This window comes from Gymnodraco acuticeps, unplaced genomic scaffold (genome assembly GCF_902827175.1).
Source record: "Gymnodraco acuticeps unplaced genomic scaffold, fGymAcu1.1, whole genome shotgun sequence".
NCBI lineage: Eukaryota > Metazoa > Chordata > Actinopteri > Perciformes > Bathydraconidae > Gymnodraco > Gymnodraco acuticeps.
Window position 1 is genome coordinate 3516831 of NW_022989890.1, and position 72089 is coordinate 3588919.

Consider the following 72089-nt stretch of genomic DNA (forward strand, 5'->3'; position numbering starts at 1 on the left):
GCTTTCTACTAAGGCCCCTGAACGCACCGCCACGCGCTCCTCTGTGAGTGCGGGCGCTGCCATAATGCAACTCTTACCACTCTGGTAAATTGCATTAATTGGAGTCTTAGCCCCAGGCTTAGTGTGTTCCCTAACAGCAATACGCCGGCCATAATGCCCCTGTACACGTATAGCACTACAATAGTTTTGCTTGCGTTTTATCACTCTCATCTGCGCACTCCCACTAGCCTCCTGTCTTACAGGAGTTATGACTGAGGCGGCGAGTGGGGAATTTGTACAGACATCATGTGTAAGTGTAGCATTGTGGAAACAAAGGACACTTAGACTTGGATACAGATTAACCCTTTCTTTATTTTTGAAAGTTTTTCTCGGAATCTGTGCATTAAATAGGGAGGAGGCGGGATTCACCCTTGCGTCCTGGGCGAAGAGTTGTTCTCCCCCCGCCGAGACGCTACCTCCCCCCGCCAGTCAGCTCCGGGCAGACGGCGCACCCCACCCGGCCGCTCTTTGCTGCTGAGGAGCCTGCCGAGGTCGGGCAGCCCGTCCCCGTGGCTGCCGATATGTCGGCACCACGGGATGGGCCGTAGAGGTAGAGGGCGCCGCAGCAACGGGACCCCCGTGCCGGCGCCTCTCCCTCCGCTTCATTGTCGCGCTGCGCTCCCTCGCCTGCATGTAAATGCATGGAGGAGCACGTAGCGGAGCCGGAGGATGGGCCAGCGGTAGCATCCGGCTAAGCTGGACCCTTTCCTCCTCCAGGCGGCTGAAGCGCTGGGTGACCGAGGAGATTGACCCAAAGAGCCCCTCCGTAGACACGGGGGCTCCGAGGAGATCTTCTCGGTCCTTCTTAGATAGGGCAGTGAGTCCCAACCACACGTGACGTTAGACGCCACTGTGGCCAAGGAAATCACCCGCCCTGCTGCAGCGGCCACGCCATGAATCAGATTGTTCATCTGACCTCTAGCGCGGTCCGAATAATCGCTCCCCTCTTGAGAGAGGAGGGCGGGGGCGACTGCCTGAGGGGTGATCAGGGAGACGCCCAACACGCCGAGATTGTTTGCTGCAGCCGCCATCTGCGTACCGAGCTTGAACATCTTGTCCAGATATTCCAGTATGTCTCGGTCCCGGGGCAGCGGGGGCAGGGGTCGCTTACCCTCCGCCCAACCAGCCACCCCGGAAGCAGATGGGCCGCCAGGCTCTCATCAAGGGGGGGCACACCCGAACACGCTGTGTCCGCGCGGCCCTCCACCTTGATGATGCCTGCCATAGCGGCTACTGGGGCCTTCGTTTTAAATGGCTGCTGCCATGTCGCCTCCACACACCGACATATATCAGGCAGCTGGGGCGAAACGAAGGTCGGCTGCGCTGGATGCACCGGGCCGTAATACCCCTGTCTCAGGCGGCTTATCGGCCTCGGTGGCAGCGGTGGGGGGAGCTGTAGGCCTACACGCTCCGCCGCCAGGGTCATCACCGCTGGGAAATCCCTCCGCGCAGACCTGAGAGTCGGACCTCCAGACACCGAGGCGTCCTCGTCCTCCTCCTCCGGAATCGGGGTTGACTGGCCCCACGGAAGGGAGAACCGGAACGGCACTTCCTCCTCTCCTGACTCGCCCATCTCGACGACGTCGAGCTCCGAATCCTCCACCTCCTCCTGCGGGGCCTCCGCCGACAGGAAATGCTGCCCACGATGCTCACGTGTGAGCCAAGGAAGCATCTGGCAGGCTGAGCATGCCGGTGTCGGGCCCATACAGCTCACGGCGTGGTCAGGCCCCATACATAGTGTGGATCCGCTCCCGCGATCAGGTTAGGACATTTCGGACAGGTCCTGTGGTCAAGAACTGACTCCATAACTCTCTATTCTCTCGTCTTTTTAAGCTCCGTGAAAACACTTCCGCCGCTGAAGAGAAAAGGATGATAGTCAGGAGGTGAGGCCTCCTTTTATACGGTGTGATGGGCGCGCATTCAGGTAGGCCCGCCCAAGGCCGGCTACGTGTAAGTCTCAGTGGGAGAATGCTCGCAGGGTAAGGTAGTACCCTTAGAGTCCAGTAGAGGGCGGAGCCTGTGAGAGATATAACAGCAGCAGGTGGAGGATGTTATGTAAGCAGAGGGGAGGGCTGGAGAAACATCAGGATGGCGGGGATTTCTTTTTGTTAGCTTGTTTTGCTCTGTCTGCACTCATCATTTGGCATGCTGCTTTTGTAATGAGAACACGCTCAATTGTTTGTTCTCAGCTGCGCAGCGATGAGTAAATGCATATCAAAGCCCATTCATCAGTTTTCTGTTAATAAACAGACTATTCGTTGTAAGAGTATCCGTTTTTGTTCCCCTGTCTTCCTGCACACCTGAGCTGGCCTTTCAGCACAATAAACTCCACCTTTCAATCCTTATCAGATGTTATCGCAGTGTGTGTGTGTGTGTGTGTGTGTGTGTGTGTGTGTGTGTGTGTGTGTGTGTGTATGTGTGTGTGCGCGTGTGTGTGCGCGTGTGTGGGGGAGGCAATATCAGTTAGGAGCTGAAGGGATGAGACGCAGATTGGTTTCCCATTTCATGCCGTCTGCCTTATCTGTTGCTAAACATATCATATTTAAATTCATGAACATTCTGTATTGAAAAGGGACAAAAAAGATGTGCACATATACACTGTCAGGATGCTCGTTTCCCCCACCCAACCACCCACCTTGCCAGATTTGATAAAATCATCATCACCAGCCATGCGAGAAGAGCTGATGAATAATGTATGTAATGCTGAGCCACAATAGTACATCCCTTCCGGCCTGCTACCTTTCTCTTAGAGTCGCAGAAGCTACCGGTTGCTTAGGGTCATATCAGCTAATACCTGTCTAGGACTATTCCCATTAGCATGGGACAAAACTACATGCACAGAGGTCTTTTAAACTCATGTGTCAAATGCACACATACAGGCACATGAGCACACACCACAGAGGAAAATAAATTGGCCAGGTATATAGGCCACAACTGCGCTCATTAATAGTGACGACAGATGCATCTGACAGACCCTCAAACTGTAGAATGGGCATCAGGTGTTAGACTGCATGCCTTCATGATGACACAAAGAAACGATGACATGCATTAGATGAAGAGCCGGGATGGACAGCTGGGATGGACAGCTTGGATGTGAGGCTATAGCAGACCAGAGTTCCCGTTAGAATATTTTTTCGCCAGTCAACATGTCCGTTAAAGTTTAAATCTTCCGGACAAAATGAGAAAAGTGCCGGTCAAAGGTCTTCTTTGTTATTTATTGAGCTTTAAAACAAATTGATATGATTCAATATTAAACTAATTATAGTAGATTAACTACATTATTCAAAAGTGAACAGTAATTTACAATAACACGGGAATAATAAACGGAGCTCTCTCCCTCTCCTGACAGCTCGTCAGTATCATGCAGCTCGCGGATCAGTAATGAGTGACCCGACAGTGAAACCAAACATATCTATAACTAGTTCAGGTAGTTTGAGAGGTAATTAAAATAGCTACAGTATGTGTGATATTCTAACCTGAAGTGTGTGTTTTGTTCCACTCACTGCTGCATGTGATCATGCAGAGCTGCGTGTCGACTCGTCAGCAGCAGCTGATCTCGCTCTCCCGTCAAATTAGACTTCACTCGCGTTTATGTCCATATCGATCAGATCCAGCTAGTTCTAGCTAATGATAGGACTACCTGCTTATTAAAAGACACCTAAACAATAAGTGTCGCTATGCAACTGGGTGAGGCCGCAAAGTATAGCGCAGCATTATGCATTTGTTTACATGCCCACCGGAACCCCGAGGCATTACCAACAGATCAACGCACAATCAACCCATACAGGACATCTCTTTCTCCACATGACGTGTTAGACATTAGAATTGACTATTCATGTCTGTCACATACTCTTTAGTCTGTCACATAAATGGTGCAAGTTGCGCAACTGATGTGGTATTGCGCTAAGCGGAAATTATTTTGAACGGTGTAGTGCCGAGAGATATGGAGTCAGAGGCGGTGCAAGGAAGGTGCAAGAATAGTAATTGATTCACAAGCTGTAAAGGACATGTTGTCGGGTCGCAGCCCGGGTCGACAAGAGAGTGAAGTCAGGAGGGCACACAACATATATAGTAAACACATAACATGTCCGTGTGGGAACAATAGCCCCAACTGTAGTTCCATGTATGAATTATGTCCCAGTGTATTAATAGGTGGTCACCACACAAGCCCCCCCAGAATTCAAACATGGCAAAAAAAAAAAAGATATATCCCCACGTCCGTGGAGGAAGCACCACAAGGGCCGAGGAGGGTGGGGCCGCAGGTGAGGACCGGGCCATGGAACGGGCCACGAAAGGGGGCCGCAGGAGGTGTCGCGGAGAACCCAGCAGGAAAGAGCGCAACCCGGCCGCAGGCAGACGCACAACGGCGGCGGGCACGAAGTCCTCGGCAGGCGTCGAGGTATCCCCGGAAGAGAGGAGCAGTCCCCCCGGGAGGAAGGAGCGCAACCCGGCCGCAGGCAGACGTGCAACGGCGGCGGGCACGAAGTCCTCGGCAGGTGTCGAGGTATCCCCGGGAAGCAGGAGAGCAACCCGGCCGCAGGCAGACGTGCCGCGGCGGCGGGCATGAAGTCCTCAGCAGGCGCTGAGGCATCCCCGGGAAGCAGGAGAGGCCAGACAGGGTCCCGGAGCGCGCCACCCATGGGCCGATGGAGCATGGGCGACGTCCGGAACTGTCGAGGCGAGAGGGGGTCCAGGAGTGCGCCACCCCGGCGTCGATGAAAACGTGAGTGGCATCTGGAACCGCCGTGGAGGTGGTGAAAAAGGTGAGAGTGTCCACATGAGGTCAACTGGCTGGTCGAACCTCCTCTCCGGCACCAGAAAAAAAAAAAACTCAAAAGGGCTGATAGCCGTTAGCACTAGCCGTCGTTAGCCCCACGTGGTTAGCCGCTAGCTGCCAGCCATGGGTAGCTGCCAGCCGTCGTTAGCCCCACGTGGTTAGCAGCCGGGACGTGCAGCCGCACGCCCCGAAGAACAAACCCATGAGGTAGCAATGGGGTTGCTGGTCGACCCAGCAGGTCGTGCATCGTCCCCCGTTGGATAGAAAGCCGATGCGGGAACGGCGAGCAACGTCTCCAGCCTTCTGCGGAGCGCGCACCGAGCCTCAGTCCGCGTGCCGGTGGCAGCCACGGACGTCTCCAATCAAACCCCGGCATTTCGAGAAAGGAACTCGAGTTCCTTTTGCCGTGTTCGGCTCTGTCCCGGAAACTTCTCAAGACGTATCAGGGTCACCAGTGTAGTGCCGAGAGATATGGAGTCAGAGGCGGTGCAAGGAAGGTGCAAGAATAGTAATTTATTCACAAGCTGTAAAGGACATGTTGTCGGGTCGCAGCCCGGGTCGACAAGAGAGTGAAGTCAGGAGGGCACACAACATATATAGTAAACACATAACATGTCCGTCTGGGAACAATAGCCCCAACTGTAGTTCCATGTATGAATTATGTCCCAGTGTATTAATAGGTGGTCACCACAACGGACACTTTGACCGGAGAGATTTAGATTTGCCGGTCTTCAGCATATTTTACCGGTCGTAGTCCGGTAATTACCGGCTAACGGGAACTCTGAGCGAGACCTCAATTACACCGTCACCTACACATTCTCACATACATTCAAAGAAACAAACAAGGTTGTTGTTCTCAAGTCTATGCCTGGTTTTCACATTGTTTTTTTTTCTTGACAAACAGCTTATAAAACCGGTATCTAAAGTCTTGAACTTACTGTACACAAGACTGCAGGTGTAGGTGTAAGTGATTATTTCCGATGTTATGTTAACTGCTGAGATTTTAATGCAATAATGGCACCTAGGTTAAAAAAAGCAAGTCAGCGGTCCAGTTATTGTTATTATGTACTAATGAGCCAGTATATTCTTGTGCTTGGACTGCAAGGTCATCCAGCACACATCTAAACAACCATCAACCCAAAGCAATGATTCACATTATTATTCATGTAGGGGAGGGTCTCTGTGAATGTCAAACAGGAACATTGTATATTGTTTACTTAGGTCAGTCTAACATTGCTGCTCCTCAAACACATGCACTTCAGATCCTCTTTTGTTGTTGCATTAGAAATTGGTTGGATTTGGTTATTTACATCTTTGAAAATGTGTCGTCTGATCTTCACAGATTAAGCATTGTCTTGAGAAGTGAATTCAGACGTGTGCAGTTGAGACATCTGAGAGTGTGGGTCATGCTATTAGAGAGGAAGTAGATCCAGTATTGAAAGCATAAACAGTCATTTCACCAGGTAGTCTTACAAACTGATACCAATGGTTATATTTAAATAATGCTGTAACAAAACAAAAAGACTGCAACATTTAAATTCAATTGAATGCACGTTTTGCTAATAGATGAAAATGATCAACCTCAGTTCATCAAGGTTTTTACATTTGTCATTATACACTAGACTATAATCATGTGATATATATTGATGTTATTATGTTGTATCTCACCAGTGATAAACACCATGACTGAGCCCCAAAGTAGAGAGTTTGAACCTTGTTTAACGTCAGGTCAGTGGTGGTTTATCACAAGACAATGGGCCAGACAGACCCTTTTTATTACAGGCAGTGCACCCCCACCGGTGTTCTCACTTATTGAGGGTGATTAGACCTCGGCTCAGGTTGAAAGTGAGCAGAGCTATTCTGAGAATGACAAGAAGACAATTGACTTGGTAATTGCTGTCGCTCTAACTGGTCCAACGGAGCTAGGAGGAGAGGCAACATCATTACTAACACCTGTGTGTGTTTAACATGGGTGTGCAGGGGCCATTTCAGCTGCTCGGCTCCCAGACTCTGGAACTCCCTGCCACACATCCGACAGTCTGATTCCATGTTTATGTTTATTAAGGATCCCCATTAGCTTTTGCTCTCGACAAAAGCTACTCTTCCTGGGGTCCGACACTTAAAACAATACAACAATAATACAACAATAATACAGCAACATTTAGGACATAAGTCCTGACATCATTAATAACATTAAAAACATTAAAAACATCACCAATATCATCAACAACATGCGATCAAATTAAATTAGGGTTCACAGCTCACAAGGGTACATGGTCATTAGTAGATGGCCCTTCAATCTCTTCTTGAAAGAGGCTCTGGACTCTATTTCAGTAAGGTAGTTTGGCAATGAGTTCCAATCCTTTATAGCTCTATAAGACACAGAAGATTTCAGAAGATGTGTCCTGGGTTTAGGTGCCAGTAGATGGCCTGATGTAGCTTGTCTAGTCTTATGGTCATGCTCGTCTCTTGTGTAAACTATTTGATCATAAAAATACAGTGGTTTTTTGCTAAATTGGACATTTAAAAAAAAAGTGATAACACGAGATTGCAGACGTTTCTCAACTGGAAGCCATGATAGGCTTCTATGCATAACTCCAATATGAGTGCGCTTCGAACAGTGTAGAGCTAGTCTGGCAGCCTTGTTTTGAGCTATTTGTAATTTCTGTAAATGTGTTTTTGCTGCTGATGACCATATGACCATTCCATAACAACATTCAGAACCCAACTCAAAACCCACCTGTTCAAACTGGCATTTTCTTTATAAACTGTACCCTGTGTCCTTTTGTGTCCTTCTATAGTCCATTTCCTGTTGTTTGTCTTGTCTTACCCCGGCTGATACTTCACTAAATCCACTGTTTTCATTGTTCCCTATATTACCCCTATGCCCTGTAAGGTGTCCTTAGGTGTTATGAAAGGCGCCCCCCAAATAAAATGTATTATTATTATTATTATTATGACTTAAACATTTAAAAATATATATAAGAAAAATAAGAAAACCTAAGAACTATATTTGATTAACAATAACCACATAAAAATCAACAAAAAGAGAAGTTGGCGAGCTTACGCTTATTTACTTTCATTCAAATAGTTAGATGAAGACATTGATACAACTAACTTATATGTATGTAAGCAAAACACAAAGCTAGAACCAGTAGCCAGCTAACTTAGCTTAGCACGAGGACTGGAAAGGGAGAGAAACAGCAGTCAAAAAGGTGACAAAATCCAATTTCAAGCACTTTTAAAGCTCACTTATTAACACAATGTGTCCCGTTTGTTTATCCATATAAAAAAGCAATCCCCATAGGGAATTCGAGACTTTTTGCCTCTGGATAGTTGCAAGGCAGCCAGTGAAGGATCCAGAATGTTACCGGTCCCCACTGAGAAATAGTCTGGTAAAACACCTCTTATCCAATCAAATCTGTACGTAACAATGTTTTAGAATTCTATTTCTATTTTTCAAAATGAGTATTCCTGTCCTGTGTGAATGTTGACATCAGTATGTACATTCCCTTAGTAAATCAATGAGCTAAGGGAATCTACACGTATCTCTTAACCTGATGGACTGTTTCCCACACAGCTACTTCTGTTCTGTCTATTCTAATTCTCACTCCCTAAAACATACACGTAGATAAACACACTAGCACTAATATTCAGAAAACTAACTGCAACTTCAGTATTTTTTCAACAGAAACCCAAGATATTTTTTCTCCCTTGAGACCCTACTACAAATACACATATGGTATATATTATTTTTCTTCTAGCTTGTGCTGAGATCAACAAAAAGATGAATAAAAACCGAGAAGCAGCGCAGCAGTCGGCACTACTTTATTCAGGATCAGCTGGGTTTAAGACTAAGTCCAATGTGGGTTGAGATTAAGTCCAAAATAGGTTATAAACAAAGCATTTGTTTTTCAAAAGGCAGGAAATAACTCTTAAAGCATCGAGCAAGAGTCTGCAGAGATGTGGATCTATCTGTAGGGGCTTTGTGCTAAACCCTTCAACAACAAACCAGCCAAGGATTCAAAATAATTACTGCAGAGAAGTAAATTGTATCCCCATGTTAATCTCTTTAAATGTCTGTCGTTCTGGGAAGAAAATAATTATATGCGGCAAAGGTGAGGACAAGATAAGTCTTTAAAGTTGTTAAGGCTTGATAAAGTGTTGTCAACAACCAAGTCCAACATGTCAGAGTCACATAATTCTGCCAGGGGAAGGGAGCATATGGGCTGAAAAAGAGTCATCAGTTGGCACTTCACATGTTTGGCAAGCATAACAAACTGAGATCTGATATAATCGGCAAAACAAAGTCTTAGATAATAAGACTTATCTCAGCATGAGTGTTGCAGACTCCAGATCAGTGGAGTAAAAGTACTGTATCAAAGCCACCATAATCCCCATCGATGTTAACAGGGAGCAGCGTTAATTAGGGGGCTGCATTTAAAGATGATTATCTGGGATATGAGCAAATGGGAGGGGTGGGAGTGTGTATATGTCTCTGTTTTCATGCCGGCTTATCTCTGCAATACTCTTATTTGCACGTGTGTGTTTTGTATGAGTGGAGGAGGGCGTAGGATGTGAGGTAGTTGTCGGAGGGTGGATGAGTAAGAGACAGAGAAGGCTGTACGGTGCATAACTGGCCACACACACACACACACACACACATCCTGACCTCGCCGCACACTCACAAGCTTAAACTGCACAGCCCATTTTATTACAAACACAGCCCTGTAACCCGGTCATTCTGGAAACACAAAATCTCACACACACACACTCGTTGTTTTGTTATTAAAGCACGCTCAAACCCTTACAAGGCCGCAGCCCCACACATCAAAAGATTTCACTGCTCATCAGAGACTCATGGACAAGGATGAAAATAGATTCTCACATGGCATCCTGGAAGAACCGCTGGCCCTAAGCTCTGATATCATGCGGAAGAAGTCGGACACAAAGATACCAAGTCTTGCCTATGCAGCAATAATGGAAATGCTGTTTTCTGCGATACACACAGACACACACATACAGTAGTGATGTGTCGGTCGCGAACGAGCCGGCTCAAAGAGCCGGCTCTTTTAAGTGAACGACGGGAGCCGGCTCTCGCCCGCGAATGAGCCGTTTTTTTTTTTTTTTTGGGAGGGATCTAGATCGGCTTGAAGGCACATTATGCAATGTGCAATGTGCACATTATCCCGCTTATTACATGGCCACATTCTCAACAAAGTAACGACATGACTCCCAATATTAATGGAAATGCTTTTATGGATTTAGAAAATGATTTTAGTGATTTAAAAAATAGTTTTATGTATTGATTTAAATTGACATGCATCCGCTAAGAAAAGTAGTCCGTTGTTACTGTTTGAACTAACGTAGCAACGGCAGGAACTGCTTCGATAGTGTTTTTGAGGAGCTTTTTGATTACAGATTTGAAAACATCGTTGCTTGCTTTAAAAGTAGCACAATTCATGATGTCAAACCTTGGAAAGTATCTAGATATCCCTGCCCTAATGCCAAAGTAACTGCACACTGAATATGTGTCGCCGTTTGATGTCTATGTTTGGACCGCTGCGTAAAAAGGAGGGTTTCTGCCCCATTACTTCTCTTCTTACTTCTATAAGAATAAAACACGGAGGACGGAGATCTATTTTTCTCCCCCTCTTCTGACAGCCCAGCAGCTGATCTCAGAGCACGCTCCCCTCTCCTGCAGGGGGGCGTGGTCAGCTGCAGCTCACAGAATCAGCCCTCTGCAAAAACAGCGCTGGAAAGAGCAAATAGAGCGAAATGAGGCATGGCTAAAATGCAGGATCTTTTTGGTCTAGCCTATATAGTCTATATTTTTTTATATAAAAAAAGATATTTATATACTTTATATAGGTCGATACAGTAACCCCTTATCTGTTTTGTGTAGCGTGGTTCTACAAGCAAGTCAATGCATTCATTGGGTGGTATCAGAGAGTTACAAGGGTCTGTAAATGCAATGAAAACAATTGGCCACAGCAAATCATTTATATTAAACATGTAATTTTTACTTTTGAATACTTCAGTACAAAGGATATAATCAATAATTTAAGTGATATATGTGTACACATATAAATCATTAGTCAAAACAGGGCTACATTTGATTGAATTAAAAGGTATAATAAGTGGTAAACTGAAGAGCCGTTTGGGAGCCGAAAGAGCCGGCTCTTCTTGGTGAGCCGAGCCAAATGATCCGGCTCACCAAGAAGAGCCGGAATTCCCATCACTAACATACAGACCTTACTTACTGATAGCCCTGATGTGTATGTATCACTGCATAGCTACATTTGTTACATTTAGGAAGAAGCTGAGTGATGATTTAGAAACAGGATTTTGACTTCCAGCAACACATTTATGGGGATTTTTTGGAGACATTTGACACAAAATCACAATTAAGAACCACATCGCGGTACTATAGGAAGAGTCAGTGCATCGAAGTCAATGAAGCCGCTAGCTTGGCTGTGAGCTCTTCAATAGATTACAAATATTATTTTTCTCACCCCCCTTATTTCCTCCGCACAAAACACACACACACACACACATGTATTCTCATGCACTTCCTGCTCATTTAAGAAATCTAGGCTGTTTCCAGGTCAAGCAGAAGAGACAGAATTAGACCTTTCCTTATCCGCCAGTTGTGCTTGTCTCATTACATCATGCACTGTATGTAACACAGCCATCTCAAATTTACGTCATATTTCCCCATTCACTAGCACTCGAGTTTATAAGACTCACGCGATAAGAATGATTTAAAGTAAATAATGAGTCTGATTAATGTTATGATGAAGCGCTTTCAAACATGTAGGATTGGAAAACAAACATGTAATGTTATAAAAAAAGAAACAATATGAATCCCATTTTAAATCATATGTGACATCTATGTGATAAACTAAAGATTGAATATGGGAACAAACACCATTGAATACATGTATTGGCTTTCTTAAGCTTTTTCTCATCATAACATTCTATAAATGTCTAGGTAACAGAAGCTTAAAGCATATTGGTACTGTACTTGTCAGACAGCGCTGTAACATCACAGCTTTTAACACAACCGCTGCTGAATCTAGAGTTTCCGCCACTTCAGCTAAAAGTTGACAGCGCCAGCATAAAACAGGCGAGGAGGAGAAAAATGGGAGATGAGGTTAAGAGGTTGAGTGTGGGAAAAGGAGGGGAGGAGAGGGAAGAATGGATTAAAGCATCTGAAGGTATAGTGGCTGATGGCTGCTCCCACAGGACCGACGGGAGGAATAATCCCACCAAATGGAAGAGTTTAACGGTTATCACCCACTGAGAGAGACACACAGAGACACACAGACACACACAGACACACACAGAGACACACAGAAACACACACACACACAGACACACACAGAGACACACAGAAACACACAGAGACACACAGAGACACACAGAGACACACACAGACACACACAGACACACACAGACACACAGACACACACAGAGACACACAGAGACACACAGAGACACACAGAAACACACAGAGACACACAGAGACACACAGACACACACAGAGACACACAGAGACACGCAGAGACACACAGAGACACACAGAGACACACAGAAACACACAGAGCACACACAGAGACACACACAGAGACACACAGAAACACACAGAGACACACAGAAACACACACAGACACACAGACACACAGACACACACAGAGACACACAGAGACACACAGAAACACACAGACACACAGAGACACACAGAGACACACAGAGACACACAGAAACACACAGACACACACAGAAACACACAGAGACACACAGACACACACATACACACACAGACACACAGAGACACACACAGACACACAGAGACACACAGAAACACACAGAGACACACAGAGACACACAGAGACACACAGAAACACACAGAGACACACAGAAACACACAGACACACACACAGACACAGACACACACAGACACACACAGAGACACACAGAGACACACAGAAACACACAGAGACACACAGACACACACAGAGACACACAGAGACACACAGAAACACACAGAGACACACAGAGACACACAGAAACACACACAGACACACAGAGACACACAGAGACACACAGAGACACACAGAAACACACAGACACACACAGAGACACACAGAGACACACAGAAACACACAGAGACACACAGAGAACACACAGAGACACACAGACACACAGACACACACAGACACACACAGACACACAGACACACAGAGACACACAGAAACACACAGAGACACACAGAAACACACAGAGACACACAGAGACACACAGAGACACACAGAGACACACAGAAACACACAGAGACACACAGAGACACACAGAGACACACAGAAACACACAGAGACACACACAGACACACAGAGACACACAGAGACACACAGAGACACACAGAGACACACAGAGACACACAGACACACACAGAGACACACAGAGACACACACAGACACACAGACACACACATACACACACAGACACACAGAGACACACACAGACACACAGAGACACACAGAAACACACAGAGACACACAGAAACACACAGAGACACACAGAAACACACAGAGACACACAGACACACACACAGACACACAGACACACACAGACACACACAGAGACACACAGACACACACAGAGACACACAGAGACACACAGAAACACACAGAGACACACAGACACACACACAGACACACACACAGACACACAGACACACACAGAGACACACAGACACACACAGACACACACAGAGACACACAGAGACACACAGAAACACACAGAGACACACAGACACACACAGACACACAGAAACACACAGAGACACACAGAGACACACAGAAAACACACAGAGACACACAGAGACACACAGAAACACACAGAAACACACAGAGACACACAGAGACACACAGAGACACACAGAGACACACAGAAACACACAGAGACACACACAGAGACACACACAGAGACACACACAGACACACACACAGACACACACATACACACACATACACACACAGACACACAGAGACACACACAGAGACACACAGAGACACACAGAAACACACAGTCTTGCATAGACCAGCACATTCACACAAATATTACACACTATGTTCAATTTTAAATACTTATGAATTGCATAAGGCAGGACCATGATTGGATGGCCTACACACACCATTTGGATTGCAGTAATGGACTTTTGAAAACTATGCAGATAATAAATAATATATTATATTTTAGGCGCCTTTCATGACACCCAAGGACACCATACACAGTTTGTTAAAAATGCTAAGAGGCAACAGAGCATGATAAAAGCACAAACAGGAAATCATGGAGGAGACGATCAAAGTGGAGAAAAATGAATAGATAGATGGTGAACTATTTAAAAAAGAATGCGGTGAAAATACCAAAATCAAAATGCATGAGCTAATAACTTTGCACAGTCAATTTAAATTCAGTTACGTTTTCGACCATACCTTTCATTTCATTTTATTTGTATTTGTTCATGGTATGCAAAACTTAATGTATAATAATTGTTAACAAAACATGTCTCTGAAAACATACCATTGGCCGAAAAGGAGCAGGAAGAAGAAAAACATCTTATATTACCTGCGCCTTTCAAAAACAAAAATTCATATTTCTTATTCATAGCCAAACATTTTAGGATAAAAAGTGAAACACAAAAATATTTTTAAAAAATACTTACTTCCCACTTGACAGTTAACGGAAAGAAAAAAAAACACCAAAACATCTAATGTATAAGGAAAAAGAAAAGTGCAACACCATCATTTGAGAAGGTGGAAAGTGGAGAAGGTGGAAAGTGGAGAAGGTGGAAAGTGGAGAAGGTGGAAAGTGGAGAAGGTGGAAAGTGGAGAAGGTGGAAAGTGGCGCATAATAATAATAATAATAATAATAATAATAATAATAATAATAATAATAATAATAATAATAATAACAACAATGGGACCTGCAAATAACGAACAGACATCACATCAAAGACATCAACAATATTTACCAATGCAGGACCAGAGTACGACTTATTCACATTCTGCTTCATATAGTCCCATTTTTCTTAATTTATACAATTTCTTTAACTGAAAAATACATATCCAATTCTTTAGATCCTTCTGTTGAGAATTATAAGATATAAGAACATGTCTGTTGACTACACTGAAATACAACCAAAACCCAGCCTTGTTAAATGGTTCAGACTGCAGCAGTGGAGGATGTTATGCAGCGGTGTCCTCACCTGACACCCCGCTGCACCCTCCGTCTCAGAGGCTTTCTACATCAGCAGATCCAAGGACAAAGCTGCTCTGCTGAAAAACAACTAAACCAAAACAAGACGGAGTGTTTTGCTGTTCTCCTGTCTCTGTGGCAGACTCTTACCCATCAGTGCTTTGATGGCTTGATACTGTGTTCGCAAGTAGGCTCCGATACTTAGAAGCACAAACAAGCCGGAGAGAGGCCGACAACAGGAGGCAGAGAGGAGGGGATGTTGGTGAGACTGTGAGATGCTGCCAAGCTGGTGAAGGGTTTGAGTTCAGTGAACCCCACAAAGCCTCAGGACCATTTTACATAAACAGACAATAGTGTCCCCTACTTCTTCCTGGAGATGCCATCCTTTATACAAAAAATATGGCTTGCACTATTTACCTACTTACTTGAAAGTACTAATCCCAAATCTTATAATAATGTTTTTGTTTACTCATCTTGACATAAAACACATATTGTGCAATAATTGTAAATATTTTCTGAACTTTATTGGTTTTCTAAAACTCTAATTTCATTCAATTGTTGATTGTGTTTTCAATTACATGTTTAATGTAATCATTTATTGTGTCATTACGTGCTACCATCATTATTATTGACGTGACACAAGTGATCATAATATTTTGCATTAGCTAAATAGCTTTTTCTGTAATGATTATGGCTTTTGAACAATCCATCCGGACCGGTATTGAACTAGTGGATTAGTGAATAGATCTTCAGTTAGTGGATCAAAAGGGATGGTGTCTCAATTATGCACCATCATAAATACAGAGGATGTCCGTACAACACACACACAGATATCCATAGCACTGGGTCATAAAGGGAGAATAGATTTGACCTTTTGGCGGGTGAGGTGAAGCAGAACAACGCGGTTCCTCATCTCATTAAACCAAAACTGTTTATTCCTCTTTAGGTACTGGTTCTTGTTTCCTGTATTACTCACAAACGGCCCCTCCTGGTATCCTCTTCCCTTATTCTTGTTTTTAACTGATTAATTGACATGTGAACTGAAGCATGAAACTGGCTTCATGGTCACAGTTAATGAGCAGCTATTGGTTCTTCTTCTTCTTCTTCTTCTTCTTCTTCTTCTTCTTCTTCTTCTTCTTCTTCTTCTTCTTCTTCTTCTTCTTCTTCTTCTTCTTCTTCTTCTTCTTCTTCTTCTTTCGTGTAATGTCAGAGGTTCAACTCGGTGTCGTGTAGCCATGCCCGCATCTCTGGTCCTAAGTCGAAGAGGCTGGCTTCCGAGGGTGGTCTATATAAAGGGCAGGTGGTTATTATATGTTCGGCAGTCTGTTCAGGGTCACCGCACTCGCATGCAGCACTGTCTGCCAGGCCCCACTTCTTCATTGATGTTTTGAAGCGACCGACCCCAGTTCGTAGACGGTTTAGTCTGGTCCATTGCCGGCGTGGTAGGTCGTCTCCTCCTATGGCGCCATCTCCTGGGTCCCAGATGTAGCGATGGATACGGGAGGGCCCGGCTAGCTCCCACTCCTGCCTCCAAGCAGCCGCCAACCATGCATCTCTGGAGAGGTCCTCAGAGGTGGAATTGAGAATCTCTTGTGCTGCCTTGTTGAAGGGGAGGCGGGACTTGAGCCTACTTAGAGGCGCTGCTCTTGTTGTCGTGTTATGCAGGATGTGCGAGGGTGGCAGCCTCCCGTCGGAGGCCGCCCGGAGCTATTCCCGCGAGGACTGGCAAGAGGGACACAGGGGTAGGCTTCAAGCATCCAGTTATAATCCTGAGGGCGTTGTTGATGACCACGTCAACCTTACTTGCGTGAGGGCTTCTGCTTCAGGCTGGGGCGCAGTATTCCTTATAAAGCATGTCAATAAGTGGTAGAAAAAAGCCACATGCAAGCACCAGTGTCCTAAGGCACCACTGACCAAACGTTACCCTCTTATAATCCTTAGCAAATGTTTCAATGATCACCAAAGCCCTGCCTATACAATTGTTGTTTTAAGTGAGGGATTTTAAAAGGGATCTCTTCATCTAGAATTACTAGTGCTACACACGATCAGCTTTTCATTTGTCATTAACCAGTTCAAGAGGAAATACAAAGAAATTATTTTCTCGAGGTACAGGGATGGGGAAAGTGTATGTGTATATGTGTATATGTGTGAGTATGTAGGTGTGTATATGTGCATATATGTATATGTGTGTGTGTGTGTGTGTGTGTGTGTGTGTGTGTGTGTGTGTGTGTGTGTGTGTGTGTGTGTGTGTGTGTGTGTGTGTGTGTATGTATGTATGTGTGTATGTACATGTGTATATGTATATATGTCAATCAACAGGTAAAGCAGATTAATAATAATAATAATAACAATAATAATTAATAATAATGATAATTATTGCAGATTATAGATTATAAATAAATCATTTAGGGACAAGGGGGTGAGATTAAATACATTAGACTTCTTCTCACTCCTTTTCGAACACTAGATGTGGGACTGTTTATGTTGCTAATGCTGTTGTTGTTGTTGTAAATGTTATTTTTTGTTTTGATTTCTCTTACATGACTATGCACTGCAAAAAAAATGTTGTTTTGTAATTATTTATTTTACTTGTTCGAAATAAAATGTATCAATCAATTTACCTTTAATCCACCTTCTCATGCCCTCAGTGTGTAAACTGAACACTCTTTCAACAGAAGTTGAAGCCAACAGGATGACGATGTTTGACTTTGAAAAACAGTATTGGCGAGAAATTTATTAAAAACAAAGAGATCCCATAAACAAAAGTATTTGAACTGTAATGAACTACAACAGTTACAAAAAAACTGGATTCACAAACATATAAACTTTCTGTCAAACTACTGTCAACATGTGTTCATGCCAGGAAGAGAGAAAACCTCACAGGTGACAGCACAGTCATTTATCTAGTCAAATACACAGTCAACAAGAGTTAAGGTAAAACAAGTCAAATATATTTAACAACTACTTAGAATAAAATATGTGTGTCTGTGTGCTTAGTCACAGATCCTACATGTGACAGTCAATATTTAAAATCAAACTGTTAGCACTATGAGCTGTGCCAGTAGGGGTTAACAACCAATTGAAACTGTGGTGGCAGAGTAATCCCTCTCACTTTAATCCTCTCTCTATAATTGCAGGTGTTAATGTATCACCTCCTCTGGCAACACCACTCTAATTAAAACAGGTTAATTTCTGTCCAGGAGTTAACATAACTGAGGGCATCGCAAGTAATTAATATGATAACTTTAAACACCGGTAATAGGAGCACATGTTCTCACACACACACACACACACACACACACCTGACAAGCTGTGAGGAATGGCCACCAACATCTGGCGGAGAACAAAGAGCTGGCTTAGCAGGAAACATAAATACAGTATCCAGTCGTATTAAAGATAATTACACATTACCGTAGTATGGTGTGCAAACGTAACAAAACTGAAACTAAAACTTTGATTCTGCGCACACAGTACACCAGGGCTATTCAACTAGTTTGGAATGGGGCCGGTTGATGAAAATGATCCAAAGCAAGGGGGCGGGAAAAAGATGGCTTGAAATATGAGCAATCATATTAAGTGCTTTAGATACAGTAAATACTACAACAGCATAGTGGAGTGCATATATTGTGTTTAATTAAATCAAACAACATAGCCCCAAGGCCTTTATAGATCTAAATGGCATGTTCAGAACTCAGTAGGCTTACATGTGAAGCTAATTTAACCATCAACACCATTTCATTTGATTGAATTTAGGTGAAATTATAAGTAGCTAGTAGGTGGGTTCGAAACCCGAGCCCGCCGAAGTTTTCAGGCAATGTCTTCCCCCCTATCTCTCAATGTAACACCCTCTCTGGAATAAAGGCACTCTGGCACAAAACAAATATTTTAAAAAATATATTAAAAAAAATACATATAAAAATAAAAAGTAGATTACTTTTTAACATTATACTCAAAGGGCCAGTAAATATCACCCCGGGGCCGGATTTGTCCCGCGGGCCACCAATTGAATGGCCCTGCAGTAGAGATTAAGGGGACTTGCTCTGATTGGTCACTATTTATCGTCAGGGTACCTTTCGGGTACAGAACTGGAAAAGGGGAGGAAATATGAATCCAAAGATTGTTCCACTTATCAATTCATAAAATTAAAGGAGATCAATAGCTTTAATTCAGTGAGGGTGTGCTGATTGTTTTTGCGTTTCATGTTGATCAGTAAGAACACCTTTCGGTTTTGAACATGTCCATTTGTGTTCAGGGACAATGCGAAATACATTTTTGAGTAGGTGTAACTCGTGTCTTCTGTATAGAGTTCAGATTACTTTCCAAAATCTTTCCACAAGTAGATGAATCATTTAGCAAAATACGGAGTGAGCTGTATAATTTTAGGCTGGTTGATTCAAAAGTATGCAAAATATGCGCATATTAGCACGGTAATTTCCCCCTTCATCTCAGAGAGTGTGGGGGTCAGGGACCAGGCTCTCTCCATTATCTGTGATGGACAGCAAGGAGAACAAAAAAGAGCTAAATAAAATATAAACGAGAGGACACTCTGAGGGGAAGATCCCTGTTAGTGTGGCCATACACTATGAAGAATTGATATTCTCTGTGATTTGAATAAGAGTATTAGTGAGCCTCTCTTCCGCTTTCACTGTTTTTCTTCCTTCCCCCAGTCTTCCCTCCTTCCCTCACATGAGACGATGGTAGTGGTCTTCGTTCTGCTGGGAACCGCAGAACACTTCACACCTGAGCAGCACATCTCACACTTACATATGAGAGTCTTAAATTGAAAACTCCCAAACACACACACACACATGCACAGTGCACTGTAGCAGCTCTCAAGAGAGAAAATAATCACAAAAGCATGAAAACCTCTTGGTGTGCCTATACAGAGGTCACCTTACAGAGAAGATATGTGAAAAACAAACTAGCTATCAGTTAGTGTGAGTAAAGATTGAGTCGTCCTCATGGTTCAAAGATGGCTCCCTGAACAGAACGTACTGTATCTATAGACTGGGACACACCCTTTCCTAATTCCTACTCCTCCCAATAATTAAAGCTGACGACGTTTGGCCAACTGGTTCCTTTTCTTTCAATCTTGTTCACTACTTCCTCTTTCTGTCACTCCCTAAATATTTGCTTTGATATCATTCGTAAGGGGAATAGATTTACATACCGGCATCCAGAGCCTGTGTGCCGGGGAAATCTGCATGAACAGACTCTAGGGAACAAAGAGGAGGGGGAGAGGAGAGAGGCAGGTGATTTAAAACACAGCTCGTCATACAAAGGTCTTAATCACGATGATTGTATCGTATTAATATTGCTCCAACTAAAACATAATCTGTTCATTATTTAACAGCATGGCTCTGGGCAAAACAATGTTGTTCCACATTTGGTCCAGGATGAAATACGGTTGTATCGGTTGCCAAAGAAATTGTGTTTTGGTCATCAGTGTAACCCAAAATATAAATCCTTTGACTCAAGTACTCCTGACTTCTCTCCAAGCGCCACCATCAAGTCCAATTTCTGATTTAAAACTACTGCGGTTTATGACCAATAACCTTCAGAACTAAAGCCATTCAAGCTCAACTGTACTTTGTGTTTTGTGCCGATAATCAAAAGTTAGCATTCACACTAAGGTAGATCGTGACCCTGGTAAACACAACACCTATTGACATGTACGAACTGTCATTATGATTATCTTAGCTAAAGTACTGTCTCTCAGTGTGGCTGTATATTCTCAATCTTTTTATATGTTTAGTTGATTATTATAGAGATCACTATTTGCCTATTCCAAAGGTTTACATAAAGAATAATGTAAAATCCAGAATATTACCAGCATTGACCGTTCAGTACAGACTAGGGATGCATACCGGTATCCGGTATTACCGAAATACTGGTTACTGGTGGCTACGGTATACCGTACCGAAATCAGATCCGGTTTCGATACTTTAAAAAAAAAAAAAAATTTTAATTTAATTTTAAAAGTGAGTCCGTGGCCCGTGATGGCGGGTGTTATAGATTAGATTGCATAATCGTTTTTCTTCATATTTTATGTATTTTTCATTGTTTGTTCAATACTAGAAAGGTTAAAGTCCCACAAATGAACTGCAATGGGATTTGTTTTCTCTCACCAGTGAAGGCAAATGTTGATTTTAAAGATGAGATTTGTTTGTTTGTGCAATGCCGAGATCTCATGACCTTTATTCTATTATGTATTTGTTCTCTAGTCGAATCTCAGGTTTAACATTAATTATAACGGTGCTATAACGGTCTGTTTGCATTGACAAGATGTGCTATTCACGTGGCACACCTGATGGCGGGTGTTATAAAAGATATTCCATAATCGGTTTTCTTCATATTTTTTATGTATTTTTCATTGTTTGTTCAGTACTAAAAGGTCCAAGAAGTCCCACAATTGAATTGAATATTCATTTGACATGTTAACTATATCGTAAAGCGCTTCATGGGAGTAATTGTGGGATGATACATTTTCAAAGTATCACGATATGTATCGGTTGAGTATCGGTATCGTTCAGTGGTATCGGTATCGGTATCGTAAAAAAGTCAACGATATGCATCCCTAGTACAGACGCATCTTTGGAATATCACACGTCAGCATTGGGCAAGCTCCTCAGATGGAAAACATTCAATGACGCCCGTTTCCTTCCTTCCTATCAAGCAGCAATCTTTCTAAACAGTGTTGATAATGCAGCAGTCACTCACCCAAGAAAAAAAAGGCACTTTTTTTGAGTAAAAGTGAGAGTTATGGTCATGCCTTGTTTGGAGGTCAGTGAGTTCAGAGGTCAGACCCCTAGACTGCTGTTTGACCATGGAGGAGAGGGGGGGTTGTAATGTGTTAAATGGGCCTTTGAATCCCTCCGGAGTCATCTCTACACCCAGCTCCCTGCTACAGCCTGCTGAGGATACTGGACCGGTTTCACACACATAATACATAATCCAAACACTTGAATATTGTATACTTTCTTACTCAAACTGCGCCTATTGAGAGATGGAGAGTGTAAAATATTGTAAGTAGTAAAAATGCAACAGAGGTTAAAATGATCAGCGGAAAAGAGAGATTATATGTCAATTTAAAGGTCACCTATCATGCTATTTTTAGGCAATAGCATAGGTCTCAGCTATATAAAAATATATAAAAAACATGTCTATGAAGTGTTTTGCTCAAAATACCAAACAGATCACCCATTCTAGCCATGCCTCATATCCCTCTATTTCACTTCTAAAACAGTATGGAGCTCAAAGGCTTTCTCTCTTGCCGATACCACAAGGTGAGTTCCTTTTTATTTCCTGCTTCTTCACACACATGCTCTCCAGTACAGGTTAGCTCTGAGCAGGGGTGGACTGGGACTAAAAATCAGCCCCGGACTCTCGACCGGCCCATATGTCTAGTAAATTGTCAACGGGGGGGGGGTGCTAGTGACATATCCGACCGGCAGGGGCGGTTCTATGGGGGGGCCAGTGCCCCCTAACACTGCCCTCTGACCCCCATGTGGCCCCCCTAAAAGTGAAAAAAATGTATAATTTTTTACACGATTTATTGAATGACGGAATAGGCGGAACTAACGTTATTCGTCATTCTAGTCGGACCCATTCGAGCGGTGCACTCAGGACCCATTAGAGCGGTGCACTCACTTTTACTGTCCGGCTGAAGCGCGCGAAAAACAAACACTTTTCATCTTGGATTATCAGAGGCTGTTGCATCCAAGAAAGACTGATTGAAACCTACGTTTCGAGAGACTACCACGATAATTAAAGGTGAGTTAAATTATTGTATCCGTGTAATTGTAGATGTAAAGTAGAGATGTAACTGTTCATTGCCTTTATTTTTATATAAATATGATATGGTGTTAGTGCAAACATTTTACTATAACTTAAGCTGAAGCTAACTATAAGATATATCTGAAATAAATAAGTGTACTGAAACAAATACCAATAACTGTATTGCATTGTTTTCTTATGCGCAATTACTTCATACTTTCTAGTTCTCTTTTTCGTCCTGCATTTATTGTGCCCCCCTCAGAAAATAACGGGCCCCCCAGTGGCCCCCCCAGTCAAATTGGTCTAGAACCGCCACTGCCGACCGGCCCACATCGTCCGACTGGCCCACTTCGGCACCGGCCCATCGGGATTCGTCCCGATGGGCAGTCCACCACTGGCTCTGAGTGTTAGCGATGCTAATGTATACACCGACCATATTACGTCCAAAACAGTCGGGCATTGTTTCTGATAGCAACTTTCTGATAGGGCCGTGGGTCCACATGTCCGATATTATGCCATATTGGACGCAAATCTGGATCAGCTCCGTTGTACCCCCGTTTTTAGAGATTTGGGTACGGAGGAAAAAAGAGAGGGTTTTATCTTCTGACGCTGCGTGAGTTCCCTGACACACCATGGACACATATTTATGTATAAAAGACGTTTTGCATGATGGGTAACCTTTAAAGAGCAACAGGGTGTTCAGGGGGTCGATTCTCATGATCACATGACACACCGCTGAGGGGTCAGAGGTTAGGTCATGGGGGTCTTGTAATTAGCCTGTCTACCAACCAACCATGTCTCATAGGAAAGGTACCATTTATGGCATCTCACCCCTGACCTATAGCTCCTAGTCTCTAAAATATCCCCACGAAGTCAGTGGTACACGGTGTACCGGAAAGTGAATACCAACCAATACCTCAATAGGATCATTCAGTCTACAGTTTCCTGTGTTCACACAAATCTGTGTTAACACAATTACACCTGAAACGATTGGTTGATTCGTTGTTAATTTCATCAACATCTATTTTTATAATCAATTCATTGTTTCAAGGGCAATTCAGTATTGCTCTCTCAGGACATTGGGGGGAAATATAGACATATTTTAGTGCCTAGTATGGGTCACTTCCACTCTTGAGAGTATCTTTCATCAGAAGAAAAAAACAATAAAACACTACTAATACAACTAAAAACAATCCTTCTGCCTGCTTAATGGCTGTCATTTAATTCCAACCCTGATCTGACAGCAGTTTTCCCTCAAACACATCTGTTAGGGGAAAAAGTGGAAGAATATTCCACCTCAGATAAATCATTAGAGGTTGAAAGTGGGTGTGAACGTATTATGTATAGCATGCAGCTGTTTAACAAGTAAAAGCCTGTGCAGAGTGTTCAGCTGGAGTGCTCCATACATCTACTGTTGAAGCCCTCGGGGGCAGCGACAGAAGCTTGCTTCAGAAATGTGACCACACTGGTTCTTGTCAGCAGTGCTTCAGAGCGCAAAGCTGGATGCCTATGGAGAGAAAATAGAACACAGCCCTGTATATGCTCGTAGACAACTAACAGAGGCACATAGAGACAGAAAAACACACACACTCACAAACTAGTAAATGTGTTTCTCTCCATTTATGTAACTTGTTTGAAAAGTAGAACCTTGACCTCTGAATCACCTTTCAGTGAACACCAGAGCGACAGACCTGCCACCTCCAAGTGTGACTGTGTTCATGTGGGTGTTGGATATCAGTTAATTGCAGGGCATGTTCCCCTTTCTTTTAATCTGATGCGCACACACACAAAGTTAATAATAGGGCTGAACCCTGCAAGACTGGTTCATCTCTGCTTTATTGTAATGGGTAAAAGGAATACACCTTAAGCTTTACCTTTCACCTGAGAGCTTGCTGTTGAGATGCACTGACAGTTTGGCTCCAAGCCTTACATAATGGCTTGTTTTGTTTGTGTTAGTTCATTCTAGGGTTAAACTAAATGTGAAGGTGTGCTGTGATGGTAAAAGGCTGGTAGGCAGATGGTTCTGTGGGAATGCTTCTTCTCAATATCTTGAATAAATGTTTTCTATTAAAAAAAACGAAATACTGAGGCACTACCAGAATTAGTTCAACCTTAACATTTTTTACCTGCGAATTGACTCTGTTGTGGGCAAAATTATAAATCTTACTAAACAGTGTCTATCACATACTTAAATAGGGATATACTGAATACTCAAAAGTCAGATATTAAATTCACGGATGACCTTTTCACCTGATGTTCTATCAGCTACATATTACTAGTCTTAAGTCTTTTTCATTGTATTTTTTTCAATGCTTTTATACCAAGCTGTGTTGGACTCTCCTGCTGTCACAGCTTCTCTCCCTCACTGTCAGCATCATCGGTAAGTCTCTATTATTCATCACCTTCACTCCCGGGCTATTTATACCAGCTTTTACAGTCAGTCTGTCTTTCCGCTCTGCTGGCTGCATCTGTCTACACTAATACAGCTATTTCACCGTGTATCTGCAGTTTTGGGCAGCCTATAAGTTCTAGGCCTGGAATAAAATCACAGGTGCCTCAAGCACAGTGGAAAGATATATGCAAACACTCGGTTCCATGCATAAAGGCTAATACATTCCGATACATCAAACCAAGACACTATGTTTTTCTCTGTAAAATGTTAGTTAACATTATAGTGCAATAACCCTTAAAATCATCAATTACCCTGATGAATAACACCTGTGACTTTCAGTGAAAAAAACTACTGGTGTTCATTTTACAAATCAATAAGTTATGGTTCACTGTTTTTTATTCAACAATGGCACCGACTGCTGCCTGACTGCCTTTGAATCTGAATTAAGAGCAGATGATTTACTGAAAGCAGAGAAAGACACATCCTATGTGCTAATAGATTTCCACGCATATGCGATTATTCCTCTGAGCGCTTTCAGAGCTAAACATGTAATATATGAATTTAAACTGCACACAACTCAGCTGCTTGCATCAGTATTGCCCTCTGAGGTATTAAACACATTGAATGCCGTCCAATATCTCATTTCCCCAGGGAAAAGAGCAGAGAGTGCCAAGTCACTTCACATGGGAGCATCCGCCATTCAGAAGCAAATCTTTCAGAGAATGTCATTTCTGCATGCCATGTGCAGGCAATATGTAGGAAGGGATGTGTAGCTGTATGGAGAGGGGGGGGTGTTACTGTGTGTGTGCTGGTCATTGCAAGGCACAGCTGTTCAGTTTAATATCATGGATGTAGACCAAGATTCCAATTTCAAGCCAAAAGGTCTGATCACAAACTGTTATTTATATTTCAGGAGGCCCTGGCCAGCCTGAGATGTTCCTGAAATGTAATGTTTTTATGTAAGCGCAACAGTAATCAATAATTAAAAAGTAATAATAGTTTCCAGTGCAGAGTAGTAACGCCTGGGTGTGCTGTGATGACAAAAAACTATTTCAGAAGCAATAAATGTCTACAGCAACTGGTAGACATGGCACACACCTACAAGGTTATGGTTAGCAAAATATCCCAAGAATATGTTTCTTTAATCGTGATGGAGAAGAGAGTGTGATCTGTTTATTCTGTGATGGTCCATCAGACCTGTTATTACAATATACGTTTTCAAAACTAGCATTGCCCTCTAGAGGACGATGCAGCATAATACAGTCCAGATAAAAGCTCATAATGTTGTTGCTACCAGGAGGTCCCAGAAACTCCCTGCCTCAGAAACTAGGGCTAGATTCAGTAACATGCATCATTAAAAAATCTACTAAAACTTACTTATATTTCATGCCATTTACGTATTTGTATTTGATTGCCTTTGGAACCGTTTCATTAGGCCAACATGTGCAGGGTACATAACCGAGTTTTGTGTTGGATCTGTATTGAGAAAAATGTGTCTTACAACATTTCTAACATTTGTTTCTTACCTGTACCCCGCCATGTTCTCCACTGCGCAGCATGATGACATCTATCATCGGCGGCCTCACGTGAACTCAGCCATAATCTAATGAAGTGTCTGTAGAATTGTAAATTAGGCATTGCATTTCAAGCGTTCATTGTCAGCACATGGGACCTCACTTTAAAATTAATTGTGCTTTTCATTGTTCATTCAATTTTACTAGAAATTCAACTACGTGTATTTTCAATTACTTGCTAGTGTTAGCCAAGTAATTGAAAAAAGTACCTATCACTCACTGGGGAAGTAGTGCAAATACTGGACACTAATGTTACAATGTTCCATATGAATAGGCAGGCCTAGTCCAGGTGTATTTACTACACAAAATGAAAGGCAGTTTTAAATAGCAGCTAACCAACACACACACAAAACGGTGAAGAGCTAGCAGCTAAGTAGGTTTAACAAAATGTATACATGTGCAAAAGCTAACACGATTTACCTGAAACAAGTAATCCTCCGGTTTTTAATATTTCTAGACCGCCCTCTGTATAACATGTCAAGACCGGTGTTAAACCCATTTAATCCTTCTGAGAAACGGGTACTTTACTGAGCTTTGAGGTGGGTCGCACCGACTAAAACCTGCCTCAAGGTTTCCGTCAGATACATGTGCACAGTCCACCAAACATGGCTACATCAAGTACTTCGTTATACCATGCTGCGGGTATGTTTTTAGGCTTGTGTGTGGCAGTGATATAATATATAGCTTAGTTTTGCAAAAGTGCCTTGTAAGCACATGAACTGAATATATGGTGTTAGGTCAAGACAGGGCTGCAATTAAATAATGCATAATATGTTGTTGGTTTTTTTAGAGTAAATTCACATAACAAATGTGTGTAATGAAATTACACAAAGCAAATGAAGGCCACAAGAATACATTTTCCTATCACTAAACTATATCAAAAGCTAACCAACAGGTGTAACTACTAATGACACCAACGATAATTCAGCTGGGTCAGCCAATCCATTGAGAAAGCATAGCATGGCCCAGGGCTAGCTCACTTAAAACGGCTCGCCCATGTTTTTATTAATAGTTACACCTTTAATCAACCAGACTGTCAACTTTATAGTTGTTGTACGGACAGTCAAGTATCTACACACACACATCTCAAACTGGAGGAATTAATACACATGATCCAGATAAACCGACCAACTTTGTAAATATATTTTTATTACTTGTGAGTTACCAATTCTTTGGGACCACAACTTATGACATATAAACCCATACATACAATTGACATGAGGATGGGACATGGTTAAGCATGGCTTATCTATTCTCTTGATTGCTCAATAAAATACCACATCATATTGGAAAAGGTCAGACTGTCACATCGAGTAGCTATGTTGGTCTTTGTAAGTGCTATGGGAGAAATAGTTTTCAGTGCTGCATGTTTTGGCAAAGTGTTTACTGGGCGATGCCGATGACTCCACAGGCCAGACGTCCACCAGCATTGCCTGTCTTTAGACTCTCATCATTGCCTCCTTTTCCCAGGTCGTCGGCCTTCTCATGGATCTAATCACAGGACAGAAAGCTCAGTTAGAGAGGTTGTCATTATAAACAATTTAAAGCCTAGACAATTAAATCAAGGTGCCATAACGCTCTCTTCCTCACCACCATGGTTCTGCCAATAATAGAGTATTGGCCAGCAAGGGTGATCATCTTGTCCATGATGTCGAGCTTTGCAACATTATCAGCTGCAGCAGTCACATTCCCCAGGTCTCCAACATGCCTAAACACAAAATGTTATTACTTTAAAAAAACGGTTTTTTTAAAAGTAGGTTCAAGATTAAAAATATTGACCCTTCAGACAAATCAGTTCATCTCTACCTTTCCTGCTATGACAAGTCAAATAACAACTGACAAAAGGTCTTTGCTTTAAATATCTTTTGTAACCGAAGACTGTTTCATGCATGCTACAAACTACACCTATGGTTGATAATCTTTGTGCATTTAAAAACAAGATCAAATAGTTGCTCAGGATTTCTTTTTTTCCCCAACACTAGTTTTATTTTTTATAACAGAGTGATAATGATTTTATATTGTGGCAGTGGGTCTTCTATGCACGTCTTCCTCTCTCCCCTTGAATTTTGTTTGTAAGGTGAAAAAGTGAGACGTAAAGCTATGCTTGCAAAGCCAAGCTTTTCCACTAGTATAAATAGGACAGGGATAAGTAAAAATAATTTAATCATGCTTTGCAGAGTAATTATTCATTTTCTGGGAGAATAAAAAGAATCATTACCTATTTTCATCAGTAGGACCGGCATGAGTCTTGTTGTGGGGATTGAAGTGAGGGCCTGCACTGATGCACCCTGATGAAACGGAGAGAACGAGGGGGAAATAAAAAAACATTAACCACTTCTAATTTGTGTAGGTAAACTATTTACAGTCGTTTACCTGTTGTTGCATTAAGTTGGCAAGACCCGAAACTTCAGAAAACCTACGTATAAATAAAATCACCAGATGCTCACCGTTTGTATTGTCTCCAAAAGCATGGACATGGAAACCATGCTCACCAGGAGTAAGGCCTTTGATTTCTCCGGTCAGCTTCACAGGGGCTGAATCATTCTAACAGAGCAGGAGAACAAGAGGCATCAGGAGAATACAAACGACACAAAAGAGCCCTCAAATGCTGTCAAAGCCAAGAGGCTAGAAGGACATGAGGCTTTAGGTTGTTGCATTGAGTGTTTTGTTGATGTGTTTCTATCAGGCTGATGTCTGTTTCACTGTGAATGTCCATTTTGGCTTGTCCACGAGTCTTTGATAGAGACATAATGAACAAAATGTCTGCAGAAGAAGCTCTTTCTTACAGTCAATTGGTGTCATTATGTCTCATAACATCCGGAATATGTAAGATTAAGCACAGGATGGTTTGAGATAATGTTATAGTCAGTGCAATCCCCTCCCGTTGTCTTTGGGGTTAGGGTATATCACTTTAATCAACCCTTATACTCTAACCATGGTGGCCAAGCCCTGCTCTGTCAACGAAGGCTGGCAGTGACTCAGCAAAAATGTAATCGACGTCAGAGGACCAGCGTTTTCTTAGTAGTTTTAAAATGTGTCATTGATAGTACAGCTTTACGATGCAACTTTGCTTCTACTGCAAACAGAAGTGTGCGTGTGTAGTTCCGCTAGATAACGACATTAGTGTTAAAAACTAAAATGGCAAACGTTGGACTCATGCAACAGGCATTGTTAATAAGGTTACATGCGCTGTAGATCATTAACACAACACAGGCCTTAATACGTTCAAAGGTGGACTTTAATGACATGCTCTTGTGTTTGATGGTTATAAATAACTAGTAATTTCACTTTGTGCATGCATGGTTAACACGTGCAAGCCTACAAATAAGAAACGTTACGTTAAAGTAAGAGTTAGTTGTTGTGTGCACCTCCTTAACGTGTATGCATTGCGCAGGCTAATGTTGTCTGCATTGAATAATCGTGCGTAGTATGTATGTACATGTACAACCGATGCAAAATTAGCGATGGTTTGCTAAATCTAAACAGGTTTGACGTATTTTCAGTCAAACGTAGCTAGCTAGCAGTGTCTCTCCAGAAGACAGATGTACAGCATTTGAATGGAGAACTTAGCTAGCTTAGCATTCGCGTGCTTACAAATCCCGTTTTGTTCGACTATCTATAAAAACGTCTTCCCCTTAAAAACCACCTTGCATGGCTTACCTCCTGCTCGAAGAAGACAGTCCCGCTAGCCTCTCCAGCTCCTTTCAACACACACACCGCTTTTATAACCATGTTTGCAGTAGTTTCAAAGGACGCCAAGTTTCTATTGCTCCTGCTAGCTAAAGACAACCAACTGTTATAGTGTCAATATAGTGCGTCACGGGCGGGCCTAAAATACAGCCAATCAGAGTCGAATATAATTTAAAAGACACATTTTGATTGGTCGCTGACCAAGGAGCTAGTGTCCGGTGCAACGACACTTGAGCTGCCAATTAAGCAGGTCAACAAAAAATAAACTTATGATATACTACTTGCTTACGATATTGAATAATAATGAGGTTTCATCATGGGGAATGCTAGACTTTTTCTAGCAATGTAAGGTTTTACATTATAGTAAAAACATATTTCAATATATTTTGCTGCCGGCTAATATTTGCATACTGTTTGGCGACAGTGCATGTAGTTGTCAAATATTGAACACAAATATATTCCTTCATCATATCAGATTTCCCCAACCCATTACATTATTTATGCAGTAGTATCAATGTTTCATAAAGCTGTGGGGAAAGGCTGACAATTGGCCCATTTGAGGAAGAAAAAAGGTTGCATTGTTTCTGTCACAGAGCATGACTTTATGCTGGTTAGTACAACACTACATAACTAATGTAAATCCCTAATGGCTGGTCTTTCATTTAAGGATGAACATTTGATGTAAATAAATGTATGGGCTGCAAAGTCTGCTGTCGAACCAGCTTTTGGAATTTGAGACCTAGAGTTAAACAATTATACATTTTTATTTGACTCGAAAATCACAGTACATGTCTGGAGTGTGGCTTTTAAAAAGATCATTATGAGTGCTGATAGTTAAGTGTCAGTTAAGCATGGAATATAAATTCAACAAGCACAATTATTTGGTACAAAAATAGTTTATTAAAAACAAATTCCTGGCTGAAATATTGAAGATTGTATGTCCATGTATTTTGTGTTTTTAACAAATCATAAAAACAACTCTTAATTTTCAAACCATTAGGAGTTAAAAAAAACAAAAAAAAACGTTAAAGCAAGAGGCCTCTGTTCTTCCTTCCAAATCAATTTGCTTCAAATACAAATCATAAACAACAAATACCATCAAACCTTTGAATCGTCAGTGATACAAGCATATTTACAGCAGTGATTCACATGCGACATCTTTCATTTCTTCACTTTAGTTTGCACTCAGCGCCTCTGTGTTATAATTATTTAAGAACAAGAGTCGATCATCATGTGAGCTTCATGTTACTTAATTCATATTGGAAAAAGTATGTCTGCAGGGAAACAGACACTGACTTTGAAAATCAGAATTCAATAACAGAGTTGCATTTTGTAATTTCTAGGCTAATACTAATGTATAGCTGAGTTTGACTGACATACATAGGACATATGGAAAACTCTTCAGTCTGATCCAAGAGATTGGATATACATACACATGGGGAAATAAAGGAGAACTATTAACTTAAAGCCTATTGAGTCTGTTACATAAAATATGTGTATTCCTTAACTGAAAAGTTGTTAAATTTAGACAACAGAAAGAAATAATTATGTACACAAATCCTACTTCGTGTAGATTTTAGTTTGAAACACTGTACACTTTATCACAGAAAAATCTCTTGTATATTTGATTTGAAAAAGATCACCTGATCACCTAATTTATTTGCAAATGGTCCTCATCCTTATTTTTGCATACCAATATCTAGAGGTCCAGACCACTCACACTTTTGAACACAAAGCCCCTTTATATAACATCCTCAAATTTCTATCTACCGAAAAAATGTAATGGGAGGTACATCACAACATACCCTTTGTCTAGTTCAGATGTATGGATGGATACATGGATTTGTTGTTCATAATTTTTCTGAAATGCCTCTTGGCCCATCATTCACAATTTCAGTTTTTTCAAAGGAAAAATGATAATGCCATAACTTCAGTTCTCGGTTATGAGCCCCTAAAATGTTTGTCCAATACTTTTGTTACTAAAACAAAAAGATTATATGCACGTGAAAAGCATTAAAATACTAAAAGTGAAATCTGGATAAGAAAAGCTGGTGTATGTTGTTTCCCTAAATAATATTAGAATGAGATACGAGTTAGGGTAGACTCCCTGATATCAGTCAAATAGGACGACTGAGTTTGATTCCACAGTCCCAAAACTAGTGAGACATATAAAACATATAGAATAATGTTTTGAGAGTGGATTTTTAATGACAATGAGTGTTTGTGAGAAAACATGTGTTTGGTAGAATGAAAACAATACTCATCTTTATTCTGCCTGAAATAAAGCGTGGTTCAAGTGGTGAAGATTGGCAAAATAATCAAAAGGACACAATTTGTGTGAACAAAGTACCAAGCCTAATTCTCTGTGTAATTTACTCCAACATGTATTCCCCAAATACTTCTTTTAGTTCTTCCCTCAAACACCTACAAGATTGGATTTCAAGGCAACAAAAGTTATTTCAAAGCTGTGCCTTACTTACGGAGAAGTCGCAATGAGGAGCCAAGATGAACATTAAAAAAATAAGTGGTGCCTATATTATCATACAGCTAGTTGTTTGAGAAGATATTCAGTGTTTGACATGACATCTTGACATATAATATTTAAAAATGAACATTTTCACCTTATTTCAGGAGTGCTTGCGTTCACACAAGGAAGTAAAAAAGTAAAAATAAATGTGTCATAGAATTAATCTGTTTCTTCTGTCTGCAAAATCGACTCGAGTAAAAACATAAAAGCTCACAAAATGGACAGAGCTAAGTTAATATGCAAGCACCCAGTTAGTTTGTACAACTTGCAGGAAGAAAACAGTTGACAGCCAATATGTTACGACAGCAATTTAACCAAACTAAATGTCATGTGTGTCGAGAAACGGATGCAAAGCTAAACCTGACCATAAAATCATTTTACACGTGTTTGTTTTCAAGACGTGTCGCTAACCAGAAACTGACAATTATAAACTGTGACGATCTAGAAGTCTTATGCCAGGATTCAAGACTGACTTTCATGGTGAAGAAAAAAGAAATCTTTAGTGGTTCACAGCAGTCTGACAGTAGCAGCGAGAAGTCTATGATGCAGCTTCCTCTGCCGCTTCTGTGGGCTCACTGGGAGCCGGAGGTGAGGGCTCGAGGGGAACCGGCTCCGCTGCAGCCTTCGTTTCCTCTGAGGACGGAGATACAAGTTCAGATTCAGCCTTTTTTTCAGAAGCGGCAACACTTGGTTCTTTACTGGTCTCCGCGGTAACCACAGGAGTCTCAGGAGGTTCCTCTGTGCTGTTAGAGTTCCTTTGTTTATCCGTGTTTTCCAGGTCGGCCAATCGGTCGTCCTTGTCCCACCGGGAGGTCCTCTCTCGCCGCCTCGGCCTATCCCCTTCTTTTCCTTCAGCTCCTCTCCCTCTTTCTACCCTCCCTCTGTCTCCTCCCTCCGCCCTCCCTCGTTCCTTCTCCCCATCTTCCCCCCTCCCTGGCTCCCTGTCTCCATCCAGGCTTTTCCGCTTCTCCCTCCAGTCCCGTCTGTCTCGATCGCGGTCTCTATCACGGTCTCTATCACGATCTCTGTCCCTCTCCCACCCCCCCTCCTCCTCCTCCTCCTCCTCCTCCTCCCTCCTCCTCCTCCCCCTCCTCGCTGATCTGCTCCGTCTTCCTGCCAGCCTCCGAGCCGGTCCCTTCCTTCCATTCTATCTCCTCCTCCTCCTCCTCCTCCTCCTCCTCCTCTCCCTCCGTCACCAAAGGGACGCCTTCCACCTCCAAAACCTCGATCCCTCTCTCTCTCTCTCTCTCTCTCCCTGTCCCGATCCCAGTCCCTCTCTGGCTCCCTGTCCCTGAATCCAGGCCTGTCCCCCCTGAATTGTCTCCCATCCATTTCTTCCGGCCCCTCCATGCCACGAGGTCCCCCTGGTCTAACGAAAGGAGGAGGACCATGAGGAGGAGGACCGTGAGGAGGAGGGCCGTGCCCGTGTGGAGGGAAAGGGGGCCTCATATTGGGGGGAAGAAGCATCCCAAAGCCACCTTTAAGGGGAGGGGCGTCAGGGTGCATCATTTGAGGGTGTGGACCTCTAGGCATCATCTGTGGGAGCATATGTGGCATGTTGGGGTGAGGGGGTCGCTGGCCGTGGGGTGGAGGGAACCGCTGCATGTGTGGTGGAGTGGGAACCGGCGGACGCTGCAGTGGCATTATACCGGGCCGTGCGCCTAGCAGACCACCAGAAGGGGGTTGGATGATTCCTGGAAGAACCCCTGGAGGTCCACCTGATAGGGAAACGATACAACAAATGTAAATGTCAAATATAAGGCAGGAGGGAGCGCATGTTAGTTTTAAAATGGGCAGGGCTGAATGAGAGACCCAAATAACTTTGCGTGAAAAGTTCAAAGAGAAAGACAGACTGACCCATAGGTCCCATCTGGTTGTTGAAGATGTTGTGACCATCCGGGAATTCGTCGCTGTTCCTGTTGCCCAGACCTGCTGGGTCCATAGAGGGGTCTTCAACTCCACCTTTGGAGTGAGGTGGGAGACCATGATGAGGCATGGCACCTGGGGGGTGGAAACCTGGGGGAGAAGAGTGGAAGGATTTAGGGTTTAGTTGCTTTAGGCTGGTGTACAAACTGTGTTAGAGTCGATCGTAACTAAACTGGATGAAAAAGGTTGAATGGTGTGTTTTCTTGATGAGATTTACAAATATTTTTAAAAAAGCAGCATCTTGCGCTTGCAATCTAGTCTTAGTATTTATGCAGTTTAAAAATGATCAAAACACACACACTAGATATTACAGTACAATACAACTATTTTTCAATCTGTTTCTTTCAGAGCTCTGTGTGACACCAGAGGACAGAGATAAACACATAAGGAGTAGTAGAGTACTGAATGTTGTGCTTTCAGTACTGACACACATCCTTTGGGAATAGCACTGTGGGAGAAAGAGAGAACACTTGAATGAAAGCCAGTGAGAAATGCTTTGACGACTGCGCTACCTGGAGGCATCTGCATGGGGTTGAAGCCAGGTCGGATGAAGTGAGGCGGGAGGACGCCTGGAGGGAAGGAATGGGGAGGCATGCCTAAGGGCCCAGAAAAACCTGGAGGCTGGAGGGAACCCACACCAACCACCGGCTGCTGCATTGGAGGAACCTGAGAACAATTACAAGCACATGTCAACTGAGGAAGTATTTTGTTACATCTCCCTGTGTCGCTCACAGGAGCTAAGTAACCTCAAACAACTGCAAAATAATCATCTGTATAAGCTACCACTTGTACTATATAGCAGCTTGACATACAATTTGAAAAGGTGCTTTCATACATTTAAAGGATGCTATATCATGCTATATTTAAATGATATATTGTAGGGCCATACCTATATAAGGTATATTTATATGTTTCTGTTTTCAAAATACCAAACGGAATCATGCATTTTAGCCATGCCTCATTTCGCTCTATTTGCTGTTCCCCAGCCCTGTTTTTGCAGGGGCTGATTCTGTGAGCTGCAGCTGGCCACGCCCCCCTGCAGGAGAGGGGAGCGTGCTCTGATCAAGTCAGAAGAGGGGGAGAAAAATAGATCTCCGTCCTCCGTGTTTTATTATATTATTATATAGAGTCATTATTCATTTGTTTTAAAGCTCAATAAATAACAAAGAAGACCTTTGACCGGCACTTTTCTAATTTTTTCTCCGGAAGATTTAAACTTTAACGGACATCTTGACCGGCGAAAGAAAACCTAACTGAAACTCTGCCGCACGGTCCCCTCGTCCCTTGGAAGAGGCGGAGAGGTGGGTGCTTGTCATCTGCTGGTGGACTAACCGGAGAGAATGACAGTGCTTGCCTCGACGGGGAGGGATTGCATTGAATTACAGCAGCGGGAGCAAACGCTTGCCTCGGGGAGGGAGAAAAAGAGCCACAGCGGAGAATAAACAGAAGGGCAACCATGGCAACCATGCACGGGAAGTCTTCTTCGCTGCTTTTGTGGCAGACTACAGCGCCACTTACAGGCTTGGCATATGTACTACAGCGTCTCCAGCGCTTTCGAGCAGCAATGGCCGGCCGTGGCCCAACCTCTCATTCCCCTGATAGGTGGAGAGTTGGCTAATAGCCGTAATGCTACTTTACTGACGTCAATAAAGTGTTCAAATCTGGATCAGTTTTTATCAGATCCGTTGCAGCCCCTTTTTTTTAGAGATTTGGGTATGGAGGAAAATAGAGAGGGTTGTGTTTTCTGACACTTGGTGAGTTCCCTGGAACACCGGGGACACATATTCATGTATAAAAGACGTACAAAAGTGCATTTTGCATGATAGGTCCCCTTTAAGCTAGGGGCATCTTGCAGTTGTTGTTGTTGTTGTTGTTTACCTGAGCATGAGGCACAGCAGCCACAGGTAGAACTTGCGTTTCCTGAGGCGGCTGTGGCTCTGAACAGCCGTTGTGTGTGACTTCCTCCTGGATGCCAATAGTTTTCCTCGCTTCACTCCACTCTGAAAGACAGACACGATGCACACTGGTCAATGAACCATGATATGAATGTTTAAATATAGCATCAGTTTAAATGCGGGTTATTCTAGGTATTGTGGTTTTTCCAGATTCAGCATAAGAGATGATTTTTACTTTTTCTAACTTATTGAGACGAAAATGTTCAGTGTAGTACAGAAGTGTTTGAAATGTTAACAACGACCCGCTTCACATAAACTCTGCGTGGTTGCAGTATGTGCGTTTATTTGTATTTAATTACGCGTCAGTGTCTGTCGAGTTTTACCTGGTGATAAGGTGTCCGAATCCAGAATTCCTCCTTCTTTTAGCTCCTCCAACTGAGCCTCTCTGATCTTAGACCACGGTATGTAGGTGACACCCAGCTCCACGTTCCAGTACTGTTTGAAATCCGCCTTTATGCCCTTGTTTAAAGCCCAAGCAATCTGGCAAGAAATAAACAAAACATGACTCAATGAGATCATTCTCAATGTTCTCTTTGATTTGCTTTACTGAACAGTAGTCAGACTCACCTTGATGGTTTTCTGGTTCACTTTATGAGATCCTCTGCTCAGCTTCTGCAGAGCCTTGAAGGCATCTTGTCGATGTATCATAACAATATAGGCGCAGCCACGTGGAGGGATCATCTTCAAAAAGGGAGGAGAAGATGACAGGTGAGGGGGAAAATCTATTTCTCATCTTTGAATGAAACATTTGTATGGATGCGGTCACATTTGGATCAATGTAACTGATCAAAGTCCACTTACATTGATGGAGTCTATCTGCCCAAACTCCTCCAGTAAACAGGCAACATCTTGCTGTTGTGTTCTCTTGTCCAACTGGCCCACCCACAGAGTTGTACTGCAAACTGAGGAGACACAAAGTAATGTGAACATGAGCGTAAAAATGTAAATCACTTTCTATCAATATGAGAAAAATCACAATATTTGAATAAAACTACTCAAAACGTACTGCACCAACCTGAAATGTCAATATACTTGAACAAATCAAATCAAGTTTTATTTATATAGCACATTTATAAACGATTTTTGGTCGAGCCAAAGTGCTGTACATAAAATAAAAATAGCCTACAGTAGAGACACTTTACAGCAAATACAACAGCACAGATTGTTCAGAATATCAGTATGAGAAAAACGACACCCTCTGTCCTTAGACCCTCTGTCCTTAGACCCTCACATCGTACAAGGAAACACTTCCAGAGAAAAACCCACAGTTTAAAGGGAACATGGGAGAAACCTCAGGGAGAGCAACAGAGGAGGGATCCCTCTCCCAGGACGGACAGACGTGCAATAGATGCCGTGTGTAAATCGAAGAGATAATACATTTTACAGCATATAGACCGAATGTTAGGAAATGCATGTGTCTGTAATAATAAGATGAATCCACGAGGATGTCGAAGGACGAGGAACAGATATGAGCAGAAATAGATGATGACTCACTGCTTAGTGTCTCGCCCTTGGGTGGCGGGAGGCCTTTCTGCCGTCGCTCTCTCTCCTTCTCTCTCTCCTTGTGGTCCTGCGAGCGAGCGCTGGGGGAGTGGTGACGCCGGTCTCTGGAGCGCGATCGTCTGTGCCTGGATCTCCGTGTACGGGAATTAGACCGTGACCTCCTCCGCTTTGGAGACCTGGGGGGGGGGGGGGGGGAAAGTACTGCATCTCATGATGTGTTCACCATAAATAAGCACTGAGCTACTAATCTGCGAAAACAGTAAAGAATGAATAGCGAACCCTGAAACGGAAACTCAGTTGGACACATCACATCCAATTTCAGTTGCTTACCTGGAGCCTGAGTGTGACCGTCGACCATGTCTGCCATCCCTTGAAGATGAATGGTCCAAATCCATTAAAACTTCCTATAAAAAAAGGGCATGATTATGATGTAATGAAACCTTTTGAACATTCACATTTAGCCATTTCCCAAAATTCCCAGATTTCAATTATAATGCAAATAAAACGACGTTCTGGAGGTACATTTCCCAAACTAAATTAACCCCAGATTCAACATATCTTTGTATATTTGAAAGCCTACCGGTTTATGGGCAGCATTGTGGGGAGGGTATCCCCCGGGGAAGCCTGGAGGCCCAGCAGAACCAGGGGGGGACTGCCCTGGCAAAGCATGCCCCATATGAGGCACCATACCTGGGAAGCTTTGCGCTGGCGGTAACCCGTAGGCCTGGAGCTGGCCATTCGGAGGGAGAGGAACCTACAAATAGAATTAATTTTGCACAAAAAGTTGCTTTGACTTAATAAATAATATCAACAATTTAAAGGTAGTGCATAATATGGTGGTAGCAAAAGCTTACATTGATGTCGTGATAGGAAACTTATATTTGGTGGCATTTAAAAGTTTTAAGTAAAGTTGGGTAATAAAGAACACAATGATCAAATAGTTCAATGGCTGGACTGATCAGGAACGATGCATTATTTTAAAATCAGAAATGTTGGTATTCATTACCTGTTGTGAGACGTCTTGCAACATGTTGAGCATCGGAGGTTTAAAGTGCTCCATGTGCTGTGGGAAGCCTGGAGGGTTCTGCATGCTGTGAGGACACATAATACTTCATTAGCCTTACAGCTTTCAGTTCATTTTACTAAAAATAAATCAGAGCTTTCCGCTGCTTAGCTTTGCAGAGCTGCAAGAAGTCTTGCTTACAAGGAGGGCTGTGTTGACATTTCATCCTTCTTCGCCTCTTCTCCAAAGTCTGGTTCATCATCATAGTCAAAGCGGTCCAGCAATTTCTAAGAGAGAAAAAGGTAATGGTTGTAAAAAGTGCACAAAGTATGATGTATTTAACATAGTAGAGCTTGCAGACCTGTAAATTACTCATACTCCAAACACTGTCCAAGTGTCTAAACAATACAGTTCAGAGTACATTTAGCTGTTGATGACGAATGAATATAAATAAACAAACTGCTACCTTGTCAAAGGCTGCCTTCTGCTGGGCGGTTTGGGTGGGCTGCGGGGGTTGCAGGGGGGCCATGCCCAGGCCAGTGGTGATGTGTTGGGCCTGCGTTTGAATGGTATGGACAGACGTGTTTGTTTCAGGCTTTGCTGGCTGCTGCTGGAAGGTCTGGAGCATCTGTTGAAGCTAAAGTAAGAATGGAAGAAGAGTTATTAGTGAAGGTGTAAGAGATGTGCAAGCAAAGAAGTTCCAAGCACTGTGACGGTGTTCAAAGCTTATAAGAGTCGGCACTGGTACGCACACTCACCTGCTGACCCTGTGTGGACTGGAAAAGCTGAGCCACGGCAGCAAAGGCGTCAGAGTTTTGCAGCTGAGAAGTGGATGTCATGGTGGAGTTTGCCGTTACCGCAGTAACTGGCTCTTTGGCTGGAGATGGGGAAAAACCTGAGGGCAAGAAACAACAACAGCATATTGATACTGAAGTATAGCGATACTAAAAAAATGTATGCATGATGAAATATAAAAACGTACACATTTCTTTACTAAGCCAGCAGGGTATTTTATTAGTGAATGCAACAACTCAGAAACAGCTAACTTGTGATATAAAACTGGTTCAATAAAATAAATAAATAAAATTAATTGACACTTATCACCACTGCCACATGTTTACAAGCACACAAATTACCTGGGTCATCGGAGCCTGCTAAGAGTGCAGCAGCACTGCAAGAGCCAGCTGCCATGTCCAGGAGAGGCTGAATAATCTCAATCTTGAACACTCCATTTTTCTGCCACAGGTTCAACACCCGTATGATTTTACTCTATAAAGAAAAATAGAAAACAGAAAGCTCAGGATTTGTCATTAGAAGAAGCAAGACCTTTCAGGCAGTCAATATTCACACTTTGATTTGTCACCAACTCTTTATTTTCTTACCCTGTCTCCTTCTGGGCATAGGCAGAGGTTCTCAAAGGTTCCCGTTATGTTTTTGGTGAACCTTGGGCCAAACACGTCCTTGTCTGATCCAAACTGGTGTCTGGACTGTCTAACAATGGAATCCACCACATATAGGCCCGCTATCTTGTACTCAGTCTTACACTGGAGAGAGGAGAAAAAGAAAAACAGATGGTTTATTCATGTTTGGTGAGGTGAAAATGGAAAGTAACTGATTGAGGTAGGCCTGTCTTACCTTTTTGATGAACTTTTCCACAATTTGGACCACATGTTTGTAGAGCTGAGAAACAGAGAAGCAGGTGAGCATGTTATCAACCAGATATAGGCAATTTTTCTAATAAATGAGTCATTTTCAAAACAAGAAATGCCAAGTCCATTCTTACCTTCATAGCTTTGATGGCCGATTTTGTGATGGAGATCATCTTTGCCCGAGAGATTGGGGGCTTGGTGTCAATCAATGAGAATAACTACAGACAGAGGAGATGATAAGATCAGTGAGATGGGAAGGGTGATAAAACAGGAAGAAAAAAAGGTATAACAGAGAACATGGCTTGAGAAACTAGTTGCAGATTTAAACCTGACATAGATTTTTTTCTGATGCAGCTACAGTATGGTGATGAAAACCTTAATGTAACATTGCAGTGTGCTTCAAACTAATTTAATCTTCCCTCCTTTCTATTGTTCACCATTTTTAATTTTCCATCGGCTACACAACATGGACACAAGAAGACTTGCCACTCTTTCATGTGGTTTTTTAAAGTATAAAATACTCCACGGGATGATACATGTTGAGTTTTCTGAAGTGATAAGGGATGTCCAATGACAAGACACCGCACTGCTATAGTATGTTGCAATGAATATAAGAACAAACTAGAGCTGTGTGGCAACACCTTCTTAGTTGTGTGGTGTTTCTTGTTCTGAGCTTACCTAAATGGTCCTGTGCATTAGATAAATACATTTTTGACATCACTGAATTAAATGTTTGCTAATTTAACAGGTAAATGAAGCAGGTACTGACACATTCCTCAGGTGTATAGTATTATATCTAACAGTGCTCTACATTCACATAAGAGAGGAAGTAGCTTATCACCTACTTTCTCTAGCATAAACTGATATTGAAAGTGCAAGAAATGAACCACCAGACACATGCGGTGTTATAAAGATGTTGTGCAAAACAACAAATATGAAGTGTAGATAGTGTAGCCCAGCCACATACATAATTTCATCCGTAGGTTAAAATGCCATCAAAAGAAACGACAGGAACCAAAAACACTGAAAGATTATTTAACCTGCCTTTTTGACTGGACTTTTAACCCCATTACCCATCAGTCCTCGGGCCTAAGAGAAACTTAGCCTGGCATCTTCTAAACACACTGAAGCGGTAATGCATATTTTGTTTGTAGCTTGCAGCATGACAATAACATTAGTGTAGTCCATTTGCCCGTAGCATTGTTTCCAACAACAATGTTAGTAGCCATGCTCCCACAAGCTAACGTTGGTATTACCGAACTTTGTGCAAGGTTACTACTAGAACCACTTGCTATCGTTGCGTTAGCTTGCAAGTTAGCTCAACACTCTATCATATGTTTCAATTTCAACATAACTTGCGCCACAAAACTCATGCTACCTCAGTAGCCAAATGCTAAGCTAGGTACGGTGCACAAGTTCAGCTAGCTAGCCGAGCGGCCCAGTGATCAGTGCTGCTCGGCTAACTCAGAGCAACACAGCACCATGACCAGCCAGACTCGGTAACTTCTGGGTCTCTATGGTCCTTGGAGGAAGCTTACCTCATGGTTAAAGGCGTTGACGGCATCCATGATTGCCCGACACTCGCAGCCTTCCCCTTAACTCCTGTTTCCCTGCTTACAGTGATGTTTATTAAAGGAAGGGTCGGTACAACATGTCCGCTCCCGGGTAGCTAACGACAGTTAGCCTAGCATCGGTAGCTTTCGGGTCGGCGGGCACGGCAAAGCATGATGGGATCCAGTTGTGTTGTTTAAGGCTTTGTCCTCTAGGTGGCGCAGTGGTTTCAAGGCTGAAAACGTGCAGTTGTTTTCCATGGACTGTAAAAGGCAAGGCAAGTTTATTTATATGGCACTTTTCAACACAAGGCAATTCAAAGTGCTTTACAAAAAATGAAAAACATTAAGAAAATGGCATTTAAAATCAGTCTTTAAAAAGAAAAGCTAATAAAATAAACATTAAAAGAAAAGAATACATGGATAAAAGTTACAGTGCAGACTAAGATATGAATAGTTCAATTAAAAGCAGCGACAAAAAGATAAGTCTTCAGCCTGGATTTAAAAGTAGTCAGAGTTGCAGCGGACCTGCAGGTTTCTGGGAGTTTGTTCCAGATATTTGGAGCATAATAACTGAACGCTGCTTCTCCATGTTTAGTTCTGACTCTGGGGACAGAAAGCTGACCAGTCCCTGAAGACCTGAGAGATCTGGATGGTTCATCATTTAGCAGGAGGTCAGAAATGTATTTTGGGCCTAAACCATTCAGTGCTTTATAAACCAGCAGCAGTATTTTGAAATCTATTCTGTGACACACAGGAAGCCAGTGTAAAGACTTCAGAACAGGAGTGATGTGATCCACTTTCTTAGTGTTAGTGAGGACTCGAGCAGCGGCGTTCTGAATCAGCTGCAGCTTTCTAATAGATTTTTTAGTGAGACCTGTGAAGACACCATTACAGTAGTCAAGTCTACTGAAGATAAAAGCATGGACAAGTTTTTCCAAAACCTGCTGTGACATTAGTCTTTTAATCCTAGATATGTTCTTTAGGTGATAGTAGGCTGATTTAGTAACTGTTTTAATGTGACTGTTGAAACTCAGGTCAGAGTCCATGACTACACCTAGATTTCTGGCTTTATCTGTTGTTTTGAACATTGCAGACTGAAGCTCAGCGCTAACTTTTAAACGTTCTGCCTTGGCTCCAAAAACCATTACCTCAGTTTTATCTTTGTTTAATTGGAGAAAGTTCTGACACATCCAGTCATTGATTTGTTCAATGCACTTACTCAGTGTTTGAATTGGAGCATAGTCTCCTGGTGAAATGGTTATGTAAATGTGTGTGTCATCTGCATAGCTATGGTAACTTATTTTGTTGTTCTTCATTATCTGAGCCAGTGGTAGCATGTAGATGTTAAAGAGAAGAGGCCCCAAGATGGAGCCTTGAGGTACCCCACATGTCATATTTGTCAACTCAGATGTGTATTTACCTATAGAAACAAAGTTGTTTCTGTCCTTTAAGTAGGATTCAAACCAATTTAGAACTGTTTCCGAAAGTCCCACCCAGTTTTCCAGTCGGTCTAGTAATATGCTGTGGTCAACAGTGTCAAACGCAGCACTGAGATCTAATAATACTAACACTGAAGTTCTGCCACTGTCTTTGTTTAAGTGGATGTCATTGAAGATCTTTACAAGAGCAGTCTCAGTGCTGTGGTTTGGACGAAAGCCTGACTGGAACACATCGAAACAGTTATTTAAATGCAAGAAATTACTCAACTGTTGAAAAACAACTTTTTCAATGATTTTACCTAGAAATGGGAGGTTTGATATTGGCCTGTAATTGTTCATTACTGAAGCATCTAGATTATTCTTTTTTAAGAGCGGTTTAATGACTGCAGTTTTCAGGGCCTGTGGAAAAATACCTGAGTGAAGAGACTTGTTTACTATATGAAGTAGATCTGAGGCCATGCAAGGCAAAACATCTTTGAAAAATCCTGTTGGAATAATATCAAGGCAGCAGGAGGAGGATTTCAGAAATTGTATAATGTCCTCTAGGTTTTTATCATTAATCTGATGGAATTGTGTTATGGTGTTTGAATTTATTTTAGGTGGACACGGAGAAAACATTTGCTATACCTGATGCAGAGGCACTGACTGCTTGTCTGATTTTCTGAATTTTGTCAGTGAAGAAGGAGGCAAATTCATTGCAGGCCCGGGTGGATAGAAATTCAGAGGCTACTGACTGACACTGGGGGGTTAGTTAGTCTGTCGACGGTAGCAAACAAGGCCTGTGCGTTGTTTTTGTTTTTGGTAATGATGTCAGAGAAGAACGATTGTCGTGCGTTTTTCAATTCCAAATTATAAAGGCCAAGTCTCTCTTTATAGATTTCAAAGTGAACCTGGAGATTTGTTTTTCGCCACCTGTGTTCAGCTTTTCGACACTCTCTTTTTTCTGTTTTCACGGTCATGGCCTTTCTCCATGGAGATATTTTCTTGCCAGACACTTATTTTACCTTAGTTGGAGCAATGGCATCTATAACATTTTTAATTAGCTCATTTACTGAGATGTTAGCAGGGGCAAGTGTGGAAGAAAAATTCTGAGTAAACATTTCCCTAGTGTTTTCAGTTAAATATCGCTTTGTGGTTACCTCTTTTTGAACATTTTTGTGAACTGAAATAGAGCTCTCAAAGAAAACACAGGAATGGTCAGAGAGTGCAACATCAGTCACCACAACCTTAGAGATATTCAGACCCTTTGAGATAATTAAGTCCAGAGTGTGCCCATTATTGTGCGTGGGCTCCGTCACATGCTGAGTCAGTCCATAGCTATCAAGAACACAAAACAGTTATTTTGCCCCTCTGTCCTGGGGGTTGTCAACATGGATGTTAAAATCACCAACAATGACTAGACGGTCAAAGTCAATACACACTATAGACAGCAGTTTGGTAAAATCATCAAAAAAGCTTGCACAGTATTTGGGTGGTCTATAGATATTTAGGAACAGAGCTCGAGAGGAGCATTTCAGCTGAAGGGCCACATATTCAAAAGAAGCAAAGTTCCCATAAGATGTCTTCCTGCATTGAAGGGAATCATTGAACAGAATAGCAACTCCACCCCCTTTCTTATGCATTCTTTCCTGACTCATAAAACTAAAGTTGGGAGGGGTTGATTCGATAAGAACAGCTGCACTGTTATTTTGTTCAATCCAAGTTTCTGTTAAAAACATAAAATCGAGATTGTGCTCAGTGATAAAATCATTGATTAAAAATGTTTTTCCTGCCAAAGACCTGACATTTAATAAAGCTAGTTTAAGTTCGTTAAACACACTATCAGTCAGGTTTTTTGTAACAAGCTGTGGCTGACATGGAATCACTGCTAAACTGTAAATAATGGCCTTTTAGATATGTGTGATTTTAGCCACCACATCCTCCAAGACTTGTTATACTTTAATTCCCAGTGACCCTTGCATATTCTGTTCTCTGTGCATTACTTTTTTTTATAAACAAAACAGACTTCTTGCAATCTTATATTTTACCCACTTCCAGATATCAATCAATAGTACTGCAATACCTAGTATTCATATTACCATCAAGTCAACTTGGAAAACCAAGTTAGAGTATTAGGTAAATTCTCCTTTGGTAGTGGTGTGATGCAAGTTAATATGATAGGTGCAACATTTCCAAATCAACTCTTCTAAAAGTACTTTGAATTCAACAAAATGTATTTCCACATCTTGAATCAACTCAGAATACAACTCGTTTTCAAGTCATAAGTAAACTATAGAATTAATGAAAATAAAGAATGAAAGCATTCAGCAGGACTGCAGGCTCACTCAAATCTCAGTAGCATTTACTTTACTTCTTGTAGTACCACGTGACTCCAATAGATGGTGGTATACTCATACTTTTGGTTTCATGTCTGGTTGTCTGGTTTGGTGTCTAGAAAGCATGGTCCAGTAGTTAAGTCAAACTGTACTGAGTACACATGTATTCTTCCCAATCTCTCCATGCAGGATCACAAGGGGTGAACATAATGGAGCACACCTGTATATTTAATCTGATGCAGTAACACCAAAAAACCAGAGTCTGATAAAACACCACAGAGTTTGGAAAACTCATGCTTTAAATTGGTAGTACAGTATATTGTAAGGCTGTTATTGGATTTAATTGTCAGGTGTGTTGTTTTTTTGCACCTGTAGGAAAACAACTAACATAGGCTAATTATATTAGGTCAGATTAAAATTATCTGAAGCCTAATACAGACCAAAAAAACCAATCTGTTGCCCCTCCCTGCAGGTGTTCTCCTCTGAGTGATAACCACCATGTTAATTAGGCCAGTGAACACCTCAATGAACGAATGGAAAATTCTTCTTTGTCTGCTCTGTTGTAGTGGAGCAACACATGTTAGCAGAACATCAACACTCCAACAGATAAACAATGAAACAGGTCAATAGCAATTATTGGACACCATTATTATATTATAGTTATTATTATATTTTTTTGTATTAATGTTATTATTATTATGAATTGTCAATATGTATTGCCACAAGATGACTATGACATTGTGATCCATGTTATTAAGGGGTGCGTAATTCACAGTACATGGTGTGAACATGTGTACCCTTTACGCACAATTATATCAAAATAAAACCTGACAATAGATCGACAACTTACGACATATACAGCCATAAATCATGTTTCAGAAAATACAACAACAAAAATCGTAATATTTGTTAGTCACAGTGTTGTTGTGTCTCTTTTCCTCCAACAATATCTTTGTTCATCGCTGTGTACAATCTGAGCGCAACATGCGGCGCGGTGGTACCGGGTGGAGTCATCCCCCTTGTTCTCACATGTGCTCCGCCTGCGTGCGTTGATTGGATTGCAATGTACCCCGGCTACCACCACTGTATGAGGGGCTGTGTGTGTTTTTTATCACCCGTAAGAAACGCCCACCCATATGACCGGTAAAGTCAGTTCAAACTGAAAACACGCTGCCTGCACTCAGACTATCCAGGAGATGTATGGAGTAGGGACGATACCTCTGACTGAGCTACAGCATTTAAAAAAAACCCTATTAGAATTTAAGTCAGGTTGCGTCATTTAAATATCTTTCCATGAATGAATCTGACATTCGTCTGTGTCATTTCAATCCTATACATTTATCAAGACCTGTATTGGAATCTGCTGAGTGCGCTCACTGGATGCTTTGGGCGAACAGGTGGCGCATCTCCAGTTCCCTTAATTTGTTATTAGGGGCAAGACGCAGACAGACCGGACTTTACGCACTTTGCCGGACGTTAAGCATTTAATACCCGCCTCTAAGGTGGGAGAGGGACACGCTGCGTAGCTACTTTTAACATTTGATAAGAGAGCTGTGATGCCGGTTGCAGACGGCGCCATGGTAGTAGACAACAGCCACGGGTTATATGAGGGAAAGAGCCCAAATAGTGCCGGGAATGAGAACATCCTCCCGGCCTCATGCAGTCCTGCGGCGGAGATCCTGAAGAACTTCTATCACACCAAACGGGTCGGGAACTATCTGATCGGGAGGAAGCTGGGAGAAGGGTCCTTCGCCAAAGTGAGAGAAGGTCTCCATGCCATGACTGGGGAAAAGGTAAGACTGTGGGGTCACTAAGTCTAAATGCAACATGGTTTGGTTAAATGAGTTGTCGTTCTTGATTTAGCAATGTATTACATTATATTTGATCCTATCACATGATGCCACACAATTCAAGTTAAATGTTATACTCCTGACTTCTTGAGCTTGGAAAAAACAACTCTTGTGAATTAATTAACTTTTTCCTTTTGTAAAACTAGTTTGTTCTGACTGTTATAGCCCATTTATGTTATATAGATTATGGGTGGCATGCAGCATGGTGCCTTTTGGTGTTTCACATTTCCATCAGTGGACAGTGGCTGCTGTCTATTGACTCATACATGCCTGTCAACCAAGAAAAAACCCTCACCATACATTGACAGTTTAGCCATACATTTGTTTGCAATGTATTCCTAATAGACTTCTTGGAGAAAGTGTTGTTTGCAATGGAAGACTTTGTTAATGAGCTCATGCAGCACCACCAGCTGCTGAACTCACCATATGCCCAGCAGGGTTTGTTTTCTAGCCAAGCTCCTGTGACAATATTTACTTTTTGTGTGTGTGTGGGAGAGACAGGAAGAGCTGCCTGTGTTTTCCTTACATGTGTTGGTACCTAGCTGTGCGGTCTGTGGCTTTTTCCTGAACCTTCCTTTGTCTGCTGGTGGTGGTGAGCTCACCACTGTGGGCGCGCAAGCCTGTGATAGGAACAGAGAGGGAAATTGGCCGACCTATGGGAGAGCAGAGCTGCTACTTGCATATGAAATCATGTCGTTGATAAATGGGCTTCAGCCTCATTAAGATTCTGCCAGTGCAAGGCTTTGATATGGACCACCATTGGCCACTGGTCGCCTTTGTCTCCTCAATCTGTTTTTGAGGGGCAGCCAGAGCATTTGCATATTGGAAAACAAGTACCCCCTTTTTCCTCACGTGTCCTTACATGTAGACCTATGTCTGTTTGTATATATGTACAACACTGCCACTGAATATATTTAGAATATTAGGCATTATCTTATCCTGTGGCTCACCTCCTCCTCCCTTCCCGTTTGCTGTGAGGAGAAAGAAAGCACTGATCTCCTCTTCCCTCCCTTTGTTGAGGATGATGCAAACACTGGCAATCACACAACCAAGCAGAGCACATGGTCTCTCTCTCCTTACACTCTCTCTCTCTCATTCAGGGTCAGGCTCTTGGAGGGGAACGAGGGGAAGTGAGTTTATTCAAGCAAACATGTAGTATGGGGAAAAGAAAATACAGTAGAGGGCCCTTTTTTTTTAGCATCCCTAGAAAGCCAGTGAGGATGCGGGGATGAGAGAGGGTCTGTGTATTCAGGCAGGGGGGGTTGAAAGTGAGGTGAGGTGAGGGATGGGGATGTCATGGTCAGGGGGCTTGGGAGGTCACATGCACATGTTTTGGATGTCTGTAACCCACTTTCCCCTCTATACCACCCCACCTCCCCCGTTTCTGTCTGAGGGGCGCCTGATAAACAACTGAATCCCCAGTAGCCCCCCGGCTGGGCACACCCCTCCCCCTCTATATCCCCAACCTCCCCGTCTTCACATAGACTACTGTAAATACAGTGCCCCATCCCCCCCTCCCCTACACCCCCCACACCCCTTCTCTCATCCACGCTGCTTGGCGTAAACATGGGCTATACAGTATATTACTGTATTGTGACAGTTCAACACACACACACACACACACACACACACACGTATATATACGGCCAGGTTTAATGAGCAGTTGTAAAAAGGTTTTCAGAGGTGAATCAATTATCAAAGATGAAAGGACGAAGGTATAAAAGAAAGACAAGCTGAAGGACAGAAGAAAGAGGGGACATACACACAGCCACTTTGGCCCTCACCATTTCATTAATGGATATGGTGATTAGCTTCACCGGTCATGCCTTTCCATGTCTGTAGGCTCTCCTTGAGATGATTTGCAGTGTATGGTAGCTATGCTCTTGAACTCGGTCTAGACAGGATACAAGGAGACACACGGGCAGAGGATGAAATAAAGGAGATGGGTATGTTATTGAATGTAATCAGCCACAAAGGGACGTGTTTGTCATAAAGGACATGTTCTCCACGTTTTATGAGGAGTCTGAAGGTTTTCCTCCAATGAGACAACAAGGGCAGAGAAACATAGAGTGAAGTCCTTGGGATGAGTAATTGAGGAAAGAAAACTTAACACATATGCCCAGAAATCTTTACTTCAGATTAGGGCTGCTCGATTATGGCAAAAATCATAATCTCGATTATTTGGGTCAATAATTGATATCACGATTATTAAAAACGATTATCCATTTACTTTGAAAAACATCAATTTATTGGAGAAAGAAAATGTGAACAGTATATTTTTAACAGTTGATTACCCTGAAAAAAGTAATAATAATAATTTGAAAAAAAAAATCGTTTTATTTCGATTACGTTGTTTTCGTAATCGTTGCAAGCCATAATCGTAATTGCGATTAAAATACGATTAATTGAGCAGCCCTACTTCACATCCTATTGTGCCATTGAGTTGATATCGTCCCTCAGTGTTCTTTTTTACATTTGTGTGTTTTAAACTACAACTAAACTCCGGGGCAAATGGGGAAATATCATCTGTCCATTTGGCCTTAGCGCCTTCTCAACAGATAGGGTAACATTTGTTTTTCCCTCGGTTTATGATGGTTCAGTTACCCCTCCAACACACACACACATACCTCCCCTTCTGCTGCCGCCTCAGGGCCCTATAGCGCCTGGGTTGCCCCACATTGGGAGCAGCTGTGAGGGAGAGGTCAGTGTCGAGTAATATAGTCCGCAGTGGAGACTGAGAAAATTGTCACCTGTTACACTGCAACTCTCTTTGAAACCTCTTCCGAAAGCACAGCAGTGAACAAGTGCTTCATTCTCCATGGGTATTATTCACAATATCATGTGGCGCAAAACAGTGCGTTCCTCATCTAATAGCTTTTTCCTCTCCTGTCGCATTTTGCTCCAGGTGGCGGTGAAGGTGATTGACAAACGGAAGGCCAAGAAGGACTCGTATGTGACCAAGAACCTGCGGAGGGAGGGCCACATCCAGCAGATGATCCGTCACCCCAACATCACGCAGCTGCTGGACATCCTGGAGACGGAGAACAGCTACTACCTGGTGATGGAGCTGTGTCCCGGCGGGAACCTCATGAACCTCATCTATGATAAGAAGCGCCTGGATGAGAGGGAGACTCAGAAATACATCCGTCAGTTGGTGCTGGCCGTTGAGCACCTGCACAGAGCGGGTGTAGTGCACAGGTAAATAAACACTTACAAATAATGAGCCATACACACATTGCTCTTCAAAGATAGAGCAGAATATAAATGTCTTTAGAAATATTGTCAGTGCCATCCAAAGGGCTTTGTGCTATTTGTGGGTTGAAGCTGAATTTAATTATCCTCTTTCTCAAAGTGTATGTTAAGTCTGTATTGTGCACTACTGTTAATCCATGAATAACCATATTTGCCATGCTTTAAGAGGTTTTAAAGAAAGCGGCTAAGCATTTCTTAAAAACTAAATACGATTTTAAAAAAGAGCTGAATTTCCATGCACTGTGCAGGGATAATTCCAGTGCCTTTCTCCTACAAAATATGGTTACATCTTGTGATGAAATGTTTGATTATATTTAGGGCAGAAAAAAACATGAACTGCATCAGAATGAAATTCCAAATATACAATACACAAAGCTCTTCCCAGGAAAATTCTATTATTTGTCTGGGACTCTGGGAACTAAATGTCTATCATGGTGAGAAGACCCATGTAGATAACTGTATAACAGGATTTATAAGGAGGGATCTGAAGGCACACAATAGACCCCGAAAATCACCCAGCGTGACCCACATTGAAACGGGGGGTGTTGACCTCCCCTACTGCTTGTGCATTGTGTGATGATGTGTGGCTTAGATAAGTGTTAACACTGAATCTTTGTTTTACAGGGATCTGAAGATAGAAAACCTCCTGTTGGATGAGCAGGACAACATAAAGCTCATAGGTAATTCAAACATTTACAGAAGAACTCACCTCAAAACTCTCTTTCTATTAAGAATACATTCAATAAATTCCTTTATAAACACACACACACTTCCCATAGCAAAGAACACGAACAATATTAAAACAGCTAATGCAAAAAGAAGGCCTTTGATTTCAGTTACTTTGCAAAATAAAAATATTTAAAGAGCCAAGAGCAAGGACAACATAAAGCTCATAGGTAACTCAAACACTCACATTTACAGAAACAAACTCACCTCAAAACTGTCTGTCTATTACAAAGAAATGCAATTTATTTTCTGTATTTTCTTGCCTGATATCCCACGTGTTAAAGAGCCAAGAGCAATTACACATCCTGTTAAATGCCTTACGAGCTCTCACCATAGTGCTAATCTGCTTCCATTTGTGTGTGTAACGCTTTGAAAGGGGCGACAAGTGGCCTTAAAAGACGGTAATAAAACCCAGAAATAACATTCACCCCCACCTCTTCTGTCCTTCAGATTTTGGCCTCAGTAACTGCGCAGGCATCCTGGGATACTCAGACCCCTTCAGCACGCAGTGTGGAAGTCCCGCCTACGCCGCCCCCGAGCTGCTCTCCAGGAAGAAGTACGGGCCCAAAGTGGATGTCTGGTCCATGTGAGTGTCTACTTCTTCCTTATAGAATGTATGTCTGTAAATATCAGTGTATTTAAATACATCTATTTCACATGCATTCCGAGCTGAAGTGTGTTTTTTGATCTTCCAGTGGTGTGAACATGTACGCCATGCTGACTGGGAATCTGCCGTTCACCGTGGAGCCCTTCAGTCTCCGAGCCCTGCACCAGAAGATGGTGGACAAGGAGATGAACCCTCTCCCTCCCTCACTTTGCACAGGTAAAAACTCAACACATTAATGCACAACTGTTTAATAAATCCTCAACAGAAAAGCCTTTCCTAAAGTCAAGAACGAATGTATCAATCAACAAACTCATACCCTATAAATCACTTCATGGCACTGCAATCCCCCCCAGGGTAAAACTGACAGAATGAATGTGCTGACAAATATATTAGACCTTAAATCAAGAACATCTCAGGTGATGTTTGACATGACGGGGAAAGAATGTTGTCGGTCCGGTGTCAGGGTGCCAAGAGAAGCAACATAGTTCATGATGAAATGTTTTGATAATAAGAAGCTGGAATGAAATGGAGGTAGTCTTTCGTTGTGAGTCTGTGGTTTGGATTTCCAAAATGCCTTAATGAAATCTCTCTGACATAACATTTTGTGTTGGTCACTCAAGTCAAAAAACAAATTACAAAACTAAAGAAGTAGAGAGAGAACTATGCAATCAGATACGTCTTAAATCAATAAAGGTCAAACTTCTTCTAAGTTAGACTCCTTGATTAGGACTCTATTACATTTGTTTGATATTCTCTTAAGAGAAATGCAGCCGTACTTAGAAGTAAGCAAACAGCTCAGTGAGTTAGAGGAAATAAAACCCTCGATGAGTGAAGGGGTGCAAATGCGCATATAAATCAAACTGGAACTGATTCCCCAATGACAAGCATTTCTAAAGAATGAACCTGTCAACTACGGCAGAATCCTTCCAGTCAATAATTTAACGCAATGGAAAATCTGAATGGTATTTCTGTATAGTTGAAATTCAAGAACATTGGTGGTAAGTAAAGAAAACTTCAGGTGAACTGTAATTCTATTAGATAATAATTAGAAACAGGTTTCAACTAACCGGTTCCTGTTAAGTAACGTGCGCTGCATGAAAAGGATATATCGATAATGTTATTTGCCCCAGAGGTACTTGGCAAAGTTCTAGTGAACCGCAATTGTTTAAGTTCATAATTAGAAACAGATTTTACCCAACCGGTTCCTGTCAAGTCACTGACAATGCATGAACAGTATAACAATTCCTCCTAATCTTCCATTGAAGCCATTATACATTTGTAGAATTAGAATATATTTAATCATCCATATTGAAACTAATTATTCCTACTGAGCTTTAACTAATATTCTGTAAAGCAAGGAAATAAAGGAAACATTTTCGCAGAGGAACAAAGGTGTGTTAATGCATCGCTGGAAATAGTGGCGCTCACCACAATTTCTGCTTGCGTCACGAGTCTCACTCTAATACCAATAACAGATGACTTAACCAGGTTATCAAATCAAATCAAATCAAGTTTTATTTATATAGCACATTTATAAACGATTTTTGGTCGAGCCAAAGTGCTGTACATATAATAAAAATAGCCTACAGTAGAGACACTTTACAGCAAATACAACAGCACAGATTGTTCAGAATATCAGTATGAGAAAAACGACACCCTCTATCCTTAGGTTATGTAATTTATTATTAAGAACCCAATGACAAGGATGTGTCATCTTATCCGTCTTATATTATGAAAGCGGATAAGGAGGATGAATGCCAAGTTTGTGCGTCACATTGCTGAAGAGAAATATGTAATGCAAAAATGAGTTTCAGTATTGACAAAACTTTGTTGACAAAACAAGTTGAGGAAGCTTATGAATATGTATTCTCCCTCTTTCTGTCTTAGCTGCCATCTGTCTTCTGAAGAAGCTTCTTGAACCAGATCCAAACAAGCGTCCTAACATCCATCAAGTGATGGCAGATTCCTGGCTACAGCTGGCCAACAAGAACACAGGCACACCTTACCTCAACAGGTAGGCTCACGCACACTTAGAATTTGTATTTTGCTTATGTCATCTGTTTAAGCATGCATAGAGAAACCTTTTTGCCTTCAATTTTAAAGCATCACAAGGCATTAACTTTCTCTGTCTTCTGTATCCAGGATCCACATTGAAGAGATAAACCACACAGTGTTGCTACATATGACGGAGAAGATGAACTACAAACACAGTGAGGTTCTGAGTGCCGTCCTCACCAACCGCGCCTGCCACACTCTGGCTGTCTACTTCCTCCTCAACAAGAAAATGAAGAGACTCTCTAAAAAATACAGGGTAAGGAGATCCTTGCTAACATCTGTCGAAAGTCTTTCTAATAACAGGGTGTTAAGGAAACATTGTTCAATATTTTAAAAAAACATAATAAAACTGGAATATCATAATGACCAACACATGCCAAGTTAGTAAAATAACAGGTTTTTCATAATTTGTGGTTTTGCCCTGTCTGTTTAGGAGATGCAGTTCCAAGAAAAGAAGAACGGAGAAAAGCAGAAAAACGAATACTTCCAGACCCAGTGGAGGAAGCACGTCGACAAGCTCACCATCCCCCCCAAGCAGACGCCTGTTTACCTGGCTGTCGCAAAGGGGCAAAGCAAGGAGAAAAAACACAGAACAGGTGAGGGGTCAAATCAAGATAATAAGATACAGTATATGTGTTCCAAAAGTTCACCTTTATTTATACAGTTATATATATATTATTATTATTATATTATATATACGTTGACTGAGCATGCATGTTCTTCACATTTACATAGTTACCAGTTCGTCTGTCCGATCCTCAATCCATCCATCCATCCACTCCTTCCTCCATCCATCCATTTTTTCATCCATCCATCCATCCATCCATCCTTCCATCCTTCCAACCACCCACCCATAAGAAGAAACATCCTGGTTGTCATTCAATCGTAGGCCAAACACAACACTTTTTATAATTTAATTTAACTGATGTCCGCCAGATTAAATTACTAAACAGAATAGAACAGAAGTTAAGATATTCTAAAGAATGACTCGGAATTTAATCTAGCAACACAGCAGCATAGTCAAATACATATTTCGTAAAAGACTGGGCCTATGATTTTCAACAAATAATGATAGGTGGTCCTTAACACTACTTGTAGAAGTTATAATGAAAACGGGGGCAAAGCTCGAGCCTAAACTCATTTTCCTAAAAGAGGCACTGCCATGCCATTTTATAATATGTTTCTTAATGCTCTTAATGTCTTTCATTTTTGTAAAGCACTTGGAATTGCCTTGTGTTGAAAGGTGCTGTATGAATAAACTTGCCTTGTCTTGCTTTACTGTAAAGAAAAAGTCATAGGCTGTTCCAGATACAGCATGTACAGATTAAATCTGTACTGAATGTTCTTGTTACATACTCACAGATGACGTAGAATGTAGACATGCAGGGACTAGGCTGAAAGTACATGCAGTTCTCATACCCTTACTCACTTGTACATGCAGTGAAAATAATGCAAATATGTGAGTGACAGTATTCCAAAACTTAAATTGCTTCTCATTTCCTCCTCAGGTATATTGCGTGCCTTAACTGGTGGTCATCGTAATTCACCTCTGGCCCCACCCGGAACAGTCGCCTCTTCCTCCATGGAATATCTCGAGATCCAACCTCTCTTTTCCAACACCCCTAAACAACGGAGGCGCTTGGCCACCCTCCCACAAGTCAGTACGAGCCCCGAACACAACATCCCCGCCCCGCCGGCACCGTCACCGATCGGCATGCATTCCTTTGGCTCGCTCTCCAAAGCCGAAGCAAATTGAAGACACCCCCAGCTCGCCCTGGTACAAGCTGACCAACGGGACCCTCTCCCCGCCCCGCCACGTCTCTGCTTTCCAGCCCGACTCCTCCTACTTGAAGAAGGCCACGATCCCGAGTCCTCCCGTCCTAATTGTCAACCCACAGCCCAAGAAGAGCATCTCGTCAGATTGGGGCGCATCTTCCGACACCAGCGGCAGCCCGCCCAGCACCATAGGGAGCCCCCCAGGGAGCTCGGCATTCAGCCCTCCGAAGTCCGCCTTCAGTGCCCTCAACCCCACCTCAGCATTCAGCCCTCCGTCCAACAACAGCAGCAGCAGCGATCCAGACAGCCCGACGCACCGCAGCAAGTTCCCCTCCATGGGAATCGGACAGATCCTAAAGAAGAAAGTCCAACTGCAGCCGTTCTCCTTCCGGCCAGAACAAGTGGTTGAGGAAGTGGTGTCCCCCCCTCCTTACCCCATGCAGACTCTCCTCTGTGCTTCAGGTGCACTTAAGACCCTTTGCTGAGGGGTACATGGCAAGAATTAAAAAAAAAAGTAAAGACAGACTGAACTCAAGGCCCCTCTCAACATTTGATAAGTTGGAGAGGTCTTCCAGAGCGGCCTTTTGAACTGTGAACTGTCCCTTTATTGCAACTGAGCCACTTTTCAAGACAGACTTGAAAAAAAAAGAAGGATAAAAAGGAGGTTTGAGTGACAGTAACAAATTGTGTATCTCTAGTCTCCACTATCATAATGTAATAAGAAGTGATGACGCTGAGAATATGAGATTGGAAACGGATCCTTAAGCAATTAATTAACCTCACTGTGGCCTAGATACAGAGTGGACATGGGACGTGATGTAAAACACACGCATGCACACACACACACACACGAGCAAAACACTGTATTATAAACTGAGTTAAGAGGTACTCTCTTATGTAATATTGCTGTAACTGGTTACTAATTGAGCCGTAGACTGATTCTCACCAGCTAACAGACCCCAACTCTTACCCTTACCTTGATTACATGTTTAAATGTTTTGTCTCTGTGAAAACACTCTCTAAAAACCCGTTGACCTCCAGCCAGCTGCCACTGTATCCTCAAAGCTGACTGGACGATGAAGCTCACTGCACTATTCCTTGAAACCAAAACCAGTAGTAACAATACATGTTTGTACCATCTCTTACCTCACTGCATTATTCATACTTTAATGTAAAACAGCAGTCAATTGTGACTTGCTTGTGTGGATTTTGCCACAGTGTTGCAGTGTCCACGCGTTAGTGCCATTAGTATCCACACACCGAGACAGAAATAGACACAGAGAGAAGAGTCGTCCTCTCATCTTTTATAGCAGTCTCATAAACTATCACTCAACACTGATAATAACTCACAGCTATAACCTTTTATATACTAGTGTTACATCATCTCTACGACCCACAGGGAAACTGTCAAAGTCTTCGTTATGACTTTCACAGCCTGTTCATAGTAAGCTTTGAGAACAAAAAATAAAGATAAAAAATAAAGAATCAAAAGCCTTATGAAACTTGTGAACCTCGCCAAAGGCTGAGGTAATGAACGTGGGAGAATTGTGTAACATCCATGAAAATAATTCACTTCCTTTTGTCTTAATGATGTAGTTTGTGCAATAGTCTTAAGTGTTAACTGCAATGATGAGTATTTGCCAAGAGCTCTCTGAGAGTAACCTGAAAGTTGTGCTTGTAAATAACTGTACGACTCGTGTGTTCCTGTCACGTATTCAGTTTGGTACAACGGGGTTTAACATTTTTTTGTAAAACCGACATATTTGCACCTTTGCTCCATAAAACAATTTGACAAAAAGGCTTCCACTGGCACATGAGGCTTCTCACTGTTAAGATCATATTGAATCTCTTCCTGTCTAAATGAAAAAAATTGCATGCAAAGTTTCACGAGTCCAACTGTAAGGTGAACATTTGAAATGACGTCTTTTTACCTTTTTTGTGGTTGATACTGAGATTGATACAGACTTGAGGGGGGGTGGTCTTTTGTAAGATTTTGTAATGGAGGGTTTTGTTTGAGTGTCGAGAGATTTCTATGCTGTATAAAGTATTTTAAATATTTATACTAAATCCATTATGTGTCTGTCTGTTCTTTTCCATGTCTGGCTTTCTCTACATGTGCTAAGTGCACACATGCCAACATACAACTTTTGATTAGCTGAAAAAACATAGAATTAATCCACTTGAATAACTATAATTAGGTAAGTAATTTCACAGAATCTTGATAATTTATGTGTAATTTACACAATGCCTGTGGCGTGTGATTTATTCCTAAAGCTCTCAGCTGCAGGAGCACTTAATACAATTTGTTCTCTGCTGTGGAAGGGGTCTATGTTACTTTACAACCTCAATGTGCCACTTGTCTCGCATACCATATACATTTCCCACGGGAAACCTGTGGTGGGTAAAAAAAGAAAAAAAACACACCCTTGGAACAGCTGAAGGATCTTTAGGACTACATACACACATATCACGACCCCTCCCTCTTTACACACACACACACACACACACACACACACACACACACACACACACACACACACACACACACACACATACATACTGAAGACACTAATCTACTCAGCTGTGGCCCCCATCATAAACCCCTTTGGGTGACACGAGACAAAGAAGGGGGATCACCAGAGCTCTGAGACAAACACCCGGGCACAGGACAACACAAACAGGGCTGTCCGATTAATCGCCGTGGCTAAGCCGATAAAAGCCAAGGGGCAAGAGTGGCTCAAAAATGCATTAAAACCGGAGCCTTTTGTTTACCAAAAACAGACAGACAGTTATTGAAAATCCCCAGGCGGTCTGGGGTACTGTGGCTTAACCACAGCGCTGGGCGAAAGGATAGCGTACGCCATGGGGTGTGTACAGATCATACCTGTAGTGAGCTTCTTTGGGGGGGGACCTGTGAACACACACACACATACACTAACCACTGACCAGGAGGAGCTACTAAAAATGAGGTGTTTACGTTTTAGGAAACATATCCATGTGGTGATGAGGACTATTTTTGTAACCATTTCAAAAGACTGCATAATCGCAGAATAAGTAATCAGTGTTTTTGATTGTTTTCCATTTATAAAGCAGAAAATTAAAAATACATAATAATATATTATTGGAAATAATAATATAATTTGAGGATTTGCTGCTTCCATCTGTTATCAAGGTCAAGTTCAAATATTTAGCATGGACAAAAAAAATACTTGTCACTCCATAAATGTAATTGTCATTTTCATTACCTTTGCACATTTTATATATTACATTATGAATGGAAGATGCTTCAGACAGACTTATTAATAATGAAAATGTAAGAAAGAATAGTATACGTCTGCATTTTTGAGGATTCTGATTGCGAAGCGGAGGCAATTTTTTTTATTAATATGTAATCTTAGGTATCAGGGGCGGACTGGGGGGAAAAAGTGGCCCGGGGATTCATTGACAGACAGGCCCACTTAATGCGCGGCATGTATCGGCCGGCCGGCGACGAAAGTATGTTACTTAACAAAAAACCCTATGCATTTTATGTTATTTTGGACAATTATTCATATAGTAATCACATTACCTGAGCCCTTGAGTTGCCTAGAGCAAAATAGTTACGGCATATATTTAGTGATTTTAATGTTAACAGATCATTGATGCAATAACATTTTGACCCAATTTGCCTGACTTGACACATGGAATAAAACATGGGCGTAGGAAGCATCCTCAATGTGGGTGAGATAATTTAATGGGGGGTGTGGGCAGGTGGAGGACCTCACCTCCTCTAGGGGGGGTCCGGGGGCAAGCTCCCCCGGGAAGATTTTTTTTTTAAATGTTGAAGTTAAATGCATCAATCTGGTCCATTTTGAGAGCAAATTAGGGACTAAATCTATGGCAGTCAGTAGGGGCTTAGACTGTGAGCCGTAGGGTCGCCGGTTCAAGTCCCCGACCAGACCTATTTGGAGTGTGGACTTCTACTTGGAGAGGTCCCAGTTCACCTCCTGCCGTGGTGCCCTTGAGCAAGGCACCAGACATCCCCCTTCCCCCCTCACTCCCATTTCTCCCCGGGCGCTGTACTGCTCCTAGTACTAGACTCCTGGTACTAGGATGGGTTAAAAGCAGAGAACACGTTTCACTGTGTGTGCTGTGTGCTCCGCATGTGTGACCATTAAAGAGGGTTTCATCCCTCCCAATTCTTCTTCTTCTTCTTCTTCTTCTTTTTCTTCTCTTCTTCTTCTTCTTCTTCTTCTTCTTCTTCTTCTTCTTCTTCTTCTTCTTCTTCTTCTTCTTCTTCTTCTTCTTCTTCAACACCCATATAAACCAGAACTGTACACAGATTAACTTTTTCTTTCAACATTTATTTGAACAGCAAGTGGAGGCAAAAGTGACTGCACCCAAAACAATAAACCTGCTAGCTAACTAGCCTAAACTTAGTAACAGAATGTGGGCAACACGTTCTTCTCCACAGCCGCGCGACCTCTGAGTCAGACATCACTTCCCCCTTTTCTATCCTACGGGTGCAGCCGTACAGCCACTCCCCCTGAACCCTGTTGTAACAACATAATAAACTATTTGGGGATGCAGCTTGGGATGTGAGGACATGGCTTAGAAAGGGCGTGTCGCCTTCTGTCCTGCCAGTGTTGGCAGGACATTAATTAAAATGTCGAACTCGGTCTTCATTTTAAGGACATTTCGGCTAGGGATTTAGAGCTATATTTGTTTAAGCACTGGATTGGCAAAACAGGAGAGTGTGTGCACCAGTCTGCCTTGATCTATGTATTCATGTCTGTGACTCTCACAGTATCTGCTGCCCGCAGCTGTTTTATAGAAGGAAAACCTCCTTCACTTCATGAAATCTCTGCAGCACCAGGAGGCAGCGGGAGGGTTAACTCAGCCTCTGAGAAGACGAGCGCGCAGTGCCTTTCACACACCGCCTTCACTGTGTTTACCTTCAGAATCATTAGAAAGGCTAAAGCGGTGTGGCCAGTGGCGGTTCTAGAACATTTTACATGGGGTGGAAAAGCGGGGGCAAGAGGTCATGCCAGGGTGGCATGGGAGGGCGGACAGTACGTGGTATTTTACACTGTATATAAGCTATTTATTGTTAATTCATGCCCTAACACAAGTGTTCTTAATGCACAAGAGAAACAAGGTGTTCAGACAAACAATCGGGTGCCCTTTGAGTCCCCCAACCTTACTTCAATATTTTTAAATGAAAGTAAACTACAAAATGTATTTTAAAGCAATTAATTAATGGAACAGGTTGTTTTGCATTACAAAAAATGTGTTGTCTTAGTATTAGACAGACATATTTGCATGTGCTCACTAAGCATTATTACATATTAATTTAATATTAAACAAATCAAAATGGCCAATTATTCCAAAATGTTGCTGCTAATATAATCATATGCTTGTCAACTTTAACTGATCAAAAATAAATTCTGAAAAAATACTTGAATTATCTATGAAATTGCAATATTGACACACGTCCCTCAGTTTGTTTCAACCCTGTCACGCCATACCATTTACCCTCCTATTAAAATAATGGATCAGTCCATGTGTGATCTGCATTGAGGGAATTACATCACAAAAGTCTTCTGAAGAAAAGATGGCAAAGAAAGTCAAGTGTCAGTTTCTTCTCTTATTTCAGTTTTTGTATTTTCAGATTAAGATTGACATGCTCAACATTTCAACTCTGTTATATGAATTAATAATAGTAAATAATTGTTTATTACAAAATAAACAATAGTTTTGCAAAATATTACAATTTTTTAATGTCCTTGACTTCCATGTGGTGCCATATCTTAGCTAAACAAGGTCTCATGCCTACTTTTTGTCAAAAACTTCAACCCTGTTAAATTTTTTCAAGTAAATTCCTAGTAATTATTTATATTTTGTGCCTGAGGTGGGAAAATGTAAGTAGTCCACTACCAGATGTTATGACCAAACATTTTGGTTTCATTTTTCAAAGATATAAAGACCCAAAAGGCACCCGATTCAGAGAATACTCTAATTCTGCATACTGTAAGTACTTAGTTATAATTAAGTACACAAATGACATCACCCATCTCTTCAGAGAGCTAAAGGTGACCTGTGCAGCAACACATTTCAATCAGTAATTGTCAATACTAAGAGCTGCTAGATTGTGCTGCTGTAATGGAATATGTAAGGAGAATAAGAACATACCATGTGGTCCAGCTGGAGTTTCATCTGCCTCCTGATCCCTGCCTCTGTCCCTCTTTCTGACACTTCATCTTTATTCCTCACATATATTTCTTCTTCTTCACTAATGTCTTCATCTCCTCCTCTTCCTCCTGCTCTGACCCTGCTGGTCTCTTCAGTGAACTCTCTTTTCCTTTTCCTCTTTCTGTTCGTCCTGATCTCTTCTCAGATATGTCTTTTTGTTGTTGTTGTTGTTGTTGTTGAATCACTCCTCTACTCTGGCCTGCAAGAGTCTACTTGTGAAAAGCACTGGTAGGCCTACAAATGCTTGAATAACTTTACACGTTAGGGCCATGTAGCCTAGCTAATATGTAGCATATCATCAGAAAGTATTTATCAAACGCACACATGCAGCTGTGTTTAGATCCAGTTTTTACGGTAAAGGATGTATCCTGGTTTCATTGATCTGGCCTCATTGCTGTGATGTGTAGTTTACGTGGATTTAATAGTAGGCTACCGCATAGTTTAGCAAAGTGATCGATCTCCCAGCTAACGCTGTCTGTGTAGTATTTTGTAACGTAACGCCCCAAACAGCGCCCATCTGTTAAACGCTATCGATTCAAACGGCAGCGTTTTATTAATATTTAGTTTCAAGCTCTCGTCCTTAGTAAAAACAAAACTAGTGGAAGGGGAAATGCTCCCAGGGGAAGCTGATCCATAGGTGCTGGGACAGCTCGCTCCCTCTCTGCAGCTCTGTGAGCCGCGGTCTGTGTGAACGCCGCTGCGCAGTTTAATGCAGGGCCGGAGCTGCGTTTTTAACGGGCCTAAAATTATATTTAAAATGATTCACTTTTAACTAATGTAATGCTTGTTTCGTTGCTTGAGAAGCTTGTGGAAATAGTGTAGGTTTGTTTTAGTACAGTTTTAGGGAAACAAAAGTTAGGGGGGCAGCTGGGGGGGCAAGGCTCTACAGTGGGGGGGGGGGGGGGTAGCTGCCCCCCCTTGCCCCCCCGTAGATCCGCCCCTGGGTGTGGCTGATGTGTTTTAACCACACACACACACACACACACACACACACACACACACACACACACACACACACACACACACGATTTAAACGCAGACTTTTGTTCCTCCATGTTACGTTGTTATTGTTTCACTGAGCGGACCCGCACATTTTTTTCAAACGCTCCCCTTTTTGGTCCATCTGCGCGGTTTTGTGCGCTGTGATGATTCGGCTGTACCTTTAGTAATGAATATTAGGCTACATGTTGTGAGGAAATCTTTCCACCAATAATTCCAATAAGTAATCCAAAATGTATTCACTTCAGGTTTACGAAAGTAACTGTAATCAGATTACTCGTTTTTCAAATGTAACGCGAGCTGAATACAGTTACTTGATTTTTGTATTCTGATTACGTAACACCGTTACATGTATTCCGTTACAACCCAACCCTGGCCACACCCAAGCGGCAAACTCTGGGGAAGAGCCGGTGTTGTGACACATTATGCCTCCCCGTCATGAAATGCCCCCCTTGTCACGGGAACGCGCATTTCTAAATGACACGTTTACACCTCTAAATGACACGTTTACACCTCTAAATGACACGTTTACACCATAGGTTTACACCTTAAAACGATGTTTAAAACGAAAAGTAAACGTTCAGGGTTTTTATTCATGGTAATTTTCAGACTGTGAGTTGTTTAGTGGTAGCTCATAGTCTTGATTCTTCTGGTTTAACTTTTCGCTCCGTATTTGAGGTGTCGAAATTCATTCGTCACTTCCTTTTCAGTTTTTGTTTTTTTTAATCTTTTTTTTTATCATTATCGTTACGTCCTGTCTGTATAAACGTGCTTTAAAATGTATTGTTTAATTTGACATAGTTGTCATCTAATAATCAAAATATATGTTTACAAATGTTACATAGTCTTTGTCAGCATATTATTATATACGCTATGCGTACAAAATAAAAGTGTGACATTCATGAAACTTGCTCCATTTATTGGTACCAGTCCTAGAACCATACCCTGAAAAATGCTTGAGGGTGGGATTCATAGAAACCACTTTTTTTTTGGGGGGGGGGGCATTTTATGACAGGCCTGTCCATCACAATATGCCTCCCCTTGCTATCTTACAAAATAAAAGTGTGACATTCATGAAACTTGCTCCATTTATTGGTACCAGTCCTAGAACCATACCCTGAAAAATGCTTAAGGGTGGGATTCATAGAAACCTCTTTTATGACAGGCCTGTCCATCACAATATGCCCCCCCCTTGCTATCTCCATATTGGTTTTATTTCTGAGTCGGATGATAAACCAGGCCTGTCATAAAATGCATCCCCCCCCAAAAAAAGAGGGTTCTATGAATCCCACCCTCAAGCATTTTGCAGGGTATGGTTCTAGGACTGGTACCAATAAATGGAGCAAGTTTCATGAATGTCACACTTTTATTTTTGTAAGATAGCAAGGGGGGGCATATTGTGATGGACAGGCCTGTCATAAAATGCCCCCCCCCAAAGAGGTTTCTATGAATCCCACCCTCAAGCATTTTTCAGGGTATGGTTTACTTTTCGTTTTAAACATCGTTTTAAGGTGTAAACCTATGGTGTAAACGTGTCATTTAGAGGTGTAAACGTGTCATTTAGAAATGCGCGTTCCCGTGACAAGGGGGGCATTTCATGACGGGGAGGCATAATGTGACACAACACAGGGACGCCAATACGGAAGTGCCACACACTGCAGTTCATCTAGTGGCCAGTAGGAGCAGGCTGCAGAAGGGAGCAATTTCCATAGACCCCCATGTTAAAATGCCCAACTTTACAGCAGAAATAAACATGTTTACATCGTGGTTCAAAAAACCATATTCTCTGTATAGTTAGATTCCCCCTTCATGACTACTGTGTGGGGGGTGAATTTTTTCTCAACTCATCTGTTTAATTAATATTAAGCCTTAAAGCTTTTGCATAAATTAGGGCGTGGTCACTTTGATGGACATGTACATGCCTCACTGTCAGCTAACAGCAACTTGTCCACTGATTCCACTCTGCTAGGCTACAACCATAGAGGCTACAACGTTAGTTAGTTGTAGTTACTGTACTTGACCCTTTAGCCGTGTTCGTGGTGATTGTGCCTTTTAGGGAATATTGTTACAAATACCAGACAATTAAAATGTTGTGCTGTGCGCTTGAATGTACTAACAGAACTTCCAAGAAGTCTAAAATTATAATATTATACATGTTAACCCCGTTCGCATGTGTTTGTGTGCTTGGTAGCTTAGCTTGCTACTTATTAGCCAGCTAAGGATGTAACCCTTTATACATATATACATATATATTTTAGTTTATGATTATGATTCAGCCCATAATGCTAAACGGGAGCAAATGTTAATAGGGGACCCAATTATCCCAGTGGTGGCCGCCGGAGCTAACGGAGCCGCAGGGGGCTAGCTCCAGCCGGCGTCCCGGAGCTATGTATATACTCGCATTTTAGACTCTGTTACTAACTGTATATCTGTAGACTTGGTATGTCTTAAATGTCCGGTTAGGATGTATTAGAACGAAATCTAAAATGAAAATTGTAAATAAGCAATCTGTATGTAAAAAACCACCTGTATGTAAATTGTAAATAAGCCATCTGTATGTCAAATATGTCTTATATGTCTTAAATGACATGATGAATTGGAAATGGGGGACCCTGATGTAAACAAGACGAAAGTCTTTCTCTGGTCTGCATCCCCTTAACAATTGTATGTTTTGAGCTGTACTGTACTGTACCCAATATACAAGCTGTTAATAAACTTTTCAATCAATCAATCAATCAATCAAGCCCACTGCGGCTCCATTAGGTCAGGGCGGTGGAGTCCGTCTTTTCTCAACGTGTGAATGACAAGCATTAAGAATAACAAAATATAGCTAATTCTCTTGCAGATTGTCTCATTTGATTATGAATGTAACGTTTATATAGGGGAACTACACTGTTAGCAGTAACTTGGTATGCATGTATTTCATGTTAGCTTAGCTTCTTAGCTTGAGCTAGCTCTGTTTACTTCCAGTTCGGAGGCAGCAGGTCCCGCCTCGGCTCCGCCTCTTTGCCCTTATTTGGAGCAGGCGGGATTAGACTCTGACGTCACAGTCGAGCCGTTAGTGGCCGACTCCGCCTACTAAGGGCTTCTCGGCAACTCTGCAGAATCCTATGGGTGACGTCACGGACACTACACACCCCACTGGGCTGGGCTGGGCCGGAACACTTACAAATGTGGGCCGGTAGGATTTAGGTAAGCAAAAAAAAAAAAGGGAATGGCCGGAACACTTACAAATGTGGGCCGGTAGGATTTAGGCAAAACAAATTGCCAGTCCGCCCCTGGGTAGCATTATTGGAGGAATCCATACTGAAGAGATAAAGAAAGCAAATTATTTTCCTTGACCCACAGATTATTTTGACGTTAATCTGTGTGTAAACAGGTCAAGTAACAATGACAAGTCCTGTGATAAACAAACACCCCTAATGCCGTCCCAGCAGGGGCAATAAGCCGAAATCTTTCACATTAATCATATCAGGGGACTTTTAATATTGTAGGCTAGCCTATATCATAGCCTCCTATCCATCCCCACCCGCATCAATCACCGGACCTGGGGGGACAGAGCCTTCTCTGTCGCTGCCCCCTCCCTCTGGAACTCACTCCCACAACCCATCAGAGACTGCACTGACCTCACCACCTTCAAAACACTCACCTCTTCAATCTGGCTTTTAATGTGTGATTGTTTTGTATTGCTTGATTTTAATTTGACTTTAACTATAGGCCTATATATTTATTTGTTGTTCTTTTTTTCTCGTTTCACTATATCTGTAAAGCGTCTTTGAGCACCTGTAAAAGCGCTAACAAAATAAATCTATTATTATTATTATTATAAAATATTAGAAAGCAGAAAGTACATCAAATTCCCCAAAACTATTTCCGAAATATTTGGGATGCTGGGTGAAAATAATCTGTTAATATTGTTGTATTAATATGAGATGTCTTCTGATTACAATGATTGTCATCACAAATTGATAAACGTTGGGTTTAGATTGAGACCCATAATCAATACGAGGGCCGAAATATGCTTAATATTTTTTTCTAAACTTAGAAAGAAAATGAAATGACAGCATTCATTAATGTTCATCATACACTATCAAAATCAGTTTTTCATATTTAAATCACCTTTAACGACAGGCCATACTGACCACTTTGCATTAGGATACTATTTCTGCCAGTCTGTTCAGGCTTAGATCCTGATGACACTAATCCTGCTTTCAGTCTCCATCTCGTCACATATATGCACACACACTCACACCAGGGTGTCACTGGCAACGGGCCGAGCCTTTGTGTCTGAGAAAAACAGACTAATTAACCTGCTTCACAGTGCCGTACACCATGGAGTGTGCCTCTCCACCACACGCTGAAAATCTGAGCATCCTGATTCCACCGCACAGAACAACTCCCTTCCCCACACATGCAGAGGAAGAGGAGTAGAGAGTCTTCCTGACAGACACCGATGTACACAAAGACGTGTGGTAAATAAACAAGCAGATGTTTCTAATGAAGAAGGAGGCTTGATGACTCAGAGGGGATTTGGGTTATTTAGTGACTGACTAGCCGTCGATCCTGTTTCGATCTCAGACACAGATGAAGGTGATTAATGAAAAGAGAAGGCTGTGGTTTATCAGAGAGTTCACACTTCGCCCATGAGGTGCCGTTAGTAAAGCAAGACTGGGATACGTTTTCTTGACCCCGAGATCACGTTACACACCCACTGATTCCCGAGATTAACTTGAGAAATGTACCCTTCCAGACGGAGGGGTTCAGTAATTGACCTGCCTTCTAATCTGTGCCACACAAACAGAAAGATGACGATGAGACTAGATTGTCTTAATGACTTTAGACTTAAAAAGAAGATTCTGGTGAAACATGTCAAGCAACCAGCCATGTGAGGAAAAGTAGAGGAGATCAATTAGGTCAGAAATTGGGTTCATTACCACATAAAGGTGGTTTAAAAATAATAAAGTTTAATTACATTACATGTCACTTGTTAGACGCTTTTATCCAAAGCGACTTACATACTCAATACTGTGGACAATCCCCACAGGAGCAATTTGGGGTGAAGTGTCTCAGGGACACAACGACATGCTGACTGCAGTGGGGTTTGAACCTGTGACCCCCTGATCCGAACTCCAACGCACAACCCACTGCACAACACGCCTCCCTTTAATATCATATTTGGAAACATAAATGAGGATTAAACTCCCTATAAAGGATACTTGATATGATAAAACATTTTTTACGTAAGACACTTGTTTATAACCTTGGAAATAACACAAATACAATTGAGCTGAAAAAGGGCGTCTTGCCCGAATGTCCATGAGTCAAAAATACAAATTGGAGTTCTGTCCTAGACTTTCCTTTTCGTAATTAAGATAAGATAAAATGGTACTTTATTGATCCCAATTTGGGAAATTGTTTTTGTTGCTGCAGCATAAAATTACTGGAGCTGAAATGCACGTGCACAGCGCATGTGAATAATAACAGAGTGTGATGGAACATTAAAAGAAAACAGGGTTAATATAATAAAGAGTTAACCCAGAAACTGGTCATAAACAAGCATGAGCAAACATTACCAACTGGTGGGGTGGGGTCCTGTTGTCAGGGGGAAACCAAATCAAACGTTGGGAGGGCAGAACATTGCAGTTAAATCAAATAAAAGAGTACTGATTAAACCCTGTATAACTGAAATGATGGTTGTTTTTCCATCTTTCAATCGACAACACCTAAAGATGAGGAATCCCTTTCCTCATTGCTCACTTTGTTACAAGTCTCTAAAAGCCCTAAAACAGAAACATTTTCTCTCACACAAAATAATCCTTTCATTTCTGGGGAAAAAAACAACATATTTTGTAAGTTGGCAAACAGGTGGCACTCCTTGAGATAGTTTTGCTCTCAAAAACAAGATCAGAAATGCAATCAAAGAGCAGAGCTCAGCCAATAGGATCTGTGTCTGTGGCAACAGCAGCATCAGGGTGAGCAGCCATTGGTTCCATGTTTCACACAGGGAAAGCTGTAATTGGCTGATAGCGTGTCGAGGCTTCATTGCCTCCATGGCAACATTGCTTCCTTATTGCTTGGGTAAGGTGAAAAGGAGGGGAAGCGGGGAGGCGACTCTCACTCAGACGCTACCTCTGCATTATTCATCCTTTGTCCCAGAGTGCTTGTAGAATGTGTGTTGATGCACCGACTGATGCATGTGTGTGTTTGTGTGTGTTTCTACACTCGTCTTGGTTTGACTGGTAATGATTGGTTGAGAGTTAAGGGGTGAATGGGGAGAAACCGGTGCAATCATTTCACTCAGAAGTGCAATGCATCCAGCAACACCAGGTCTATATATAAAACAGCTAAATGAGTTCAGAGAACATTCAGTGAGTGCTGACTTTAAAACACAGCTATAGCTTTCAAGCTTAATTGCTGTGAATGGAGCGCACAAACAGGGAGACCATTAAACATGAGCATCTCCCAGGATGCAACAGTGCACATCTGGGCAGTGGACCAGCCGGCAGCATACACTCTCAGCGCAGGATGCACCTCAGGGAGGATTGGATAAAGACAACAACAGAAACCACGCCGGCTTGTTTGTTGTTGTTTTGACTGTTTGTTTTTTTCCCAGCAGTTGAGGGAGGGGATAATAAGAGGGAGGGGGAGGGAGAAAGAGGTGCAAGGGTGGGGTTAGCAGAGAGAAAAACATCACACAGAGATTAGGGTGTGTGTGTGTGTGTGGGGGGGGTGTGTTCACTAAGGACTCCTCCCCCATGTAAGTCTGAGCATGAGCGGGGGATAACGTCTGTTGACAGGCGTGCCGGCCAGCGAGCTGGATGGCTGTTCCTCCGGCGGTGCACACGGTGACGAGATGGCAACAGGCACTCAGCGTAGCACGTGCTCTCAGTTGCCATCGCAACCTGCCCTTGGATACAGCGTGCTGGTTGGCCGTTTCGAACTGTTGTTGTTCTGCGAGGCTGATGAAACCTCGTGGGTGAGGGAGGGCAAGCGGTACAGCATGTCTCCGCTTTCCCGCCTGCTAGAAAGTGTTGCTAGGCACATTAGAGGTCAGTTAGTAAACAAACTCTCAGCCCTTAACACTCCCTTGACCCCAAACACCTTAAACATGCCGTTTAACTCCTAAGTCCAATGAAGACTTCTAATTAGAGACACAGCAGGATGGGCCAATGATCCAAACTATCTTCAGGCACAAAGTCAAAGAAACATTTACAAATATGAACCTGATAATTGCCTTATTTGGTTTAACACTTTATGTAAAACTGACATTAAAATGCATTTTGAAAATAATATCTTTTTTTTGGGAAACAGTTGAATACTTTATTATACAAAAAATAAAAACACAAGCTTTTACAACAACAAAACAAATAAAGAGTCCATATATTAAAAACAAATTGGTCATATTGGAAAAAGAGGCGGAGTTTAGTCTGGATAATTCCTAAATTAAAGAATTGCAAAAGATTTAAGGGATGCAGCCCAAATTAAAATCTGTGTATTTTCCAATACAAATTAATCAAATGCTTTTAACATGTGACCACAACGTGGAGATGAAAAAGCATATATCCAGCAATCCTTAAGCGCTCTTTGCTTTTAGGAAGAGAGGAACAAAGAAAAAGTGTGTGTGGCCTGGAGCGGCCAGATCAATACGACGTTGTGCTGACTCTGCAGACTGCCTGATGAAATCCTGCAGAAATAAACATTCTGCTCACAGTGTACATTCACTCTGCACCACAACAGGCGGAGAACATTGTGTCACGAGCCACAGGAGCTGAGGTGACAACATGATTGATTACATGGGCAGACGGTCTTTGTTTCACCGTCAGGAATGCCGGAGAGGAAGCTCTGTGTGTGTGTGTGTGTGTGTGTGTGTGTGTGTGAGTATTTACATACAAGGTGAAGCTAGTACAGTATGTATTACTGAAGGAATGTGGTCCAGATGAAATGTAGTGGAGGAAGCAATAATGTAAAAGGTAGGGGCGAGGAGTCACGTTCAACACCTGGACATAGCTCCCACCGAGACACGTTGACGTTTATCCCTCGCATCAGTCCTGAAGGGTGGCGTCAATATCGTCCAGCCTCTGGGCCATGGACATGACCAGCATTTTCATCTGGGAATGACAGGAGACAAGGGGAAGCGTTAAAAGGTGCAGGGGTGGAAAGAGCAAAGAAGGGGCAGAAACAATAGTGAAAGAGTGAGGATGGAGTAGGACGG

General features: G+C 42.2%; 4 protein-coding genes across 5 annotated transcripts in view; 1 reads left to right on the top strand and 3 right to left on the bottom strand.

Annotated features, from left to right (window-relative positions):
* Positions 1-27949: 27949 nt before the first annotated feature.
* Positions 27950-30622, bottom strand: sod1 (superoxide dismutase 1, soluble). The gene is made up of 5 exons (XM_034202045.1): positions 30482-30622; positions 29269-29365; positions 29040-29109; positions 28412-28529; positions 27950-28312 (listed from the first exon to the last, which is right to left on the bottom strand). The coding sequence occupies exons 1-5, from the start codon at positions 30551-30553 to the stop codon at positions 28205-28207; spliced, it is 465 nt and encodes a 154-aa protein (XP_034057936.1). The 5' UTR covers positions 30554-30622; the 3' UTR covers positions 27950-28204.
* Positions 30623-32233: 1611 nt separating this feature from the next.
* scaf4a (SR-related CTD-associated factor 4a) lies at positions 32234-42811 on the bottom strand. Its single transcript, XM_034201286.1, is given in 20 exon segments — positions 32234-34124; positions 34127-34756; positions 34896-35054; positions 35477-35630; positions 36843-36964; positions 37243-37399; positions 37487-37600; positions 37721-37821; positions 38414-38598; positions 38753-38826; positions 39003-39176; positions 39429-39513; positions 39627-39712; positions 39892-40062; positions 40184-40320; positions 40562-40694; positions 40808-40969; positions 41061-41105; positions 41209-41292; positions 42613-42811. Coding segments are annotated over 20 exon segments (3351 nt in total). The 5' UTR covers positions 42643-42811; the 3' UTR covers positions 32234-33576.
* Positions 42812-47361: 4550 nt separating this feature from the next.
* Positions 47362-58714, top strand: hunk (hormonally up-regulated Neu-associated kinase). Its single transcript, XM_034199614.1, is given in 10 exon segments — positions 47362-48174; positions 51137-51429; positions 52108-52163; positions 52660-52795; positions 52905-53032; positions 54704-54830; positions 54959-55127; positions 55305-55467; positions 56380-56618; positions 56620-58714. Coding segments are annotated over 10 exon segments (2061 nt in total). The 5' UTR covers positions 47362-47937; the 3' UTR covers positions 57133-58714.
* Positions 58715-70920: 12206 nt separating this feature from the next.
* The window catches only part of mis18a (MIS18 kinetochore protein A), a 10200-nt gene continuing 9031 nt past the window's right edge, over positions 70921-72089 (bottom strand). Inside the window, exon 6 of one of the 2 annotated variants that reach the window (XM_034199540.1) lies at positions 70921-71985. In XM_034199540.1, coding sequence (XP_034055431.1) covers positions 71920-71985 — 66 coding nt within the window. In that variant the 3' untranslated portion in view covers positions 70921-71919. The remainder of the gene's footprint in view (positions 71986-72089) is intronic. The other variant, XM_034199535.1, reaches the window with a different exon arrangement.

Bases quoted from the DNA above. Each gene is read 5' to 3' on its own strand.
- sod1 (XM_034202045.1), bottom strand. From the start codon at position 30,553: ATGGTTATAAAAGCGGTGTGTGTGTTGAAAGGAGCTGGAGAGGCTAGC. The intron at 29,366-30,481 runs GTAAGCCATGCA...CTGCTCTGTTAG, and splicing joins CTGTCTTCTTCGAGCAGGAG to AATGATTCAGCCCCTGTGAA. The intron at 28,313-28,411 runs GTGAGGAAGAGA...TCCTGTGATTAG, and splicing joins TTATTGGCAGAACCATGGTG to ATCCATGAGAAGGCCGACGA.